The sequence below is a fragment of the Dendrobium catenatum genome, unplaced genomic scaffold, assembly GCF_001605985.2.
Source record: "Dendrobium catenatum unplaced genomic scaffold, ASM160598v2 fragScaff_scaffold_621, whole genome shotgun sequence".
Taxonomy (NCBI): domain Eukaryota; kingdom Viridiplantae; phylum Streptophyta; class Magnoliopsida; order Asparagales; family Orchidaceae; genus Dendrobium; species Dendrobium catenatum.
Window position 1 is genome coordinate 16,279,497 of NW_021319083.1, and position 72,089 is coordinate 16,351,585.

General features: G+C 35.4%; 4 protein-coding genes across 5 annotated transcripts in view; 1 reads left to right on the plus strand and 3 right to left on the minus strand.

Moving 5' to 3' along the window:
* Positions 1-21,052: 21,052 nt before the first annotated feature.
* LOC110094095 (transcription factor MYBC1) lies at positions 21,053-24,773 on the minus strand. 2 transcript variants are annotated; one of them, XR_002302823.2, is made up of 2 exons: positions 23,597-24,773; positions 21,053-21,595 (listed from the first exon to the last, which is right to left on the minus strand). XR_002302823.2 is itself a non-coding variant. In XM_020819248.2 (2 exons), the coding sequence occupies exons 1-2, from the start codon at positions 24,530-24,532 to the stop codon at positions 21,543-21,545; spliced, it is 879 nt and encodes a 292-aa protein (XP_020674907.1). In that variant the 5' UTR covers positions 24,533-24,773; the 3' UTR covers positions 21,053-21,542. The 2 variants fall into 2 exon arrangements, 1 of the variants encoding a protein (XP_020674907.1); XM_020819248.2 differs by having other exon boundaries at positions 23,707-24,773.
* A 5,328-nt stretch (positions 24,774-30,101) lies between these two features.
* On the plus strand, positions 30,102-40,369 carry LOC110094084 (pentatricopeptide repeat-containing protein At3g03580). Its single transcript, XM_020819231.2, has 4 exons — positions 30,102-32,700; positions 32,873-33,070; positions 38,828-38,973; positions 39,931-40,369. Exon 1 carries the CDS (start codon positions 30,153-30,155, stop codon positions 32,538-32,540), a length of 2,388 nt encoding a protein of 795 aa, XP_020674890.1. The 5' UTR covers positions 30,102-30,152; the 3' UTR covers positions 32,541-32,700; positions 32,873-33,070; positions 38,828-38,973; positions 39,931-40,369.
* Positions 40,370-41,203: 834 nt separating this feature from the next.
* On the minus strand, positions 41,204-45,000 carry LOC110094092. The gene is made up of 3 exons (XM_020819245.2): positions 43,992-45,000; positions 43,097-43,260; positions 41,204-42,964 (listed from the first exon to the last, which is right to left on the minus strand). The coding sequence occupies exons 1-3, from the start codon at positions 44,623-44,625 to the stop codon at positions 41,867-41,869; spliced, it is 1,896 nt and encodes a 631-aa protein (XP_020674904.1). The 5' UTR covers positions 44,626-45,000; the 3' UTR covers positions 41,204-41,866.
* A 3,720-nt stretch (positions 45,001-48,720) lies between these two features.
* The window catches only part of LOC110094091 (gamma carbonic anhydrase 1, mitochondrial), a 32,407-nt gene continuing 9,038 nt past the window's right edge, over positions 48,721-72,089 (minus strand). Inside the window, exons 2-5 of the mRNA XM_020819244.2 lie at positions 62,207-62,350; positions 50,911-51,036; positions 49,781-49,932; positions 48,721-49,359 (exon numbers count right to left, since the gene is read on the minus strand). Coding sequence (XP_020674903.1) covers positions 49,078-49,359; positions 49,781-49,932; positions 50,911-51,036; positions 62,207-62,350 — 704 coding nt within the window. The 3' untranslated portion in view covers positions 48,721-49,077. The remainder of the gene's footprint in view (positions 49,360-49,780; positions 49,933-50,910; positions 51,037-62,206; positions 62,351-72,089) is intronic.

The window sequence follows — 72,089 nt, forward strand, 5'->3', positions numbered from 1 at the left end:
GATGAAGATTTAGAAACATTATTTTGCTTATATTATATAGATCAATTCTTGAAAGGGTGGTACTTAGACAAGGATAACATCCAATCAACAAGGCAACAACATGAAAAGGGAAGGAGGTAGCAAGCCATTTTTTCTCACAAGTTGAACAATGTGGATTAAAGATTAGTACAAGCTAATGTGCTTAATGAGAGAGAAGCAACACAAGCTTGATGGTGTAGAAGTCACATTGGAAGTCATGAAAATTTTTAGCACAATAAGATACAAATAAATTAAGAAAATTGATAAATGATTTTATAATGTTGAGCTTAATATCAGTGTGTGGGCATGCGGAGGTTAGAAGCGAAGAACTACTTTTTCTTGGTATCTCTTGGAGCAATCTCATCGTACAAATGAGCTAGCGCTTGAAATATCTTACTGTCATAAGCATCATATGTAATGATTCAAAGTTCTTAAAATGGATTTACTTAAAAAAATATAAAATTTATGAACTAGAGCGTTGTGGCACTTTGCTTTCGGGCTGAACGACATTGGGACGTTAGAATTCAACGTGGCGGCGCTAAGTTCTCTATTCTACAGTTACTCTGGGAGCGGCATGCAGCGCCGCGGTGCTAGATTTTTAAAGAGATGAAATGTTGGGCACTAAAAAAAAATATTTATTATGTAAATCTCTTCTTCATCACCAACACCATTCCCTCCTCATCTCTTGTTTGGCTTGTCAAGGAAGGAAAGAAAGAAGGAGAGGAGAGAGAGAAGAGCTTCCGAGGTATTTTCGTTCGCTGCTCATGTTACAAAAATTGTTATGATCGTGTTAGATAAACCAAATCCTACTTTTATTTTCGGTGATTTTGTGTTTGGTAAATTTAATTTTCCCAAATTTATAAAAATATTTTTTCTTTATTTACCGAACTTTCATCGTAAAACTTTTTTTATATGATAGATATAATTCTTATGAGCATTTTGTCTGTAGTATTATTAAATTTCACAAAGTAAATTGATAGTTATAATTTTTTGAAGTAAATAAATAGTGTTTGAATTTTACTGTATTTTGTAAATTATTGCATCTCATATATGATATTGAATTTGCCTAAAAAATAATATGACTAATATAAGATAAATGTGGCATTGCAAGAAAGGCTGGCTAGTTATTAAATAATTCATGTTGGTTGGAGCAAGATACCACATACATGAGAGTAGGCAAACGAGCTTTTCTTTAAATTATGAGTTGTGGTCTAATCCAAATACAATATACAAAATATAAGATATGGAGTCAAAAGAGGACTAGATACACCGCTAGGCAGAAGTGACAAGTCTTATAAGATAGCCACCTGACACCTAACGCTTTATACTAATACAATATACAGAAAAATACCATGTAATTAATTGGATGTCATGTCTTATATATTATTCATAATCACATTCATGATTGTTTTACATGATAGGATAAAAATTGATTGATAGACAAAATTAACATAGAACTGATATAACTAATTAATAACATACACCTGATACCTGTTATCTACCTGTCTTACGAATCTTATGTACTTAGGATCTACACTAATATCTATATATAGATATCCTGTATCAGCTCTTAACACATATGAAATAATATTCATTTCTGTCTTTATGGTATCAGAGCCACGGCTCTGTTCTTCTTCCGCCTAGTCCTTGACTTCTTGCGTTCTTCCGTTTTCTTCTTCCCTTCCGCCCGCTCCGATCATGGATGCTTCCTCCGTTGAAGATATCTTCGCTTCAGCATCTGACGAGAGCGTTGCAATCCCGGCCGCCCTCAAGTTTGTGATCTCCAACATCAAGATCATCGTCCCCCTTCAACTATCGTCCGACAACTACCCAATATGGAGATCTCAGGTGTTAAAACTTCTCACCGCGAACAGCTTCTCATCCTTCCTCTTACCAACGGCGTCACCTCCAGCTAGTCACACCCTTCTTCCTGACGGCAGCAAAGAACCCAATCCTAAATATCAAGAATTGGTTCTTGTCGACCAGAACCTAGCGGCAGCTCTCTGCTCTACGCTAACTCCGGCAATCTTGCCATATGTAATACATCTGGTATCTTCCTCCGACATTTGGAGCACTCTTGAATGCCGACTGCAATCATCAAACAGATCTCGAGTTATCCAACTAAAAAACGAGTTGCATAACGTACAGATGAAATCCCAGAACATGATGCAATATCTTCAACAAATCAAATACATTGTCGACAATATTGCGTCGGCCGGATCAACTATCGATCAAGAAGACGTCCTGCTGTATACTCTGAACGGTTTACCACCGTCCTATAATGCGCTGAAAACCACCATTCGTGCAATGCCAATGTCTATGGACCTTGATCGGCTTTATTATCTGTTGCTGTCTGAAGAAATCAATCTTCAATCTAAAGCGCTTCGTCAAACTCACCTGAGCAATTCTTCCACAGCGCTGTTCTCCAACAGAGGTAGAGGAAAACGAGGTCGTGCCAAATCTTCGGCTCCGTCCTCTCGTTCCTCCTCGTCAAATATTCCCCAATGCCAAATCTGTAACAAAAAGGTCCATCTAGCCCACAACTGCTGGCACAGACTCAACATCTCTGTCAATCCTCCGGAGACAAACAACACAAATTCAACGTCCCGTGCAATGGTTGCTGCAACCGAATCAGACAATCATGACTGGTATTTGGACTCGGGAGCATCCGCCCATCTCACGAATTCTGTGGAAAACCTCTCCAACGCCACTCCTTACACTGGCAACGATAACATAACAATCGGTGATGGTAGATCTATATCTATTGCTCACTCGGGCAATGGGATTTTGCCAACACAGTATCGTAAGCTCAATCTTAACCCTCTTTTTCACGTTCCAAAACTTTCACACAATTTATTGTCCGTTTCTAATCTTACTCAAGATAATAATGTCTCTGTTAATTTCTATCCTCATGGCTTTGATATTAAGGATATGACGACAAACAAAATGCTTCTGTCGGGTCCAAATAGAAAGGGGCTTTACCCTCTCCGATCAGTCACCAAGAATTCGTCCTATATGGCGCTCACTACAACCTCTCAGGCGGCATCAATCTGGCACCAACGGTTGGGGCATCCTCACCCGAAAATTGTGCAAGCCATTTCCACCTCTCATAAGGAGTTGAAAATGCCAAATGTTTTTAATTTTTGTTCTGATTGTATGACCGCAAAAGGTCATAAACTACCTTTTAATAACAATACGCATTGAGCGTCTATGCCTTTAGCTATCATTCACTCTGATGTTTGGGGTCCTTCCCCGGTTCCCTCGCATCAAAGATTTATGTACTACGTTGTTTTCATCGACGATTTTTCTCGTTTCTCATGGGTTTTTCCGATGCAATACAAGTCTGATGTTTTTGATATTTTTCAAAATTTCAAGATTTTTATTGAAAACAAACCAACTTACATATTAAATGCCTGCGGTCTGATGGTCGTACTGAGTATTTAAATTCTAATTTCAAAAATTTTCTTATGCAAAACGGCATTTCGCATCAAACGTCTTGTCCGTATACACCTTAACAGAACGGGCTTGCCGAACGCAAGCACAGACATCTTCTTGAAACTACCAGGAGTTTAATTCACAGTGCCTCCATTCCTTACTCTTTCTGGCCGGATGTTTTTCTAACCGCTTCTTTCATCATAAATCAACTACCCACGGCTACTACGAATTTTAAAACTCCCCTCCATCTTCTTTTTAACAAACATCCCGGTTACAAATTCTTCAAAGTTTTCGGCTGTGCCTGTTTTCCTTGGGTTCCTTCTAATCAACGCAATAAATTTCAACCTCGTGCTCGCACCTGTGTGTTTCTTGGGTATTCTCACGTCTCAAAAGGCTACAAATGTTTAGATCCCATAACAAACAAAATCTTTATCTCTAGACATGTTGTCTTTGATGAGTATACGTTCCCATTCAAACACGTTATTCCAAGTTCCTCTCAAAGTCCGGTCAATCTAAATCCTTCTCTGCTTATTCCTGTCTCCCAAGCTGTGCAACCCTCTCTAAATTCCAAACAATATCATTCCAACACCGTTAGGACTAGTATCTCTGATCGGCACCAACATCACACCACCCTCGCACCTCCTGCCGCATCTACAAACTCTCACATGTCTCCGATTATCACTACACAGTCTACACCTAGCAGTAATACTTCTCGTGATCTTGCCAAACCCGGACATCCTATGATCACTCGTACCAAAACTGGTTCGCTGAAACCTACTCAATGTCTCAACCTTCTCCATATTCAAGATTCCTCTTCTCTTCTTTCTACTCAAGAACCGACCAGCTACAACGAAGCTAGTAAAAATTAGCATTGGAGACGCGCTATGGCTGATGATTCAACGCCTTGCAAAAACAAGGCACCTGGGATCTTGTTCCCCTACCACACAACACTCAGGTTCTTGGCAGTCGCTGGACATACAGGATCAAACACAAAACCGATGGCTCCATTGCTCGATTTAAAGATCGTCTTGTGGCTTGGGGCAATCACCAACAATATGGGTTAAACAATCTCGAAACCTTTAGTCCTGTAGCAAAATTTCAAACTATACGCATTTTATTAACCATTGCTATTACTAATGCATGGCCTTTTCATCAATTAGATGTAACAAATGCTTTTCTACATGGCCATATTGCCGAAGTCATTTACATGAAACAGCCCAAAGGTTTCAAAGACGATCAACACCCAGACTACGTTTGCAAACTCAAGAAAGCCATCTACGGATTAAAACAGGCTCCGCGTCAATGGTTTCAAACATTTTCAGATTTCCTGTTTACCATCGGCTTCCAATCGGGCAAAGCAGATTCGTCCCTATTTACTTTTCAAAAAGACACCTCCCGGCTCTATTTAATCATCTATGTAGATGATATACTTCTAACCGGAAACAACGCCTCGCTCATCGAGTCCGTCACAACACAGCTTCATCACAGATTTGACATGGAAAATCTCGGTTTGGCCAACAGCTTTTTGGGTATAAATATTACAACAACATCCAAATCTTATATGCTTTCTCAAACACAATACGCCAAAACACTTCTTCAGCTGGATGAAATAAATGACTGTAAGTCATTAGCAAACCCGTGTTGTCCCAAAGTTCCAGCACTAGATATTCAAAAGAACTTCACCAACGACCCCAAGCTCTACAGACAGTTGACGGGCTCGCTGCAGTACCTTACGATCACAAGACCAGATATATCCTTTTCTGTCAATCAATTGTGTCAACATATGCACAATCCTGATTCTTCTCATTTCAATCTCCTTTTTCGTTTACTTAGATATATTAAGGGTACTATCTCACTTGGCTTACCTATTTTTCAGGGACCAATGATTCTCCAATCATACTCAGATGCCGATTGGGCTGGCGACAAACACACCCGTCGATCCACCTCCGGCTACTGCACATTCCTCGGCAACACCCTTATATCATGGAGCGTAAAGAAGCAGCATACTGTGGCACGAACGTCGACTGAAGCAGAGTACAGATCACTAGGCACGGCCCTAGTGGATATTCTATGGCTCCGGCGTCTGCTCCAGGACTTTCACATTTCTCTACCTAATCCTACAACGCTATATTGTGACAGCACTTCGGCTATAGCCTTGGCCAATAATCCAGTTTTTCATGCGCGTACCAAGCACATTGAGATATATCATCACTTTATCAAGGATCACATTCAAGCTCAAGCTATTCAGATTGCTCCAATCTCTACTAAAGATCAGATTGCGGATATATTCACAAAATCATTATCTACTCCACGCTATCATTATCTTAGGAACTAGCTAACAGTTCAATCAGCCCCATTAGCTTGAGGGGGCCTAATAACATACACCTGTTACCTGTTATCTACTTGTCTTACGAATCTTACGTACTTAGGATCTACACTAATATCTATATATAGATATCCTGTATCAGCTCTTAACACATATGAAATAATATTCATTTCTGTCTTTACTAATATTGAGACTTATATAACATGACATGGCATATGACAGGGACATTGATAGATATTAATAGACATATTAATATGGCATATTAATAGACATATACATATGACAACCATTTGATATAAACATATGATATAATCATTAATTGGCATGAATACAACTTATAGATAATTTATGCTTATTTTAATGTATCACAATTAAGATTGATTTATAAACTTTTATCAATTTTTTTATAAGTCGATGGATTCCTATGCTTGGTGAGATGCTTTTAGTTTATTGGTCATATTGATTCTTATAATGAGTTTATTGATTGTTTACTATTTATATTGATGATTATTGATTTTATAATGATTGAGATGAGCATGTATATTAATTTTTGAGACCATGCATTGAAAGTATTGATTGGTTGCGTATTGGGCTTGATGATGTGATTTTGATTTCAGGTTTGGGAAAGAGTTAGGATCATGCAGAGTGAGGCTTATCAACTTTTTCAAGTTTTATTTTGTTTTGTATTTTTTTTATTATGTCGTAGTCAATAGCTCAAAGATAAATCAATGTATTGAATGATCACTTAGCTATTATAAAATGTATTTTGAAATAATGAATATAGAATTACTTTTTTATGTATAAGATTTGTAATGGTTTTCACTAGAATTATTAAATTAATGGATAATTAGTGTCTATGGTGGATAATTAAGAAGATAAAAATGAGTAATTCTTCCAATTTAGATTCTGGGGCATTACGTCAGAGGATCGAGGGGCATGATGAGCTAGTAATAAGATTGCACACAAAATTTTAATTAATTAATAATAACCCTGAGGTGATTTTCTTAATGATTATTAATGGGATTATTACACAAGAAATTTATTAATTTATTTGATCTACATAATATCCAAATGGGATGTTAAAGTATTTTACAAAAGAAGCTAAAGTTGTAAACTATTATTGAAATTGATAGGGAAATATATTATAATAGGACACTACATTAAAAATTAAGTATTATATAGGATAATATGCTGAGGAGTAGGTATAATGAATTGAAGCTTATTTAACTCCCAAATTGCAACAAAAATATATTGTAAAAAAAAAAAAAAAATCGTAGAGTTACAATAATAATTTATGCATGATTTTAACTTCAATATAACACAATCAATTGCTATCTCTTATGCATAAATTGAATGATAATGAAGAGATTGAGTTATTGTGGTATCATAAACAAATTATTAAGAAAAATGATCGATGAATCAAATATTTTTAATGATATTTATGTATCTATCAATGTCATCAGTGCTATCAATATATACATGCATCAATATATGATTTAACAAGATAGGACATCCAGCTCTAATATGATATTTTCAACATCTTTTATCCCAAATGATTTCCAGATAAATTCAATTAATTAGTTATTATTACAGATGGCTTCATTAAATTAATAAAGAGATGTCACTCTCTGGCCGTCAGCATAATCGATCATTTATTGCATGCTACAATTGGGATAACACCACAAATCAATTTTTAAAGGAAAGTTTGTCAGACCACCCTCATGTTATGGTATTATGTTTTTATAGCCAACCCATTTTATAATATTAATAGCCATCCTTTTTTGCTTATGCAAATTTCACAATAAAAATATAGTAGGAAATAATCAATTCTATTTATTACAAGAAAATCTATATAATAATTAAAATAATTGAAAATTAAAATGAGATTTGAGTTACTTACAACAAATAGAAGAAATCTTTAAATAAATTTGACAAATGAAAAAGCCCTGAATAACATTCTCTCTTCTTCGACAAGGCACACTGCTGAAATTCAAAATTTTTATTTATAAAAAGTCATTAAAATGGATTATTACAAAAGATTTGATAAAAATACAATAATAAAAAAATAATACATAAACTTTGATGGTACATAGAAATATAATAAACAACATATGCATATGAATATATAAGACATTCTTTTTTAGTGATTTATGAATAATTTTTTGCTATGTTGTTTTACCAATTTATTAAATTTTATACAAATTATTAATTTTTAGATTTATTGTTATGATTCCCTACTTTTATTATTGATTATTTTGAGTTTTATTAATAATATTTAGTCATTGACTATAATGACTCCTATTGATTATGTTAGAATGAACATATTTTATTGAATCTTTAGTCCTTGCATTAAAAGCTTTAATGAGTTTTAGATTACTGCTAGGCTTTTGAGCTCATTATGAGGATTTTTAAAGATTTTAGGTCGGGGAAGGGGTCAGGACCAGTTGGAGTTAGATGTCAAACATCCTTAAATTTTTTTTTTTTTTTTAACTTTTGCTTCTGTAATTTCTTTTATTCTTTATAAAGTGATTTCATGGCTAGTGTAAATAATATTTTTGGTGAATAAATAGTAACAATCTTGATGTATATGATTTTGATTGCTTTAATTGGTTATTATTTATATTGATGATTTGTAGGAGCTCTAGTATATTTAAAATGATAAATAAATAATTATTTCAAATTTGATTATAGGGCATTGCATTTTTAGAGAATTGAAATACTGTGAAAATTATATTATGATATAATGATTTAAAGATAAAATAAAATATAATGAAGGCAACGTCTAAAACATTTCTCCACATAATGCTTATGACAACCTTTAGATGATATCACATTACTCCTTGGTGTGTAGTGATAAAGGATATGTGAGGGTATATCCCTTTACTAATGTTGAAGCATAACTTCCCATTCTTTTTCTTTTATATATGTTATCATCAATCCTTGAGTAGAACAACACAAAATGCTATAGTTGATGTAGGATAGTTGTGGGAATCCAACATTATCCTACAACCAAAACTATCCTACATAATATGATGTCAATGGCATGTGGTAGGCGTGTCAATATTTGACACGACACAAAAACCCGACCCGAAAATTTTGGTTTTGACCCGACCGATTTCAAAATGGGTCGAGTTTGGGTTCACGGATTCGACCCGTTTGAAAAATGGGCCAAGTTCGGGTTGACCCGATGTGTTGCTGGGTCAACCCGCCAACCCGTTTAACATGTGTTGCCCGCATCTGCCCAGGCTGTCCGCGCTCCTGCCCTCGCCCTGCCCGCGTGACAATGCCAGTAGCGCGTCGCCCGCTCGCTGGCCGAGGCCGCCTGCGCGTGCTCGCGCCTGCCCGCGCGCTTGCCGAGACAGCCCACACGCACTATCACCTGCCCACTCAGGCGGGCACCCGCATCCCGTGCGCGCACCGCGTCCAGCCCGTGCTCACCCGAGTCCATCCCTCGTGCAGCAGCATCTGCTTCCCGTGTCGGGTTGGGTCAACCCAACAACCTGCTAGGTCTGGTCTGGGTTCGGATTTTCTACCCGTTTATCTACCCAGGTCGGGTTAGGGTTGACCCGTTTGAACCCGAGTCAACCCGAACCCGAATCGTGACCCGATTTTGACACCCGGCCCCTACCTGGTGATGGTCTTGAAGCAATTGACAGTGAAAATGGTGATTGCGTGAGGTTGAAACGCTCTGATCCACTCCAATATAAATCAAATGATGGCCACTATAGTTACAAAGTTGAACCTTTTTGCCTAGGATCTATATATATGGATGACTCATAATCTCCATATGTATTTGGTCTTGGATTTATAACTCCATATGATATTGTTCCCATAGGTAATAGGCCTACACCCTATCTCAACCTTTTTCTCTTTAAATATTGTGCCAACTTTGTTTTGGTCGATCAAATATACAAAACTGATGGTTTTGGCTTGACTCATCTCTTATGTTGGATGCGTCGAGTGCTATACTAAATTGAACAGAATGATATTTTATGTTGAATTTAGAGAGGAAATGGTTAAGAGATTAGAGGACATGCATATATGCTGCTGGGAGTGAATATATTATCATCTCTTCAAGCTTAAAACGTTTGACATTTGTGTAGTCTCTTCTTCATTATTGGAGCTGTATCAATGTTATACATTTATTTCTACATTGCGATCTTTTTTTTGGAAGGAGTGGATGACCTAAGAGTAGTAAATATCAAATCTAAGGATAAAGGAAAATCAATGCAGGATAAGATGGTGGCATAGCTGAGGCTTAGTTTCAAGGATGACAACTTGGTGGGCACTCCAAATAAAAAGTGAGTTTAAGAGCTGAGCTGCAAGGATGTGATTAATACTAATGATGGTTTGTTGCACTTGAATGGTATTTTGAGCATATATTGTGTCTTTTCATTATGTATATTTGTAATAACTCAAAATTTAAAATTTTATTTTAACTGGAGCATTTCAGTGTTGTTTTTGGTAGCACTGCAACGCTGGCTAGGCTTGAGAGCAAAACAGTGTTAGAAATCATCGTTATGGCTTTGAAGCCTCTATTCTACTAAAATTCTGAATTCAACATGCAACTTTGCAACGCTAGGTCGGAGCGCTGTGGCACTAGACCATTAATAATATTAATATATATATTAATGAAATCCTAAGAACTAAAAACCTTCAGCACAGTCATCTCTCCCCCATTTTGATTGGCTTGCCATAGAAGTAGAGAGGAAAAGGGAGAGGAAGAGGAGAGAAGGAAGAGAGATAAAGTTTATTTTGGTCATTTTCATATGTTGTTTCATTTAGGAAAAATCTTCTAGTCGTTATAAGTAATCCGGATCTTACTTCAGTTTTTAATGATTTTGAGTTTAACAAAATTAGACTATCCTAAATAGATAAAAATGCATTTTTATCTTGATTTATCGTGTTTTATCGTATAACTTTTTGTATACGATAGATACAGACTTTATGAATATTTTGACTGTAATATTATTTAATTTAATTAGTTAAAATGAAAATTATGATTTCTTGAAGCTGTGGATTATTCAGATTTTTCTGGATTTATAAATTTCATCATTTCATATTACATTTTATGAATGAAAGGGAGATTGATACTGCACATATGAAATAAATGTAGTATATACATATGAGCAAAGAATATTGGTTGTTAACAATATAATTAATTCGGATCGATAGTTAAAATATAATATCCTACGCAAGAGGGTTGGTTGGTGGGTTTTTTTTTAAATATAGTTTGTGGTGTTATCCTAGTTGTAGATTATAATTAATGTCTGATTATGCCAATGGGCAGAGGGTGACTAATCTTAATAATTTATTATTGAAATCCACCTATATTAATAATAATCATAAAGATAATTATAATAAAGATAATATAATGATGTAATAAATATAGTTGAAAGAATAAAAATATCATATTAAAGCTAGACATCTTGCCTTATTAAATCATATACTAATGCAATTCATACATTGATAGCATTGATAATATTGATGGCATTGATAGCATTCATGTTATTGATAGCATTGATAGATATATAGAGAAGTGTGTACATTATGTACTGAATTTATATAATGAATAATTAATAATATGCACAAGACTAATGACATTGACACATATATGTTCATCATATAATATTTATTTGTTGATCAATGGTTTATTGATTACACATTTTTACACCTATTATTGATTTATAGATTTAAGCGTGTTGATTCTCACTTTTCATTATTGATTATATTGAATTGTACATGATTGAGTATTGTTAATATTGAGCATTACAGATTCTATTGATTGAGATGAGTATGCATATTAATTTCTTAAATCCTATTGTTGCGGGCTTGAATATACGCGGCGATAAAATTTTAACTATACATCTTAGCTTTGCACGGATATCCATCTCACACACAAAAAATACAAGATTTTTCACTTGAAAAACACTTAAAAAAGGGGAAAACCACGAGGCCTGGCCTAATTGAAAATGATTCCACTAGAATTTGAGTCGGTTACAATGGGCCGACTCGCCTCCGAGGGCGATCAGATTACAAATAACAACTGTACGATAGAAGTTCAGGTGTCAGGTGATGGTCTGGCAGAACTTTAGTTCTCAAGTGGTGGTCTGACAGAATTCTGGTTCTTTGGTGATGATCCGGCGAAGGTGAGGATCTCAGGTGGAGATCTAGTGAAGGTGAAGGCCTCTAACGGTGGTCTGGTGAAGGTGAGGGCCTCTAGCGAAGGTGAAGCCCTATGACGGTGGTCTGGCGAAGGTGAGGGCCTCTAGTGAAGGTGAGGGCCTCTAGTGAAGGTGATGGCCTCTAACGAAGGTGAGGGCCTCAGGTGGTGGTCTGGCGAGGCTCCGGCGGTGGTCCGATGAGGCTCCGGTGGTGGTCCGGCGAGGCTCCGGTGGTGGTTCAGTGAGAGTCCGGCGAGGTTTCGGCGGTGGTCAGGCGAGGGTGAGGGCCTCATGTGGTGGTCTGGCGAGGCTTCGGCGGTAGTCCGGCGGTAGTCGAGGAGGAGCTTCTTCATTCTCTTCTCTTCTTGCTTGGGTCCCTTTTCAAGAGAAATGAGGAGTCTATTTATAGATTTTTGGAGTGGCATGGTCTGTAAATTGGTGAGAGATCAAGGGTAAATGGGGAGTGGTTGGATGGACGGTCGAGATTGAATCCCTTGATCATGGACCGTTCGTCAGGCATTTGGAGGCCTTAATGATTTTGGAATTTAGTGATCTTGGGCTCGTTGGATTTGTCTCGTCGAGCGGCTCGATTCGACTATAAGTTCGTCATATTTGGAAACCTTTTGGTAACTCAAACAGTGGTACGAAGCTTCCAACATCGCTTCGGGTCCTTGATTTGGGCTCATTTGGGCTCGTATTGAGTCGAATTTGGTCTCGTTAGGATCATATTTCCGAGACGCTCAGTTTGACTGTGAGTTTACTGAAATCGAAGTTCAGATGATCCCGATTTTAATTTTTGAAGTTTCCGGCTTGGTTTTGCGTCAAGATTCGTGCCCGATCAAGATAATTTTTTGATGTCATATCACCTGTATTGAAAGCTTTAGTGAGTTTTGGGTTTTTGTTTGGCTTTGTAAGCTAATTATGTGTTTTTTTTTTTTAATTTCAAGTTAAGGAAGGGGTCAGGGCCATGTGGACTGAGATTGATTGAGATCTTTAGGTTCTCCATTTGATTTTGTTTCATTTCTTTTATATTTTTGTAGTTATGAGCTTTTGATAGGTCAATGATTGTTAGTGATCTCCTAGTCATTAATATAATGAAATATTTCAATGTGTATGATTGAATTGCTTTGGTTGGATATTGAATTCTTTCAAATTTGATTCTAGTGCATTATAATATTTCCCTTTTTATGCTTATTTATGCAAATAATCCCATGAGTTATTGAATGGCTACGTGTATATATATGATATATCTATAGCTAAATCTAATTTTTTTCATTGAGCATCTCATTATAAAATCGAGAAATAAAATTTTTAAAGACTTACTCTACTATTGCCTCATTCACAACAGTGCCTATGAATTCTTTAGAGGCCTTTGCACATTATCAAATTGGGTAATAAACATTCTATTAAACTTGGCAAATGAGGTAACCATGCAAAGTGGAAATGAGAGAACTACTATAGAGGCAATTCTCTGATAGTAGTAAATAATTATCCAAATTTCAAAGCATCGTTGATTAGGGGTGTCAATTTCGGGTCAAGGGTCGGGTTCGGATTGAATTCGGAACTGACCCGACAGTACTACTCGGGTCAACCCGAACCCAACCCGTTTTTAAAAAAGGTCAGGTTTTCGGACCCAAACCTGACCCAATTCGAGTCCGGGTCAACCCGACCCGACACGAATGACCCGAGGTTGACCCAAAATTGCTAGTTTCAAGTAAAAAATTGGGTCAATCTTCAATTTTTGGGTAAAAAACGGGTCAATCTCAGGTTTTAGGATCAAAAACAAGTTTTCGTGTCAATTTCGGGTTGTTGGGTCAACCCGAATCCAACCCGATTTTAGAAACGGGTCGATTTATTGAACCCGAACCGGACCCGCTTCGGGTCCGGGTTGACCCTAACCCGAATTTTTCCGGATCGTATTTCGGGTCGTGTCAAAAATTGACACCCCTATCGTTGATATCATGTAACGAAATTGTGAATTCAAAATAAGTGACATGGCCTTCAGGATCCATATTCCACTTTACAAATCTAGGTGAGAAATTTTAAGCTCTGTTGGAGTCATCCCTTTGCAATCTTCCTTGAGATAGAATTTTTTTCAACTGCGATTTTTTCTTCTCCACCCTAGAAGTGACCATTGAAATTCACTCCAGTGCTCCCTCAATCATTCATATCAGATTCTCTTTAAATTCTGCAAGATGCGTTGTAGTGATGAATATTTGATTATTCTCCATGGTCACAAAGGTTTTGTTTGGGACGGTTTTTTTACTGCTTCTTAAAGCAGCTTTCTAGTAAAAAAGTATTTTCTTTACTAAAAAACTTCTTTAAGCAGTAAGAAAGCCGTCTCAAGCTTCATTTGGTATGACTTTTTTATTGCTTCTTAAAACTGCGTTTTAGTAAAAAAATTAAATTTTTTGTACTAAAATTCTATTTTAAGAAGCAAAAAAAAAAAATCGTCCCAAATGAAACCAAAATCTTTTTTTTGTTGTTGCTTTGCTTTTCTAAGTAATCATCTTTTGGCTTTTGATATTCTCTATATTCATTGTAACTTTTAGGATATTAGACCCATAATCATCCATGAATCACACCCAAACTTTACTAAGAACTTTGTGCAAAAAGAGAGCTATGAAATCGAAAGAGAAGGAGAGAATTATGTAGTGAGAATATGTGAGATTTCCATAAAATCAATCTGCATATAGAACTTTTCCAAACAACTATTGAAAATAGAATTATGAAAAGCTTAAAGAAAAAAAGTTTTTTATTTGAATGTTGATTTGAAGATTTGTGTCAAGATTTATACAAAATTTTCTAAGTTTACTGAAAATGATCTTTCAAGCTTTTTGATTCGGCAAAAAAATATCTAAATACTAAGAAAATAGACCAGCACATGTGGGCACGATTTTCTTTTATATAGATTTTTTTTTTGTTTTTTATTAAATGAAATGCATAATTGTAATTAAGTAATTCTATGAATGCGATTATCACTCACTATAAAATATTCAAATCTTGCAATAAGTAAATTGAGAGGCTTTGTTTTATAATGCATCATAAGCCCTTTTTTTTAAATTTCTTAATTTAAAATAAATATTCATCATATCAATTTAATTGATCATTAATAAGGCCTCTTCACTAGTGGTGTCAAAACATGACCCGACCCGAAACTTGACATGGATTGGACCCGATTTGAAAAATTTCGGGTTCGGGTCAATCCGTTTGTCATATGGGTCAGGTTCAGATTTGAGATTCTTACCCGTTTCTAAAATCGGGGCGGGTTCAGGTTGACCTGGCAACCCCAAATCAACCCGGTTTTAACCCGCGAGCCATATATCCGTGCTGGTGAGTTGGTCCGGAGTTCGGTTCTGATCCAGCTTCTGGCACAGCCACACCGTCCCGCGTCCGGTGTCCCTCTTGGGTCTGCGTCCCAATATTCTGGTGTCCCTCTCGAGTCTGCGTCCCAATATTCCAGTGTCTCGCTCGACTGCTTGGGTTCGCGTCCGATGTTTTGTGTCATGCCCAATAACAACAAAATTAGTCCAATCTAAGCCCAAATAGGCTCAAATCAATGGACCAAAGCATATTTGAAATCTTAAAAGCATTAATTGAATAGCCAAATGATATCCAAATATAGTATGCTTATAATCGAATCGAGCTGCTCAACAAGAGAAATCCAACTAGCCCAATTTCTCAATTTCGACATTATTAAGGTACTTAAATGTCAAATAAATTATATATGATTGGAGGAATCAATATGAGTCGTCGAATGGAGTGCTTTGGATTCGCTCTTGATCTTCCTCATATTTACGGGGCATGCTACTCATAAAAATATATAAATATGCTCTTGCTCCCTTCATGAAAGGGACATTTGGGTGGAGATTAGAGAGTACTTTGAGGCTTCAAAACTCTTGAGCTCTAACCAAACACCACTGCATGTGAACTTCTATCAGCCAATCGAACCACCGTACGGCTGCTTGACCATAGCCGAACCTCTGCCCAGTTGTCGACCTCCGCGTGGTCATCGACCGCCACCAAACCACCGCCCGGCTACTAACCACCGCCGACCCTTCGCTTGGTTGCCATCAGATCTCTACTTGTCCGCCATCACCAACTGCATCTTCTCCCAATCATTGTTATCGTACACCCAACTTTCGTCGTCTAACCATGATCATTAAAACCTCCCGCGTGTACCTACACAAAGTTTGATAAACTCTGCAAAGTGTTGTAATTTCACAGTCTCCAAGTTAATGGACCAGTCAAGTTTTGTAACTCACTCAAATATTATAGAATCTTCTCATCTCAGCAAGGCCCCATGGGTTTTCCCTATTTAAGTTTTCCAAGTAAAAATTTTTGATGATTCCGCACTCTCTCAACTATTTATTTGTGTGTTGGATATCTGCCCATCTCAAGGATTAAATATTCTATACTAGCTCGCAAACTTTAAAACAAATGGTGAAGCTATAAAGGCTTTTACACAATATGACCAATTGTAAAGAGCCAATCATGGTATATATCCTACATATCATCTTCATTTTGTAGAGAATACTATGAAGATTAAGGAGAGTATTTTAATATGAAGAGATAATGTGAACCTTATTTGAAACAACACAATCTTACATAAATTTAGATACTATAGTAGTCTTTTTTTTTTTTTCAAAATATAATTTATAATGTATATAAATTTTATCCAATATGAAAGTTAACCCCCATTTATATACTTTCAAAAGTTGAAATCTCCTATCATAACCCATTTACATAATGTTAGAGGTTGAAATATCCCATCATAAGATATCAAATTGTACCTCCAACTTCCACTTTTCATTAAGTGACTAGTGAAATAATATCATATATGACTCTGTATAATATATTATATAGGAAAATAAATAATCAATGACCTAATAATTCAAAAAGATTATTTCTCTAAAATCATGAGTTTCAATCACACATGATTTAAAACAATAATAATAAAAATAATAATATGTTATAATTCATATTATTTATATGCAACTTTTTAGGAATAGTTATGATTGATTAATGAATGTGTTTAATCATAATAAGGAGCTTACTAATTTTGAAATAATGCTTGACAACCATGATACATTGTTATTAAAGAGAAATCATGATATGAAGTTTTATACTTTCAAATATTAAATGTTCATTAATTTCTTAGAGAGAGAGAGAGAGAGAGAGAGAGGCAATAAAAAGGAACTTTTATTTTTTACTTTTGAATAAATTTTGGAACTAGAAAGCTGCTTTACATTAAGAAAATTGTCCCAAATGAAGTCAAAGTGACTAAAAAAACAATCAGGGTCATGTTCTTTCGGCGTATTTTTCAAAAAGATACATTCTTTCATTAATGTCTATGAGACAATTCCAACTTTGCAGATCCTTATGATATTTGTTATTTGTGTCCCACTTGTAATAACTAAACCGCAATTAATGCAAAATCTATTCATATTGGCAATAAATTGCAGCCAGAAAAATAGCATATGAAGATTGTACACAATACTACATGCACCTAATTGTCACATAGATCTTAAACAACATTTAGTCTATATCATATTTAAGTCCAAAAGTTATGAGATCAATGGGTTTCTTCAATCTTTCATCAAGCATTGCTTTCTCATTCATTATCACATGTAAACCATTATTCTCTCTCTCTCTCTCTCTCTCTACAAAAATCTACATAACTCCCAATGAATGCAATGACTTTGGTATGCATGATATAGGAAGGGAAAAAAATGAAGAAATCAAACAAGAGATTGAAATAACAAGGAAAAATGGTAAATTTTTCATTTGATTGATACTTCCAATTGTTTGAGAGAAAATATTGCTCGAATATCGAATTAATTTTCATTCGAATCGGAAGAACTCTGACCATGAGAAAATTTTAGCTCGGATCAGGATTTGAGCTAGATGCTATTTTCAAGCCAGCTGAAATTCTAGCTGGCTCGAAATAGATTTGATTCAAATCAAATGAGTTCGAAATCAACTCTAGTTGAGTTCAAAATTCTGCTGTTTAGGTCTCGTCGGGTTTAAGTAAGTCAGTGAAATATCCGTTGGAACTCTTCAGTGATTTTTTCGCCGATATTCTATACCGGCTTCAAATACTCCGTCGGTTTTTGTCGGAAATTCCACCGCTTATTTTCCGGCATAATGGTTGAATACCGCTTATATCGGCGGATAAATATCCCCCGATAAACAACCATTTTCCTATAGTGTGATTGTAATCCATATTTGACACCTATGGAGTACCAGATATTCAATGACATCTTTATTCATGATATTCATTGAAAAAAAAAAAGAGAATATGTTTTGTTGGCTACCATCTTCTAATAGATTATATTTATCTTAGAGAGAGAGAGAGAGAGAGAGAGAGAGAGAGAGAGAGAGAGAGAGGATCATATAAGAAATGTGTTAAAAATATTTGATGTTTGTGGTTGTGAGAAGCATTGCTCTTCATTTTCTCTCTCACAGCTAAGTTGGTGTTGGAATCTAATAACAACAGTTTTTGAGATACAGAAAACTGGGCAACTTAGTACTATTTTATTGACTTAAAATCTCAGTTAACTACTCAATTGACATTGGTGAGCACATTAGGTGAGCATGATATTTGAATACAGTTTATGGGCAAACTACTTCAGCAAATAATACTAATCTGGTAAGAGTTAGATAATCAAAGTGGGTGAAGAAGAACAATGAAATACATAATTCCTAATTCAAGTCATAAGAGTTCCTCAAAATCGATTTATAAACTAATCAGTAAAAGTTAGCAAGCATAGAAGAGCAGATTTATGTTATTGTGAACTTCAAAAGAGGATAGAAACTTTAGTTCAGAGTAAATTCAGATTTTCCTTAGACAGGAATGATTTCAAGCTGTGATCATTACCACTGGTTCGAAGTTTTTTGTGGATAGAAATGGAAGAAGTAGAAAACAAGTGAGGGAAGTTGGTGAGTCTTGAGAGTCGGTTGAAAATTATATTATCTCGTATAATATCACAATGACATCAAAAAGATTCAATATATGGTTCTTTATTTTCTTTTAAAGGGTTGATAGGACTACCGAAAAGACTACACTTAGAATAAAATATAAAAAGTAGCGTACAATATAACTACTACAGCTTGACACGGACATATAGATTAGCTAGATGATGTATATAGGGGTGCAAACGAGTCGAGTCGAGCTCGAGCTAGGGGTTGTTTGAGTCGAGTTCGACTCTCATATACCGAGCTCGAGCTCGAACTCGAGTCGAGCTCAAAATCCGAGCTCGAGCTCGACTCGTTTCGTTGTCGAGCGGCTCATCGAGCTCAATTCGAGCTCAGAATGTCGTCGCGTACTCGCCTTCGCTGCCGTGCAGACGTCCGTCGTCGGCGAGTACTCGCGGTTTGTCGTCGCGTTTTATGTCAAGGTCGCGTCCAACGACAACGTCGTCCGTCATCACGTCGTTCGCGCGTTCAATCGAGCTCCGAGCTTCGTCGTCGTGTCCAATGACGACGTCGTCCGTCGTCGTCGTCACGCGCTCAATCGAGCTCCGAGCTTCGTCATCGTCATTGTCCATTCCGAGCTTCGTCGTCATCGTCGCGTCCAATCTGTAGTCCTGAGCTTCGTCGTCGTGAGCTCTGAGCTCCGAGCTCAATCTCGTCACGTCCATTCCGAGCTTCGGCGTCGTCATCACGTTCGTTTCTAGCTTTGCCATCGTCGTCGCATCCATTGCGAGTTCCGTCGTCGAGATCTGATCCACCGTCGTCGTCCCGAGCTCTATCTCGTGAATCCCGCCCAGTCGAGCTGCTCGTCGAGCCGACGAGTCGAGTCGGATGCCTGTTCGAGCTCGAGCTCGTTAAGCATTCGAGCTCGAAACTGTGTTCGAGCTCGACTCGCGAGCTCGTTTAGCTCGGCTCGTCGAGCCCGAGTCGGCTCGCGAGCTGACTTGACTCGGTTGCACCCCTAGATGTATACATAGAACCCAATCTACGATGTGGCCTCCTCTTCAGATGAGTTCCATTCTTCAAGAGCGAGTGACTTGGATGAGCCTTCAAAATTTGGTTTATAGGACAAGTCTATGCTAGCAAATTCCTAGGAACAAACCTAGAGTTCCTAGGGAAAAATGTCGAATCCTTGTGAGTGAGGGGCAAGTCCCTTGGATGATGATAGCAATATGTTAAGTACAAGTCGAGCCAATGTAGTCGTAATCATGGGCTTTAGAGGTGTGCACTCCTATAGCTCAACCGGGGATGTTTGCTACGGGCTACAGGCAAGTGGCCTTGATCATGGACAATTGCTATCGTGAGCTAGTTCGATTGAGGTGAGTGATCCTCAGTGCGTGAATATGTTAGGGTGAGACCTTCAAGGGAGGTCACTGAGATGGACTACATTATTGTTTGGTTCTCTCATGACAAGTTCACATGGTGCAATCTCTGTAGAGGAGAGTGGTCGTTTGATCACAAGCAATCTCTGTAGAGTAATATTTTTGTAGGATTCAAAATTCTCTATTAAGCATGTTCTACACATGTTAGTAGATTATGATATCACTCACGTCTCAAGGATATATTTGAATCCTACAAAAATATTACTGAGAAAGAACAAAATGGACCTTACAGGACATCAAAAGCTAATTTACTTTAATCATCAAAAGTTGAACCTAACATAAGTTTTTTTTTTTCCGAACTTTTTTGAGACTCCGAGCGGATTAAATCATAAAAGCACACAAACTATAATATAAACCTCAAACCCAAGACCTCTTGGTTGGAGAAATTATTTTGTATGAACGTTGAACGCAGTTTATTATTTGAAGACCAATCAGAATGCGACACATCAGCAGTACTGAACCGGGTACCGAGCAGTACCGAGCCTTGTACTGAGCCGCGGTACCGAGCACTACCGAGCCTAGTACGGAGCAGGGGGTGACGTGGCTCATTCTGGTTGGTCTCTGAGCGGTGTTCGGCGTCCGCACAGAATAATTTCTCTCTTGGTTGATGGCTTAAGCTTCGAACCACTAAACTAAAATGTACTACATATCCCATATTTTTATACAAATAATATACAAAAATATATATTTCAGCTAAGAAATTGCAGCACATGATAACGACGAAAAGTCTGGCAACAAAAAAAGTAAAATAAAATTGTAGAGAGACAAAAGGGGGGAAGAATCTTCATCACCATGATAAGGGTATACAGATAAGCTAAACTAAACTTTAATTAGCACATACAAAATTTAATAAGCTTCATCTTATTCAGTCTCTATGGAGCATTATTGGACCATGATATACGTACCAGCAAAATTTTTATTCCTCCAGCCACTAGCCAATTTCATGCAATTTTTTAAGGGAGATTTACAAAAATAACACTCAAAACTATCAAATTGAAATATTTCACGTCTAAGTTTTACTATTTAAAAATATAGCACCCAAATTTAAAATAAACTCAAAAATAACATCTCCCGCATTAAAAAAATTAACCTCATCAGCGAGAGCTATCATTCCCGTAGCGTGTGCCATCATAGATGTTGATGCCCTAACTTGCGAGCTTCATGTTGCTCACATGTGATCACCACTGCTGCTTGCCTACCAGCTCGCCGCCACATGCTTGTGAGCTCCGTCGCACCCACCGGTCACATTCCCCGCATGCCTGCGTGCTCCTCTCTACCCCCATTGATGTCATCATCTACGAGATCAGCTAATGCCATTAATGGGTGCTAAATATCATAAATACTAAATTTTAGAGGTGAAATATATACAGTACATAGTGAATTTGCTATGTATGTAAATTCCCCTTTTTGTTAATGAATAAGCATTAATTCAAAATTTTTATCATAATTTTGAAAATTTTATCGACTAAATTAACTGATAACTATCAATTTCATGCACTTGAGAGTAAAATTGTAAACTTTACCTCAAGGACAAAAGTCTTAGGAAACTTTGATTTTCCTAGCTTAAATAGACTGCAGGAAGTTAGCTATAATTTTTATCAGTATGCAATATTTGCAGGAATATAAAGTTAAAAAGTTTGACAAAATACAGTAACAAATGCGAAGTCAAAGAGAAATTAAATTGACAAGATAAATTCTGTGGGGTACAGCCTCTTCCGCTAAATATAATTAGAAAACAACAACGAAATAAATAATGTTTGATAAGAAACTAAGGGGCTGTTTGGTAGCACCCAGGATTTGATTTAAGTAGGATTTCGTAAATTCTGAGGGGCCTAAATCCTGAAAATTGTTTGGCAACATTCATGATAAATCTTATTAAATCCTATGTGACTGTTTGGCTATAGAGTATATTTAACGAGCAGACTTTTCCTCTCGAGCCAATGAATTTCGTAAATCCGGCAAAAAACAGGATTTCGGAAATCCGGGGTTTGGCACGAAAAGGTGGAATTTTCCATCTGTGGCGGCTTTCATTTGCCGTGAGATTTGGTTTTGCATTTTAGCCCGTTTGGCTGGATTTCACTTAAATCCGCCTCAAATCCAGCCTAAATCCTGCTACCAGACAGCCCCTAAATCAAGTCCTACAGCTGTATCCAGTATTCTGAATTCTGGTTTCAGCAGAAATATACATAAAACAACCTATGAAGCTAAATCTAAAATCTTAGAGAATCTTGTGAACCTAATGAAAGACTGATTGCTACAAAATCAATATATATTTCTCAATTATGGTGCCTATTTAGAGCTCTTTTGGTTGCTTGAATTCAGAAAATACATTCTAAAAAATAATGAATTTTGGAGAGTTCACCATTTGATTGGATGTAGTTAGAAATCAATATGAATATCAAACTCTAGGATTTTCAAAATGAGTTCTAAAATATGAGCCCATAGCTCACCATTCTCATCAATATTCACTTGTAATGCACACTTTTGGAGGAAAATTGCAAGAACCAAAGTCAGAGAAGGCAAATAGAAACATATTCAAAATTGACATGATCTAAATTTCTCAAATAATCATGAACAAGTTAGACTAAGGTTTCGTTTGGAACGGTTTTCTTACTGCTTCTTAAAGCAGCTTTCTTAAAAATTTTGTACTAGAAAGCTGCTTTAGCAAGCAGTAAGAATGCCGTCTCAAAAGAAGCCTAAATTAGGATAACAGAACCTAAATTCCTAAACATAGAAGACTACTGTTCAACAGTGGTTAACTACATCAATTTAAAGGACAAAGCAAAACAAGTAAATTTTACTATGCTAGAGATGCTAGGAAGAAAACAACTTGATGAAATGTTTGTAAGAGACGTTAAGATTTGAAAGATTTCAGATGTTCCAGATCCATTTTCCCTTCCAGAGAGCACTGGTTTACATTCAAAACTTACAACATCCTGAGTTTTCTATTAAAACAGGTGCACTAATTATCACATTCATACCAACAAAAAATGAAAAAAAGAAAGTTTTTGATGATTCCAAATGCAAGTACCGAAAAACAAAAAAGTCAAGCTTTACTGGCTCTTTTGCAAAACAGAATCTTTGTCACCGAAGCAGAATCCAAAGACTTAAAGCCTCAGATTTGAAACCAAAAAGACTTCTTTGAAGAAAATATTTTTCCATGAACGGCCTTTGCACAAATTTAACAACAGAGAAAAGGAAAAAAAAAAACATGGCCAGCAAGGGTAGCAATGTTTCTGACCCAGTACCGGCAGCCGCAACAGGAAAACATATAGGGACACTTAGATAAGATCTACCTTGATTCTCAGAAATCCTTCTAACTTCAAGTAATCTTTAAACAGAATGGAATAAGAAAGCTCGGTTCATTCTTCACTTCCTGTTGGAAAAAGAGTCAAAACCCTCCTACCTCCTCTTCCAGACCCAGAATCCATGTCATCTCCATAAGAAGTTGGCAAGGAAGCCATAGTAGGAGGTTGCATCATGGCTATAGAAGAACCCCCTATCCTGTGCAAACCAAGGGGCTGTGCTGCTCCCCTTGCGAACAGCCCATAATCACTAGCTGATCCCAAATGCCTTATTTGTCTCTGATGATAATATTGCTGGTTCTGTACTGAGGCGGCAGCGGCAGCCATGTGTTGATGTTGATGCAGGAGAGGCGGAGCTAAGAACTGCATATAAGTCTCCTGTCCAGATCCGTCACGGCAGAGGAAAGGGTGAGGGATGGGATTACTTGAAAAAAGATGCTCCGTGGCCGCGTCGGCGGCCGACATCGGCGGGCCGGCGGCGGAGGAGCTTAGACCCTGCATGCGCTTGAGGTAAAGACGATATTTTTGGAGATGGCTGGCGACGTTCTCGCGAGTGAGACCGTCAACACTCATGAGCTGCATTATGGTCTTGGGGACGGCGTTCTTGATTCCGAGATGGGCGACTGCGTCGACGAATCGTTTGTGGAGCTGCGGCGTCCAAACCAGCCGCGGCCGTTTCAAGGTGCGAGCTGATTCTTCGCCGGCGTAGCCGGTGGAGACAGATTCAGGAGGGGCGGAGAGGTCCGGAGAATCAAAATCCGGCGGAGGAGGAGGCGGTGGCGCGGAGCTAGGGTTTGGCGTTAAGATATCGAAGGCGAGGGCGAGGTCGGGGGTGATGAGAGACTGGGAGAGGGGCATAAGCTCTTCGGGGCTTGGTAGCTCCTCCTCCCATCGGGGAAACCAGTTGGGTTCTACTTCTTCTCTCATCGTCTTCTGTTTCTTCTTCTATGCCTTTGCTCGTCCTGCTGCTCTTGCTTCTCCCTCTAGTCGATCAATATGGGCTTTGAGGTATGTTGGTATCGTGAGGAAGACGAAAAGGGAACAGAAAAAGGTATAAAGGAAGGAAATTTGGAGAGGGGAACGGAGCAAGAGGGGTGCAGAGAAGAAGGCGGTAAGTGAAGGAGAAGCAGAATGGTGAAGGAGGAGAGGTTCGAGGTGGATCTTCCTCGTTGTTTCATATTAAGAAAAAAAATTAAGCATGACTCTTCTTATCTTTCCAATAATTAAAAGAAATTTATACCCTTAAGTCTCATTATTTTCTTCTTTTTAATGCATATACTTAGGTCTCACATGGGTGGGATCACGTCAAAATGTTGAAGTTTGTGCTTATTTTGTAGATGATTATTCTAATAATTTAATGTTTATTATAAAATTAAAAAAAAAATTAAGCTCATTATTTATAGTAAACTTTTAAATTAATTTGTTTAATTTCTCAATGGGGTGACAATTGAACTATTTTCTTCAAAGAAATCCGAGTTGATTTGATAGTTCACTCGTGAAACTGATGGTTCTCACTGATTCCTATTAGTTTGCTGTAGCGAGATGTTCTTAAGATTGATCAGGTCGGTCATATGATCAGTCCATTCATTAAACCAGATAGTTCGACCCAGTTTTAAATCCATGCATTCAACAAACAAATTTAAAAATCAAAATCAAAGTTCCTATAAAGATTTCAGTTCTAAAATTCGAGAGTAACTTCCAGCATTAATTCTCAGGGGCCATTTCTTAGAAAGCTCATGAACAAAAAAAATCCAGATATTCATGTATACTTTATATCAAGACGGTTTTTTTTTTTATGCATATCCTTCCTACCACTATTTTTTTTTTCCAAAAGCTAAATGCCTTAGTCAACTAAATGAGAAGCCACTTCAACTCAAAGCTTAAATTAAATAGGAATTAATCATACTTTTCTTAATTGTCTTGCTTTCAATCAAGAAGCATCTAAAGATAGTTCCACAGCACTTGTCATCATCATGCAAGTAGAAAGTTGAAAATAGATATTGAAAAATAATACTAACTCTATAGTTATACTCTCTCTCTCTCTCTCTCTCTCTCTCTCTCTCTCTATGTGTAAATATATATAAATAATTTGTAATCCTTGGTGAACAATCTTTCAATGAGGCAATTTTGCTTTCTAGTGCAAGTGGAAGGTCCACTACAATATATTTTTAATGTAAAGTGTGAGTTAGTTCACATCCATGACCTCCTTCTTGTAGAGTATCACTTGCTTTAGAGTCTTATATCCTTGTAAGTTTGCATAGTAGAATCTTTCTTGAGTTTGTTGTTGTCCATCACCTAACCAACAACAACATAATGGGCACAATTATGTGATGAGACCATTTGATGATTTTTTTTTTTCTTTCTCTTTCTTAAGTCATACATGCATGCACTATGGTGGTGATAGGGTTTTAAAAATATCATGAAATCTTATATGGCATGCATTGATGCATAAAATGATAAAATATTTCAGTCATGTAGATGCATGCAATCTAAGAACATTGATATGTTTTATTTTATGTGCTGGTTTGTTTGACAGTGTAGATGCATCTATATTTATTTAGGCTAGATTAATCAAGTCATTAAGAGAGTTTTTGAATTGGGCTGAACACATTACTAATTTTGAACTTGTTTGAAATGCCCACAACTGAAAAGTTATCAAATTTGATGTGATAAATTGTTCGTTTTGAAATTTCTCAGTTTTGTGATGTAACTTTTGCTCTTATAATTGGGCTTTTAGCTTGATTATCTTGATTACACAATGTGTTATATTGATCGCTTTCAAAAAAAAAGAAAAAAAAGAAGAATAATTCTAACTATATTAGTATAAGATAAAAGAATAGAAGTTTTAATTGTATCAAGATAAAAGGCTTTTCAAAAGTTCAATTTAAAGAAAAATTTGTTGTTAATTGTGAGCTATTATGGAGATGCTATGAAGCATTCACATCAAATTTGTTAATGAAAGCTCTATTATTTTTGTTAATAATAAAGGGAACAATAGAAACTAATATATAATATTTTTTATGATAATTTAAAGAAAACATTTAGAAGACTAGTAGAATGAAAATAGCTAAGAGAAGAAGAAGAAGACATTGTGGTAGATAAAAAAACAAAAGTTATTCTTCAATTGAAGAAAATCTAGCTAGAGAGGAGAGGTCATAAGAAGAAATTAAGTTATAGAGAGATCTGAGATACTATGAAGAAAAAAAATATATATTTTTATTTTAAGTATTTTTTATGAATTAAATATGGGACGACTTTGATATATTAGAAAGATCAATACACATATATATCATCAAAGGTTTGAATATAATCCTTCTTGTTAATATTAGCAATCTATGAAAAAAAAAAGTAATATTTTTATCATCATTTGAATTTCATTTACTTTTAGCTATTTACTTTTAGCTTATGGGCAAGCTCGTTAAGAAGCTTAATTAAGGCTTGATGATATGCTCATTTTTTACTTGATTATAAATTTATTTTGTATGGGAGTTTTGCTCTTTTATATATTGGATTATTTTATTCATAAACATAAGTTACTTCTTTATGCTCATTAAAATACTTGTTTATCTAGAAGTTCTTCCCATTAAAATCTTGTTGGTAAGCTCAATATACATATATATTAATAATTAAGCTTGACAAGACTTGTTTATTTAACTTGATAGTATTGCTCGTTAATATGCATGACAAGGCTCGAGAGGGTAAAGAGATGGATGAGAAGTGATCCATACCATTAATAGAAGGCAATGCCATTAAAGTCATTGCAAAGAATCCCTAAACCTTTCAAAGGTTATCCAAAAAACAAAAAAAGAGCTCATTTAGAAAGAATCATTGAGATTTTGATGTTTACATTCAATGAGAACAAAATCACATGAATTTGAATCCAAATGAGAAATCAAGCATTCATAAGTATACTAAAAATTTTCTTGAGGCTATTTAATAGGTTCAACATCTTCAAAACTTTGAATGCTTATAATCTAAATGAGCATATTAACATGATGAAAATGTCAAGTTTAATATTGTAAAATTTTGAGTTCATAAAGGCATTGAGATGTCCAAGAGGTATTAAATGATGAAGGGCAACTTATACGGAGTGTTCAAATGGGAGTCTATGATTCTTGCAGAAATAATCATGATGACACCTCCAAAAATATATGAATTAGCCATGTTTATACACATTTGAGGAGGAAATTTGGTGAAGCGAATTTTCAACCTTAGAGTATAAAGGCTTTCGTCTGAGTATATCTAAAATAGAACACATGGAGTGTAATTTTAGTAGTGAGGGGATTACGACTTTGGATGATCAAGTCATTAATAAAAGTACATGTTTTAGATTTCTCGGATCTATTATTCAAAGTGAAGATGAAATAGATGGGGATATTATTAATAGAATTAAAGTTGGATGATTGAAGTGGATGAATGCATAAGACTTGTTGTGTGATACCAAAGTACCCTCAAACTAGAGAGAAAATTATATAAGATGGTGATGAGATTTATGATATTTTATGGCGTAAAATGTCGGCCACTAAAAGAGAAGCATAAAATTAAGATAAGTGTTACAGAGATGAGGATGCTTTAGTGGTTAATGTGAAATTAATATATATGTGAAAATATTAGAGTAGCTTTAGTGGTAGATAAGATTAGAGAGAGTCACCTTAGATAGTTTGATAGTTTGGTCACATAAAAATCCATCTTTCCGATGACCCAATTAGGATAGTAGGTGTGAAGAAAAAAGGTTCATATGGCTGACCTCATATAGTTAGATAAATACTTGTTGTTGTTATTGTAGTCAAGGTTATTAAAATCGGACCAGACCGACTGGTTCAACCGCGAATCGGCTAGTCGATTTGGTCAATCCGCATCAAAGCGCTCAATAATTGCTTAGACCAGTTGTCGAATCGCCTGCGGTTCTCTGAAACCGGTTGGTTTAAGCATGAGTTTTTTTTTCAGCCATTAGATAATGATCATACATTTCAGATAAAAAAAACCTAAACTCTTAATCTCATAAGCAACCCTGAGCAAACCCTCATTTCATTCATTCTAACTTTCAGAGTTCTTCGCTCGGCTTCGTTGTTCCTTCTCTACTCGGCTTCGTTCTCCCTTCTCCACTTGGCTTCGTTCCTCTTCGCATGGGCATTAGACATTTTTCCTTGAGTAAATCGTTCATTCGGTGAAGCTCCTCTAGTTACAAGTCTGCCTTTCGGTCTGTTTCTTTCTTTCCGCTTGGAGCACGACCCAATGTAGATGTTGAGCTCAACTCATCAATGTCAAACACACAATGGAGGCTCAATAAGTATGCATGCATCCCCCAATGCAATGTGATAATAATGAATTAGATGATTTCTGCATCCTATGCGAGAATTGGGAGCGGCGGGATCAGCCAACCACCTTATTGGGGAAACTGGAGCGACAAGGTGTGTCATTTGATGTTATATCCAATTTAAAGTCTTCAAAAATCTTACATACTATCGAATGTAAAATTTTAATATTGAAAGTCACAAAGATCACGTTGCAGTAGTCTAGAACCGTAGTTTACAAAACTTTGCTTAAATTGCATCTTTGTTTTTTTTTTTTTAATTGACTCAATTAAATGTCCAACTTGAAGCTAACATGATAATGTAACCAGAAGATCTAATAATAATTTGGAGTAGGAAAATTTAGGGAATATAGATCGCAAAAGAGAATTTAAAATTTGTAGGTTAAAGATCACTAAATACTCAAAAGCTTACTTCCTTTAGGCACAAATCAAAAGATATAAGAATGAGAACTCAAACAATAATATAATGATCAAATAAATTTGAAGAAATCAACAAGAAATTAGTATCATATAAAATTAACAAAAAAATTATGAGAATCATTGAATCAATCTTTAGTGAAGATTTATAAGTTTTAAATTTATGTCATGTTTTGCTATTTTATGTTTCTATCTATAGCTTCATATGAATTGACTTTGAATTAATATAAATGTTTATTTTGTGAATATAAATGAATAATGTTTATTTTGTGACAAATAATACAACAAATTACAAGAAAATTGATATGAGTTTTTTTTTTCCGTAAAATTATATGATTAAATGAATGAGAACAATTATTTTTTTTCTTCAATACTTTGTATTAAATTAAAATAAGTATTTTTTCATGTTTTATATTTTATGACTATTTATTCTGCTTAATTTTCAATCATATTTTTATATAATTGTATAATTATTATGTAAATTATGTTATATTTAAAAAAATTAATATTAATTACATCGAACTGTGAATCTCTCATTCTTCTGGTTTATTTTAAATCTAATTTTCAAAATCTTGGTTGCAGTAGTATTTTAAAATAAATTAAAAATATTAATTTTTTTTTTGTTTTTTTTATACTTGTAATTTCCTCTATTTTTTGTTCTTGTAATCCTTTTTGATTCAAAATATTAATATTCGTCATAATCTAATGCTTGCCAAATCCTAATTATTTTATATACAAACGGCTAATTACTTTGGAACCAACACTAACCACAAATTCTCCACTTTGTGCGGCCGCACACGGCCGCCGGAAATCTCTATGCTCCTCTATCAGACTGTCGCCGCCGTTGCCAAGCCCTCATCTCCGTCATCAATCTCCCTCCATCAGCTCCTCCTCCGCTCCCAATCCCTTTCCCAAACGAAACAATCACACGCCCATGCCTCCACCTCCGGTCTTCTCTATCACAATCCCTCCTCCTTAGCGGCTCTCATCATCTCCTACTCCTCCTTCAACGACCCCATCTCCTCTCTCCAGCTCTTCCATCTCAACCCCTTCAAGCCCCGAAGCGCATTCCTATGGAACTCACTTGTCCGCGCTCTTTCTCAATCCGGCCTCAATTTCCAATCTTTTTCCGTTTATAACTCCATGATTCAGAACTCCGTCTCGCCTGACAATCGCACCTTCCCCTTTGCCCTCTCCGCCTGCTCTGCCGCTGTTTCTTGTGATATTCGAGCTGAAGATAAGGGGAAGGAGCTGCATGGTGGTCTTATAAAGCTGGGGTTTTTCTCTGATGTCTTTGTTGGCAACACACTCGTAGCATTTTATGGCGCGTGCAGGGACGCTGGAAGTGCATGGAAGGTGTTTGATGAAATGCCTAACAGAGATATCATTTCGTGGAATTCAATGATTTCTGTATTTTTTAATAATGAGTTGTATAGAGTATCAATGAGGTTCTTCTCGGAGTTGGTGAGGTCTGGATTGGGAGTTAATTCTGTTAGTTTTGTTAGTGTTCTCCCTGCTGCTGGAGCTATGCAAGATGGAGTTTTTGGAGATGCAATACATGGATATGCGGTTAAGGTTGGATTGGATTTGAATGTAACGGTTGGAAATGCTTTGATTGGTGTTTATGGAAAGTGTGGAGATTTGGAAGGATCAATGCAGGTCTTTGAGAGTATTATGGTTAAGAATGATGTTTCATGGAATTCTATTATTGGGATTCTTGCTCATGCTGGGCTTTCTAGAGATGCTCTGGAGATGTTTAAGGAAATGTTGTCCAGTGAAATGGAGCCTAATGGTATAACAATGGCTAGCCTCCTGCCTTTAGTTGTGCCCAATCTTTTTCATTTGGGGAGAGAAGTTCATGGATATTGTGTTAAGAATGGAATGGATTCCGATGTATTTGTTGCAAATTCACTGTTGGATATGTATGCAAAGTGTGGGTTTTTGAAGAAGGGGGCTGTTGTTTTTGACAGGATAAAGAATAAGAACGTTGTCTCATGGAATGCTATGATAGCAAATTGCACACAAAATGGAGATGAAATGGAAGCAATCAAGTTACTTGGTGACATGCAGCTTATTGGGGAAACTCCTAATGGTGTCACCTTTACAAATGTGCTTCCAGCTTGTGCTAGAATAGCTTCTCTAACGAAGGGAAAGGAGATCCATGCCAAATCAATCCGTGACGGTTACAATATTGATTTGTTCGTATCCAATGCTTTAATCGACATGTATGTTAAATGCGGACAGTTGAATCTTGCCAGAAATCTCTTCGATGTATCCGAGAGGGATGAAGTTTCATATAATGTGTTGATTCTGGGTTATTCTCAGAGCTCTTGGTGCTTGGAAGCTTTGATTCTGTTTCAGGAAATGAGAGTTATGGGAATGTTGTATGATACTGTTTCCTTCATAGGAGTCTTAGCAGCATGTGCCAATCTGCCTGCGGTCAAGCATGGAAAGGAAGTTCACTGTTTCTTAATGAGGAATCAGATTGACTCCGATCTTTTTAGCTGTAACTCGATATTGGATATGTACAACCGGTGCGGGCGGGTAGATCTAGGTAGGAAATTTTTTGATAGATGCCTCAAGAGGGATGTGGCCTCATGGAACTCAATGATAATTGGTTATGGAATGCAAGGTGATCTGGAAACTGCGTTAGATTTATTTGATAGAATGGAAGATGATGATGTAGAGCATGACCATGTATCTTATGTGGCGGCCTTATCGATCTGCAGCCATGGCGGGCTAGTTGAGCGGGGAAAGAAGTACTTTGATCAGTTATTAGCTCAGAAAATTAATTTGACACAAATGCATTATGCTTGCATGGTGGACCTCCTCGGACGAGCTGGTCAAATGGATGAGGCTGCTAACTTCATCAAAAACATGGCATTTAAAGCAGATTTCAATGTTTGGGGAGCAATGCTTGGGGCTTGTCGTGTTCATGGCAATATTGAGCTGGGTAGGTGGGCAGCAGAGCATCTTTTTGAGCTGAAACCTGGGCATAGTGGGTATTATGTATTATTAGCAAACATGTATGCTGAAGCTGGAAGATGGGATGAGGCAAATAAGATAAGGTTACTAATGAAATCAAGAAGTGTTAAGAAGAATAAAGCTTATAGCTGGATAGAAAGTGGCAAGAAGCCAGGGACCTTATTAATGGGGGAAATGATTGAGGGACGCGAGGAAGATCTATCTTATGCAGCTCCTTGAGTGAATGTGCCCTGTTTCCAACTCTCTTTGATGTTTTATAAGCCAAGAGATAGAATCATATTTCTATTTGGCAACAAATTGGTTGGCCAAAATACCTCAGTTGAATTTGAAACAAGCATATCAAGAATGCAAATCAAAATGACTTTTCTTGGCATAAGAGGTAATCCAGGTTTAATTGTTTTGCAAGTTGAATTTGTATGTATCTTTGATATGATATAAGGAATTTTAATTTAAAGAAGCTGCAATTTGGAAAAAAAATGGTTTTTATTTTTTGAAGAATGTGTTTCATTCCAATATAGAAGCGAGCTTGAGCTTTTGCTTTTCATGTGCAGGTGAATTAGTCTACGTAGAAGTTGACTGGAAAGTGATTGAGTAACTTTGAGGCTAAGAGTTTAGTGTTGAGAAACATCTGTGAGAGAATGTAAATCTCTCATCAAACATGATCTGTGGTTTTCAAATATTCCACCAAACTAAGCCCAAACAATGATAACTCGTGAAAGATCACAAACACTCCGAAGCAGGGTATGAAGGTAATTTAACATCCAAATTTGGTACTTATAGGTGCTTCACAACTGAAATCTCATGTATCTAATCGGTTGCTAGGAAAAATAATTCTGTTAGGAGTAGAAGTAGAGAGAGAAAATTTGTTAGAATCCTTATTTATTTTTCTTTTTCTTTTCTCTGCATTTGAAATAAAGGGTGAAAAATCTTTTAAGTTTTAGTGGTAAAAGCGTTTTAATTGAAATTTCAAACATTGCTTTAAAGGTTCTGCTTTAATTTTATAATATTATGGTGCTTCTATTAAGGAGAAAGATATATGTATAAATTAGCCAAGCAAAGAAATATGAGAAATAAGGATTTAGTTTGAGGATGAAGATCAAAAAGCGCTTTTATTAGAAGAGGACATTCAACAAAGGCGGATGAAATATTTTGAAAAATTTTTCAATGAAGATTATGAGAATATGATTGACTTTAGTGACCTTAACACCCTAAATGAAAATATAGATTTTTTTTTTATCGGCGTATTAATAAAATTAAAGTTAGAAAGTATTTAAAAGAAAATAAAGTGTGAAAAAACTGTTGGACGTGATGATATTCTAATACAAGTATGAAAGTGCTGAGGAGATGAGCAATTTGTTGGCTTTCAAAACTTTTCAATACTATTTTGAAGATTAAAAGATGCAAGATGAGTGGGGAAGAAGTGTGTTGATTCCTATTTTTAAGAATAAAATTAATGCAGAAGAGTGTGCAAATTATAGAGAAATTAAGTTAATGTGTCATACCTTAAAACTATAGGAGAGTTATTGAGCATAAGTTACGATGTAATACTAATGTTTCTCAAAATCAAATTGGATTCTTGTCAGGTAGATGTCACACCCAAATATTGAAACTAGAGGTTTGGCCAAACCCCTTGGGCATGACATACCGAGTAAAGACAAAGAGGTCCTGCAGAACTATTCCTAAATGGGGTCACACGATATTGGAAGGTTCTGGAAGACTATGGAGGTTTCAAAATATTTTAGAGATTCTAGAACATTCTAGAACATTATAGAAGGCTCTATAAGACTCCAAAAGGTTCCATAAGATTTTGAAGGTTCTAGAAAGGCCTAGAGTTTCGTGGAAGGTTCTAGATTGCCCCAGAATGTTTCAGAATAGTGTAGATACTTAGAGAGTTTTCTAGGATGATCTAGAACTCTCTAGAATGTTATAAAATTATATAAGAGTGTAGGGAACAATGTGAAGTGTTCTAGAGAACTCCACACTCATGAATAATGCAGGGAACTCTAGCTAGGATGTTCTTAGGCAAGGGTGGAGGGCTATATATATAGAACCCCTCCCCCTCATTTGAAACAATCTCCTCACACCCCTCTAAAACTCCTCTTGTATAACTTCTTTTGTATAGTGAAGCTTTTCTCCATTTATTTTCTCTCTTTCTAGCCAAATTGTGTAGGTTTAAGGTTGTTTAGCACAATGAATGAGTGTTAAGGCTGCATGGGTGACTAAGGCAAAGTCTCCTCGTGACAAGTGATATTAGAGTAGGTTTGATCCCAAGGAGAAGCACAAGCCAAGTGAAGGCAAGGTTTGTAATGAAAGTTTGGAGTCATCATTAGGAAGCTAAGGAATGGATGAGTAGCGTGATCCAACATCTAAGCCATGGGGGAAGTTCGAAGAGAGGATATCTAGTTCTGGTTCGTGGTTACCTTGACAAATAGAGGCTGTGAATGGCATGAGGGCCCAGGTGAACGACATTGGTTAAGATGGGAGTAGCCTTGTGGAGCAGGGTTCCACCATCCAGGTTGTGAGAGGAGGCATGGAGTCTTAATTAGAGGAATCCTTGGTGGACGAGCAGAGGTGCATGGAGAGCTTAAGAGGGAGCTCATTGGATCACTAGCTCAAGTTGGGGACCTACATGGGGATTGCAGGATCAAATCAAGGCGTGGGGGCTAGAACTACCAGAGAGATAAGTGGGCCAAGGCAAGGAGAGGAGAATTATCTACTTTGTTTGTGAAGGACCTCAATGGATGGGGCATTGTCCTAAGATGGCCCCAAGACTCCTCGTAGAATGTCAAGGGGTGACAAATGAGGATGGTGATAGGGTCATATAGGTGGAGGCAATACAAGTAGTGCAAGAGCAAGGACCAGAGGAAGGCAACTTCAAGGGCAAGGAGTTGCAGGTTGCGGAAGACACTCAAAGGGATGAGGATGACAATCTAACTCATGGGAGTGAGTTAGGAGCTCACATTGAAGACTTTCCAATAGAGGTGATAGAAGTCTTCGATGTACCTATGGATGTCTTTCCAGTGGTGCAGCTTGAGTTCGAGCCAAAGCTCCGGGGGAGATCCCAAATCCTTGATGCACTAGCAGACGACAAGGAAGCCAACCTAGGAGAGAAGGTTAAGGGACAAGTGAGCCAGAGATACATGTTGGACCTGTGGCGATCTGAGGACCTTCATCATGGCTTCAAGCATGCTCGCGATGAGGGCATCGTGAGAATAAGTGGGGGAGAGTGTTACGCCCAAATATTGAAACTAGAGATTTGGTCAAGCCCCTTGGGCATGACATGTAGAGTAAGGGAAAAGAGGTCCTCCAGAACTCTTTCTAAATGGGGTCACAAGACATTGGAAGGTTCTAGAATATTCTAGAAAGTTTTGGAATATTCTAGAAGGTTCTAGAAGACTCTTGAAGATTCCAAAAGGTTCTAGGAAGGCCGAGAGTTTCATGGAAGATTCTAGACTACTTTAGAATGTTCTAGAATAGTGTGGATACTTAGATAGTATTATAGGATGGATCTAGAACTTTCTAGAATATTATAAAATTATGTAAGAGTGTAGGGCACTATGTGGAGTGTTTTAGAGAACTCCACACTCTTGAATAATGGAGAGAACTCTAGAATGTTCTTAGGTAAGTGTGAAGGGCTATAAATAAAACCCCTCCCCCTCATTTGAAATAATATCCTCACACCCCTCCAAAACTCCTCTTGTATAACTTCCTTTGTATAGTGAAGCTTTTACCTATTCACTTCCTCTCTTTTTAGCCAAATTGTGTGGGTTTAAGGCGTCTTAGCCTTAGCACAAGGAAGGCGTGCTAAGGCCGCACGGGTGACTACAACAAAAGTTTCCCCGTGTTAAGGTCTATTATGGAAGCTACACATTATTGAGAGGTTTGATGGAGAAGTATAGAGAGAATAATGATGATCTATATATGATATTTATTGATTTAGAGAACACTTATGATAAAGTTTTAAGAGAAGTGCTTTTAAGAGTTGTAGAAAAGAAAGAGGTTAATAATGCTTATATTCAAGCCATTAAGGATATATATGCAGGAGCTATTACTTGTGTTCAAATACAAGGTGGGTTGGCCAAGCATTCTCTTATTTTGGTTGGATTACATCAAGGATCTACTTTAAGCCCATATCTTTTTGCTTTAGTCATGGATGTTCTTACTGGACATTTGCAAGAAGATGTACACTGGTGTATGTTTTTCCTGATTATATTCTTCTCTTTGATAAGCCGAGAGAGAGAGAATTGAAGATAAACTTGAATTATGGAGGTCAACCTTAAGAGTCTAAATGTTTTCTTTTGAGTAAATGTAAATCGAATATATGGAGTGTAATTTTAGTAGTAATAGATCTAATGGAGGGATTATGACTTTGGGCGATCAAGTCATTAATAAGAATACCCGTTTTAGATATCTCAGGTTTATTGTTCAAAGTAATGGTGAGATAGATAAGATTATTATTAGTAGAATTCAAGTTAGATGGTTGAAGTGGAGGAATGCATCGGGCCGATTGTGTGATAAGAAAGTACCCCTCAAACTTAAGGGACAATTCTATAAGTTGGTGGTGAGACCTTCAATGCTTTATTACATATAATGTTGGCCATTAAAACAGAAACATAAAATTAAATTAAGCATTGTAGAGATGAGAATGCTCAGGTGGATGAGTGGCTTCACTCTTATAGACAGAATGTGAAATGAGTATATACGTGAAAAGGTTGGAATAGCTCATGTGGCTGATAAAATTAGAGAGAGTCGCCTTTTAGATGGTTTGGTCACATAAAATGTCGGCCATCTAATGACCCGGTTAGGATAGTAGATATATTAGACTTAGCCTACATTAAAAAGGTAGAGGTAGATGTAAAAAAAGGTAGAGGAAGATGTAGATGGGTTTTCTATATCAATAATGATTTTTGTTGTTGTATGGTGCTTCTATTGTAAGAATAAAACGATTGATCCTTGTTGTAATGCTTGTGGAATAGTATCACCAGAAAATAGACAACATGCTTTGTAGTGTGATTTTGAGGATGTATGTGGACAAAGGTGATGCTTTGAAGATTTTGTTGGACTGGATGAAATGATTTGAGTACGACGATAAGTTTGGAGGAGAGTTTGAAGGAGTTTGGACCTTTAGCATTCAAGAGGGCAATTGATTGATGAGAAATGTTGTAGCTATTATCAATGTTTTGGAATGTGTGAGGTAAGCATGATTGATCAAACTACTTCCATCCTTTAATTTTTTTTTTTTTAATCAATTCTATTTTGTTGTGGAGTTTGACATATGCTCTGATGGAAAAACACATGTAGGACTCAATCGTAGAATGTCAGTTCTCACGCCAATTATCAGTGCGGTGTATGTCCATTTTAGCTTGGAACTGAGTTTGAACCATCTCAATTAAATTTTGACATATGGTGCTAACTTCTATTTTTTTATTTTTAAGAAAGAACCACAAGATTCTAAGAGTGATAATTGATGAATGTAAAGAATCCACTAGAGCCAGTGATATTGTTGAGCGTTGACCCTAGATGCCCACCAAAGATCATTATTGATCTAGAAAAAATGATTGGTTGATTTGTTCGGGTTTCTAAAGAAAGAGTTGTGAGAGTGTTTAGATAATTGACAAATTTTACATTGATGAGATCTAAAATTTTATTTGAATAAGATTGGAAATAATTTTTTAAGAAGTAAATTTTAAACGGCCTCATCTTAAGATCATAACATTATGACATTCTCTTTATTCATGCTAGAAGATGAAATTATATATCTTTTTTAATGATTGCACTTAAATTCTTTTCTTAGGAGGCTGAGATTAATTGCCATATTTGTATTGCCAATCTTCTCCATTTTCAAGGCCTAAAATTAACACATTTGGGAGGAAGTTAGTAACTCAATTAAGATCCTTTATTTTATTGAATGAAAAAAAGGTTAACAATTCAATTTAAGAATGCGAGCATTTTTAAGGATAATACAACAACAACAAAAAAAACAACATCAAGGCTTTGTCCCAGTACATGGGGTTGGCTACATGAATCCTTTTTCTCTGTTGTGTCCCATTAAAAGTCAAATTCTCGTTTAAATCTAATAAAGAAAGATCACTTCTAATCTTTTCTAATCAAGTCTTTTTAGGTCTACCTCTGCCTTTCTTTAAGATAATGTCTTTTAAAAATGAGCGAAGTCACAATCCAATGTTAGCAACAGTAGAATGGGATCCATCTACAATTCAAATAGTGAGGTTTATAGAGCAGGATTTATAATCATGGAAAATCATAGCAGCATCAACAATGTGATTAGAAGCACTTAAAGCCAGCAATTCAGAAACTTGCTATTACAGATATAACCACAAGAACATTGTTAATTGTTTTGCAAGTTACAATATGTATATATCTTCGCTATGATATATGAAATTTTAATTTAAAGAAGCATGCAATTTGGCATAAATGACATTTGATTATGAAAAATATGTTCTATTCCAAAATAGATACAAGCTTGAGCTTTTGCTTTTCATGTGCAGGTGAACTAGTTTCTGCAGCAATTGATTGACAAGTGATGGAGCAACTTTGAGACTAAGAATTTAGAGTTGAGAAACGAACAAGAGAGAATTCAAAGCTCTTATCATCCTTGATTCGTGGTTTTCAAATATTCCACTAGACTATGAAGGTAATTCCCAAATTTAATAATTGTAGATAGGGGTGTAAGTGAGCCAATACGGTTCGTGAGCTGGCTTGAGCTTGAATACTTTATGAGCTCGCGAGTCGAGCTTATCGAGCTCACAAGTCGAGCTCGATGTGGCTCTGCTCGTTCCATTATAAATGTTGAACGACTGATCCTTATTTGTAATGCATGTGGAATAATATGTTAGACCGAACCAGTCCCGTATTGAGCCGCACGGGCTGAAGAGGAGTCAATTTGGAAGGTAACTTATTATTTAAACGTAATAAGAGGCGGAAGAGTGCTGTATGAGCCGCACGAGCCGCAAGATCCACAGGAGTTAATTTGGAAGGATTTTTTAGGGATTTAGGAGGGAAATTTGAATATAGGGACTATTTAGATATTTCATTTTGATTGTATGCATTAAATAGTTTGTTTTCCTAGGGTTAGGGTATCTTGAATTTGGCTGAAATTTGAGCTCTCTTAGGTTTAAGTTTCCTTAGGGCTCTAGCAGCAGCTAGAGAATTTGGGAGAGATCGATCCTCCTCTCGAATTGAGTATCAACTATCTTGCTATTTTCCGTTTCTATTTCATCAAGTAATACAAATTATCTATTACATTCATGATTTTGTGTGAATTTTTGCGGAGAATTTTTACTGTTTTTCGAAGAGTGATAAAAAATACTTGAGAGCTACAACTGTTTCCTATCATAATATCATCAGAAAATAGACAAACATGCTTTGTAATGCTATGTTCAGAGTGTTATGTGGACGAAAATAGTGCATACAAAGATTTTGATTGGAATGGATGAGATGATTTGGGTATGAGGATTAAGTTGGTGAATAGTTTGTCAAAGAGTGTGAGCCCTTTGTATTCAAGAGGTCATTTGATTGATTAGGCAAATCGATAATTATAAATAGTAAGCTTCTTTGTATAATATTACCTTAAATTATTCTTGATCAACAGGAATTATGCATTTGCATCACTTCTTTGTGGGAGTCTGGAACTTGCAGCAGAACTTATTGAATTCTGGACGATAAGTAGAGAAGTGGACTTAAAGAGTTTCATCAAATGGTTGCAGTAAGCTTCTTGTCGCCCAGTTCAGTCTATGATTCGAATGCCAAATATCGTTCGGAGATCAAGATCAACCAGAATGTGCCTCATCACCCCTTTGCTCGGTACCGTGGCTTAGTACTGCTCGTTGCCATGGCTCGGTACCGCTGACGTGGCGCATTTTGATTAGTCTCCGGACAACATTCTACGTTCCGTTTCCGCATAGAATAATCTCCTATGATTCAGCTGAATAATGTCTTTGGATGGTTACATCGGTTTAAAACTCTTCAGAGAGCAAATTGTTCTTCAAAATTGTCAGATACCAATGTGCTGAAAGCCTGAAATTGGTACTTAATGCAATGCCTCATGCATTCTATTGTGATCATTGTCAAGGTAAAAAAAAAAAAAGAGGGAATAAAGGAAAATTTGCAAAAACATCCTACACTTTTCCCAAAAGTAATTATTATTTTTCTTTCAAATTTGTTTTTTGGGCAATTATTTGTGTAAAATGCAACTTATTATTTAAAAAACTAAACACTGATTTATTTTTTAATGACATTACCCTAAATTATTGAAAATGGAAGAGAATAATGCATTAAGGATAAAATTTTATAGTTTATTTTTTTGTTTTAAAATTAATATTTATTTTACAATTAAAAATTGTGTCACATGAATTTACTTTTTATTCAATTTAACAATTTTGTCAATTATTTGACAAGATATCAAAGAATTTTGAGCTTCTATAATTTTTTGTACAAAAGCTTAAATGAAAGATTATATGAAATTATTATATAAATGTTTATGTGGCTTATGCAAATCATTAAAAAATATATTTTTAAACTAATTTATTTGAGAAGTATAATTATAATAGAACAATTATCAAAACTTTGATCATGACTAAAAAGACAGCAAATACTAAAAAGCATAATTCTCAACTATATTAAATGATCATTTTGTTAACTTTTTATAAAATATAAAAATAATTCTCAACTATATTAAATGATCATTTTGATCCATCAACTCCTTAAAGATGAACTATTTTGATTTATTTTTAAAGACCTGAGAAGTCCAAATTGTCCTTTAATATAATTAGAGATTATTTTAATCCATTATAACAATTTAAGGGATCATTTTAATTGTTTTCTCAAGAAAAAAACATATTAGACCCAAAAAAAAAATTCTTAGCTACACTCAAACCAAAAATTTACCTATATACAATAAGGTTAGGAGTACTCCACTCCATGGTAAATCACTACAAGTAAAATTTATAATGGCACTCCACAGAATGATCTGCACCATTATTTGCTATTATGGAAACCAATCAGGAACATAATACTCACATCAAGTTGAGTTTGAGACTTCAACCATGGTAACTCTAAGCCCCAACTCACAGGCCAAATAAGAACTATAAGCCTTGTTGCAGAAGTTGCCAACTTGTCCTTGAAAAAAACTTGCTAACCCACTGAGTGCTCAGTTGTTATTACATGTCTTAACGTATTCCTCTGTATAAACCTTTTCCTTTAGGAGAAATTATTCTGTGTGGACACCGGATGGATAGAACCGTCCGATTTGTCTCCGTGAACAGTAAAATCACAGTGAACTGCATATTTTTCACATACAAAATCAAACAATTCTTCATGTCTGATATCGGCGCAGAATAATCTCTCTTTCCTTTAGTTACTCGCCCATAAAAGTAGAGTGTTCATAGTAAAGGGTAGAAATTCTCAATCATGTTGATCCTGAACAATGAAGACTGGTGAAATATGTCAGAGAGATGAAGCTTTAGAACCATGAGAAGGAATTTATTTTTGATAAAGAAGGCCTAAGAACAATTATTCTCAGTCTGATTTTATTGTTGGTGGCACATAACAGAAACACAAGATTGGTCTTCATCTATCAGCCACATTTTCATGTAGTCCAGCCTTCTCTGAGTAGAATTCAGATCCAGATTCTCAGACCAGAATACCATCTTGGAGCCATTTAGATATGTTTTATTCAACATATCAGTACCTACTTTGACACCAATCCTCAACTCATCAAATGAACACACATTGAGAATTCCAGAATCTTCCAAGGCCTTTCTAGCAAAATATGCAAAATGCTTGTAGTCCACAGAGACCAAATTGCTGACTTTTACAGATGCTGCAGATGATACAAGTTTCCAGATAAAATCATCAACCCAAATCTTCAAAGATAGTTGAGATTTCCTCACAAAGAACATTTCCAAACTTTTTGCAAAGAAAAAACTACAGGTAGGATCAGGAGGAAGCTCAGAGAAAAAGTCACTCAGAGGAAGAAAGTTCCCATCAATCACCCAAGATTCATGGCCTAATTCTAGAGATCTTTTAACAACAATGGATTTTGCTAGGATCTCTTTCATTATATTATCGGTTTTCGATGGTTCCGAACCAACCAATTTGTAACTTCCAATGCTGTTAATTAACTTTTCTGAATCAATGACTGCATATCCCCTTTGGGAGAGAGATCTGATAAGTTCCAACTTCCCACCAATGAAGATTACATTCCTTGTATTAATCTTCTCAAGATGACAAAGCAAATTTTTGGCCATCATATTTGTGGTTCTGTACAAGCTCACAATTACAACAGGTTTTCGTATCTGCATGGAGCCAAGAACAGATCCAAGTTCACCATAGCTCCTCACAAATCTCCAAAGGAGAACTTCTCTAAAGCAAAAATCATACCATTTCAACTTTTTTAAAGGTTGCATTTCCCAAATGTTAACATCAAGGGGCTGTTCATCCAGCAAATTTGAATCAGGACCAGCTGTTTTGCCATAGTTTACTCCTGCATCTCTGTGAGAGATACTGAGGGCCCTTTCTTGCAGAAAGTTAGTGTAGATATTGTAGTAACCCTTAGCATGGATAAACTTAATAAACCAAGGAGTCCATATCCTCTCACCCATTTTGTCGTACCAGCCTGTTGTCACCTGCAAATAGTATCAGAATAAGCTCTGTATGTTGCTTAGCCTTTTTTACTGCTGGATGAAGGTGATAAATAGAATGGGGAAGAAAAAAAAGAAGAAGTTTTCAAAGGATTTGACAACAGAAGAAGAAATTACCATGCCTTGCAAAGTAGGTTTTAAGCCCTTTCCTTTATGTGCATCATACCAGAACCGAAACTCTTTCCATGGTCTTGGAAAAAGAAGCTGGCCCCAAGTACCCACAATCTGGTAGAGGAAAAGGCGTGTTTCCCTATCCAACTGTAACTTGTTTCCATGTTTACCTATTCAGTAACAAAAACAAAATGGATACATTGTTTGTCATCATGATGACTCCTATTCTTTACAACATGAGCAGTGCAAAAACCAAGATCATACTACAAACAACAGTTAATATGATTAAATAATGTGTTATGATCCCCGAAAAGGCAATCAAATTTTATTCTATCACCAACAAAAACAACAAAATTGAAAGAAACTTGTTTGTTTGTTTGCAGAAGTTTTGAAAAGGAAATAAACTTAAAGCTCAGCTGGCGTAAACTAAGTACAATTATTTTTGTAGTAAACAAAAAGTATGGTGTCCTTTATTCACTTCACCCCTAGCATGCAACAAACCAAACCGAAGTATATTTGAACTACCCTGAAGAAAAAAAAAAGCATTTCCAAATAACATGACAAGAATAATTCTACTGTGTCTAAAACCTTTGCCAAAGCAAACCAAGCAAATCATACGAATTCAACAAATTACAAAAATATATCATACAAGGAAAAATAAAGATATACTTCTATAATTTACTAGGATCCATATCATTAGCTCAATTTTCACAGACAAAGTTTTCAGCTATGTTCAAGCATAGGTCTACAAGAAATTATTCTCTAATGAGTTAGATTTGCATTTTTGCTTCTACAATTCGTGGGTAAGCTTTTTTACCTCAGAAATTGATCCAACAGCATACAAACTAAATCACAGACTGCAAAAAAGACTATTTATCGTCAATATATTAAGAAATCATACCAGCAACAAACCTCGGTCGCTGCAAGGAGACCCCATAGATCAACGGGCTGTAGTTAGACAAGTCATAGTAATACTTCAGAATGATAGCCTTGAGATACTTGTAGTAGAGCGCTGACAACTCTAGATCGTCCTCCACAACAAAGGCAAAATCATCGTCGGAGACTGGCCACCACGCCTCCAACCACTGTGCCTGTAATCCAACATTCCCCGTCCTGTAATGAACGAGCTTCTCCCCATGGACCCATTGGATCCCGTCAACAAGATCCAGAATCCTGCGCGATTCCTCCAGCTTCCCATCCACCAGCGCATCGGAGCCGTTGATGGCGCGAAAATGGTCGACGAAGACGTGAAGATTAACACGATCGCCGGCGTAGTCTGCTGTAGCGAGGGAACGGAGGCAACGGCGGAGGGATTCAATGCGGTTAAAGGTGAGAACTTTGACTGTGAAAGAGAAGTTGTGATGTAGAAGACTAGGGTTCTGGTGATTGAAGTAGAAGTGATTAGTGGTTTTAGATTGGGGTACTTGGATGGAAGAGTTGTAGTGGTAGAAGTAGAGAAGGATTGCAGCGAAGAAGAAGAGGAAGAGGAAAGGGAAAGAAGCTTTCCTTGTATGCATTTTGAAGATTGGGTTCATTTCGGGCAGTTTGGATGCAGGATTTAACCTAAATCGTGCCCAACGGCAAAAATGACATCTTTCGAAGCCGGATTTCAGGCGAATTTGAGCGAAATCCGACCAAACGGCCTAAAATGCAAAACCAAATCTCACGGTAGATGAAATCTGCCGTAGATGGAAAATTACCCCTTTTCGTGGTATCCCGGATTTCCGAAATGCTCTGATTCGGCGGATTTACGGGATTTGGCCGAAGAAGCGCGCGAAAGGGAGAAAGTTACCTTCACAGCGAGCGAGCTCCTGTCATTGCTTCCGATCAAAATGTCGTAACTTCCGATCCAACAGGAAAAGGGAACGCCTTCGTGGAGAAGTCGAATAGCGACGAAGTAGCCGAAGAAGAACACGAAAAAATAATTAATTAGACATTAATTCGTGTAAATTAATATTATTTATAACTTATTTTTAATGAAAATTATTATATTTAATTAATTAATAATGATATTAGATTATGCTAATTATAATTTTATTTCAATTCGATAAAAAAAAATAATTAGCTATAACGGTTGCGGGCTAGAATAAGCGCAATGATAGAGTTAGAAAGTTTTCATCTCATCATTGTATAGATATCCATCACACAAACAGAAGAAAAACGTGATACCAGAATTTTTACATGAAAACCCCTAGGAAGGGAAAAATCACGGAGGCACATCCAATTGAAAGGATTCCACTAATGATTGCTTAAGTTATAAGTGGCTAACTCGTCTATGAAATTGAGGACGATTAGTTTACAACTCTTGGGTTGAAATTCAGTTACAAACAGAGATCAGAAATCCTGCGACTTTTTGGTGGTCGGGAAGAAATTTGGCTTCAATTGATGGTCAGGTAGAATTCCTAGGTTAGTCGGGTGTCGGGCAGAATTTCGGTGCTAGTTGACAGTTGAGCAGAATTCTGACGTCAGTTGTCAATCAAGTGGAAGTTTGACTGTGGTCGAGAACTCTCTTCCTTCTCTACTTCTTTCTATTCTCTTCTTGCTTCCTTGCTTAATTCTGACATCGATCGGCTGCCGGGTGAAAGTACGACAGTGGTCGAGGAGGGAGGAGTCTCTTCCTTCTCTTATCTTCTTCCTTTCTATTATCTTATTTTCCTTCTCTTCTTGCTTGGGATTCCCCTCAAGAGAAATGAGGGGTCTATTTATAATTTTCTGATAGTGGCATGATCAATAAATAGGAGAAAGATCATGAGTAAATTTGAAGTGGTTTGAATCGATGACCGATGTTGAATCCCTTGATTGTGGACCGTTTATCAAGCATTTGAAGGCTCTAATGATGTCAGAATTTGACGATCTTGGGCTCGTTGGATTCGTCTCTTCGAAATGCTAGATTTGACTATAAGAAGGTCATATTTGGAAACTATTTAGTAATCCAAATTATGGATTGAACCTTCAAAATGTGCTTCGTGTCTTTGATTTGGACTCATTTGGGCTCGGATTGAGTTGAATTTGGTGTCGTTGGGTTCATATTTCTGAGACGTTCAGTTCGACTATAAGTTTGCTGAAATTAGAGTTCAGATGTTCCGAGATTTATAATTTTGAAGTTTTCCAACTTGATTATTGCCTTGAGATTCGTGCCCAATCAAGATAATTTTTTTATGATATATCAATAACTGATATTATTTTTATTTAATTTATCTAAATAGAAATTAATACTTAATTAACTTAATTAATTATTAAGTCATAAATAATTTATTTGTTGATTAGATTCTATATGATTTTTTTTTTTTCAAAAACAAAAAAGAAGCAAATTCTGCATGATTTAAATAATCTATTTTGTGGACTTGAGGTTTACAATTATATCACAATTATTTTCTTTCAAATTTAGATAATTCTAAAAGTTATTAATATTAATTTAATTGATGATTATTTAAAATGAGTAAACTAATCTTAAATTTATGTTATTGCTGTATTTTTATAAAAATTTTATTGTATTTTATTTGAACTTCTATTGTTGTATTTTAATTATCCAAGAAATGCATGTCAAATCTCTTAAAAGCTTTAAATCCTCAATTGAATAGCCAAACAATTACACAGAATTTAACAAGATTTATCATAAATATTACCAAAATGTCAGGATTTAACCCCCTAGGATATCATAAATCCGGATTTAGAGGATTTACAAATTCTACTTAAATGAAATCTTGAATTCTACCAAACAGCCCTTTTAAATCCTACAAAAACTTAAATAAATCTCGTTCTCTCTGCCTATTGCGATTTTGCCTTAAATCCCAGATTTAGCAAATCAAGTTGTTCGGCAAAAAAAAAAAAAAAACAAGATTTAGTATATTATGGCTAAACTTTTATTTGGTCCGGTCACTGGACGTAGCTCTACGTTTGGCCGCCAGTAGAATCACGCCACGCGTTCTCACTATTTACTGTGCGCCCCGGCAACCCGACCCGGAAGACCCAGGATGGCTCGGTATTTCTCGATTTTGCTACGTATTGCTCGGTATTGCTAGGTATTTATCGATTTTGCTCGGCAATAACCAATACCGAGCAAATATCGAGCAATACCAAGCAAATATCGAGCAATACCAAGCAAATATCGAGTATTAACGAGCAATACCGAGTTGTACCGAGTTTTGGTCTTCACATAGTGGTACTTCTCGTTATTGCCAAGCAATACATAGCAATATCAAGCAAATACCGAGTAATACCTCGCAATACTCGAACATAGCATTCCCGGGTTCCGATCCGGGTCAAGTCGTCGGGCCGCGCGGTAAAGAGTAAGAGCACGTGGCGACATTTTATTAGCGGCCGAACGTAGCTCTACGTCCGGTCAGAGGACGTAATAATTGTTCTTGACACCCACAGTATCAATTATTTGTTAATAATTAACCTAATATAAAACTTTTGCTTCATTTGGTCCATTTATGATACCCTATCATTAATGTCAAAAATTTTTAAAAGCTACTTTGAAATCAGAACAGTTTTCTTACTTATTTTTTAAAATATTTTTTTAGCATAAAATTTTTTAAAATAAAATTTTTTGTACTAAAAAATTATTTTAAAAAAGCAATAAAAAAATCATCCCAAACAAAGCCATTCTATTATGCTTTTTTTAAACTAATTTTTAAATAGAAATTTTTTGAAAAATAAAGAAAAAAAATTGTATAATTTTTTCATCCAAAATCTGATGATTCTCCTATAATCGTCATGAATACGAACAATTATTACGTCCTCCGACCCGACGTAAAGGAACGTCCGGTCGGAGGCAAAATCGCGCCAAAAAAAGAGAAATACCGAGCAAATACCGAGCAATACCAAACAATAACGAGAAATATCATCATGTGAAGACCCAATACCGAGCTATATCGAGCAATACCGAGTTTTTCCTAGAAAAAACTCGGTACAACTCGATATTGCTCGGTATAACTTGGTATTGATCTTCACAGAGCGGTATTCCTCGTTATTATCAAATAATACCTAAAAATACTGAGTTTTTTTACGGGATTTTACCTCCGACCAGACGTTCCTCTACGTACGTTCACCGGACCTAATAATTGTTCCATGAATACACCCTAAGCCTAGGGTTACTGCTTTGTAACTTCAATCAGAGGAAATAAGCCCTAGAAGATCAACAAGCTATGAGGGCAAGCATTTAGAGAGTAGTTATATAGATCTCTTCAAGCATACTGAATATTTTCCAAAGCCAAGTTGATTGCCAAAGAGATTATTGTCATTCCAACCTCTTTAGGTTCGTTTTAAACGACTTTCTAATTACTTCTTAAAGCAGCTTTTTAATAAGCAGTAAAAAAACTCATCCCAAACGAAACCTTAGAATAGCTATCACCATAAAAGAGTCATATATTTCTCATTCGAGCACATCTTAAGGCCATCCTTTCCAAATTACAGAATAGAAGAAGCATTCTACAGATCTGAGAGAACAAAATTCCAACCAGACATCAAATAGCAAGCAGGGATTTGTAAATTTAGGTTTAGCAGCAAAAATTTTGAACTAAAAAGCTGCTTTAAGAAGCAGTAAGAAAGTCGTTCCAAACGAAGCCTTAGCTTCACCCAGAAAGCCAGTAAGCAACCGCATAAAAGTTACAGGAATTCTCACGACCAAAGCAAACTACGCAATAATATAATCTGGCTCCATTGAAACATTGATTGAAATAGCAAAATCTGCAGTCCAAATATAGACGGTCGATCCTACAATAAACCTCGACCCATAAATTATTGGGAGGCTAAAAAAGAACATAATGGCCAGCCTCACTAACACATTACTATCCTCAAACAACATTCCACATAAATCAGTTGTGGTGGTGGCTATAGCTTCGTTTGAGACGACTTTCTTTCTGCTTCTTAAAACAATTTTTTGGTACAAAAATTAAAATCTTTGTACGAGAAAGCTGCTTTAAGAAGCAATAAAAAAAGCTGTTCCAAATGAAGCCTATAAGACGGATATACCACGTTGGAGCTCAATGAAAAGACTTGCGAGATTTGTCGGGTAAGACGTTGTCGGGGAGAATGAGCTCGGGGGGAACTTCGCGGACGACTCCGAGCATTGAGTCGTACTCCTCGTCGCCTCGGGAAAACTTTTTGCGCATGAGCTTTTCGAACTCTATCTCGTCGAATGGTTTGGCATTCTCAGTAGCATGCACTTTAGCTAAGTTTTTGTAGTTCAGTGCTGATTGGGAAATAAAGGCTATTTCTTCTTCTGTTAGCTTCCTAAGGAACTTGGCTGGGTTACCAGCCCATACCTGTCATGTGATTATTAAAATTCTCATTAAAAGCATGTAGCCTTAAAAATAACATTTATAAAGCATAACTCCAAATATCAAACAGAATGATAAATTCTATTGCCCAGGAAATCGCTCATATAACAATGAGGAGACCATTAGAGTTTTAACAATCAAAAGTTAATTATGCTTTTTAAAAGTTAATTAAGCTTGAATTTCATAATCTTGTAAGACGGAAATAGAGAAAAATTACTATCTGAAATATAGAGTATTTAAATGAGTGATATTAGACTAAGGATTTGTTTAGGACGGCTTACGGCTTTCTTTCTGCTTCTAAAATAGCTTTCTAGTAAAAAATAAAAAATTTTGAACTAAAAAGCCGCTTTAAGAAACAGAAAGAAAGCCGTCCCAAACGAAGCGTAAGAGGAAGCAGGAAAATTACCTCCCCGGAAGGAATTTTTGTGTTTTGCCTCACTAGAGCTCCTGCGGCAACCATTCCATTCTTTTCTAGAACCACGCCATCAAGCAGGGTTGCCCCCATACCAACAAAAGCCTCATCTTCAACAGTACATCCATGTAACACAGCACTATGCCCTGTAGTAGTACCAACGTTTAGAAACAAGGAACTTCCCAAATATGTGTATTAACTGATACAATTTAGACCGTTATTGAAGTAAACTGGAGAATTAAAAAAAAAGCAAACAACAACAACAACAAGCCTTTATTCCACTATGTGGGGACAGCTACATGAATCGTTCTCCATTGTGTCATGTAAAAAATCAAATTCTCATTTAAATCTAATAAAAAAATATTATTTCTAATATTTTCTAACCAAGTCTTTTTAGGTCTATCTCTACCTTGCTTAATATTAAGTCAAATCTAATACATCTACTTTCTTAACCGGGTCATCGGAAGGCCGCCATTTTATGCGACCAAACCATCTAATGCGACTCTCTCTAATCTTATCTTCCACAGGAGCTACTCGAACCTTTTCACGTATATGCTCATTTCATATCCTGTCTTTAAGAATAAAGCAACTCATTCACTTGAGCATCCTCATCTCTGCAACAATTAACTTAAGAAGCAAAGAAAAAAAAATTGAGTAAGGATATCTGACCCAATTTTCATCAAGGTTTTCTTACAAAATTGGCGTGTCAATTTTTCCATCGTATTTGTTCTATTGATAGGATATAGATATCTTAATACTTTGTTGTGTTGTTATACAATTTGGATTATGTTAATTATTCTTGAATTTATCTGCAAATCAAAATCACATAATTTCATGTTTAAATATAATTGAATTTGAAATACCCATTACGATCAAAATTGAGTATATCCTGATCCTTTTGTTTAATGGATTAAGGAGAGTAGTCAATCCCAATAGCATACTTCCTCATAACAATAATAAAATGATGGTTAAAAAAGAGTGTTTTAGGACTTAAGAAGATTGTTGTCCATCAAATATTGCCAAGGAAACTTTTGGCATAACTGCAACATAATTGGAAATAATAGAATAAGCACCGTATGAAAAGATATTTAATAATCTCACGGAAGTTGAATCACATTACTTACCTACAGTAACATTATCTCCAATAATAGTTGGCAAGACTTTCCCACTTATATTAGATTTTGCCACATGAACGAGAGAGTTATCCTGAATGTTAGTTCCAGATCCAATCCTGATGCTGTTAACATCACCTGAAAAGAGACCAGAAGAAAATAAGTAGTGGCATGGCGCTCGATAAAAGATTGAATCATCCCATGTATTTATAGCAAACTTCATTTCCTCCATTATACAACTAAAAATAAGAAGGAATGAACAATAGGTTTGGCATGAAATACAATAAATAGACATCTTTATTTAACCACACTTTTAACACCGTTGGAAGAACACTCAATAACATGAAAGTGATTTACTCAGGAAAAAAAAGGCCTCAAAGTTCTCGAGAGAATTCTAGATTTTTTTTTGGTCAAGAAAAAAAATATTCTGAATAAGAGTTATCCTAATGAGCTTTGAGATTTCCTGTGGGTGCAAGCCCATAAAATAAATCTCTCTCAATAAGGGAAATAAGCTCAATCAAGGAGGTTGCTTGGCTCAAAAATTGAGAAGTTTACGAGCCATGTATGACTTTAGGAACATGTTTAGGATAGGATTGGTTAACTATGTCAAGATCCTTGATTTAAATATCCATGGTTTACTATGCTATCCGTCCTTGGTTATCAAACAGCCTTGGTTGTGAATAAATTCCTTATCAGCAACCCATAATCTAATAAGCTCCAAAAGAAGTGAAAGTAAAAGGTGCCTGACTACGATTTGCAATGCTCTCTTTGGCTAGCTATGAAAATTTTGATAGAATAGGGCCTTGTCTCCAAGTTCACAATCAAAATCTTGATCTTGTCATTCAATGTTTGAGGCCCTTGCAAGATTAAGGGTGAGGTTTAGAGCCTCAGCTCGTCAAAGGTTTCATGCATGGATAGAAATTTCAGAGAAGACCTTAACTCACTCTGGTAATTTTAGCACATAGAGCCTTGGCTGGCAAATCAAGATCTTAATATGATTATAGTTTGCTTAGGCTTTATATTGTATGTAAGAAAGCTTTGCAACATACATATATATATATATATATATATATATATATAGTACTTTAAATAATAAAAATGGAAAATATAACAAAATTAAATATTTTTGTAATTTGGTACCTCCTCTCTTAATTCAATGGAGAAAAAAGATTCATGTAAGAGACTCCACAAAGTGGATTAAAGGCTTGTTATTTTTGTTGTTGTTGTGATCCTTCTTGATAAATATTTAGGATTCTCCTAAATTTTGGGATTTTAAAAATTTAAGGCCATTTAGAATTCTTCATAACTATTAAGGAATTTTAATTCATTTTAAGTTAGGTTATTGGATTTTAAATACTAAGGATTTTCTGTAATTTAAAATTATTCATCCTTAAATAAGCAAACTCAGTAGGGTAGGATTGATGCTCTAACATGCCTACCACTATATATGAATGCAACAAGATGTTGGCATGCTTTCAAAGTGATTTAATTCCGAGGTGCATTGGTATACTGTTGAAGGAGAGTGTATCAAACCAACTATATTGTCTAGGGTTCCAAGATGTATTTTATAATTTTTGGGAACTTGCCTTATTTAGTTATTTCTAGAAATTTTTTGCATATTTTTTTCATTTTTAAATAATTATTTGGTAATTTTGCATTTTAAAAATGGTCATAAAATCATTAAAAGATTGTTATAAAGTGATCCTTCCAAGATGTATTTTATAATTTTTGGGAGCTTGCCTTATTTCTAGAAATTTTTGCATATTTTTTTCCTTTTTAAATAATTATTTGGTAATTTTGTATTTTTAAAATGGTCATAAAAGCATTAAAAGATTGTTATGAAGTGATCCTTCCAAGTAAATATTTATAAAATATCTAAATTTTTTTTGGGATTTTTAAATTTTGAGATGTTTTTATATTTTTGCTTACTTTGAAAAGCATTTAGCTAACTTTTAACTGATATCTTGAACTTAAAATAATAGGGATATTTTTATAAAATAATTTAATTTATGTAATTACAAAATCAAGGGTTTATTGCAATTTTTAAACAGTTTAAAATGTCATGGATGAACAATTGTGTTACGTGGAAAACCAGAAGTGTTAACACATGGTGAATGTTGATGTAACAAACAAGAGCTAACATATGGCTGCCACATAGTTACCATGCAGCGTTTATGGGGCCGTAAAGCCTCCTCGTTGGCATAACCCAAAAGGCAAATGTACATACTAGACCAGAGGCCAACCAATCAATAAGCACAATGAGTCATGCAGAATGCGTTAAAAATAAAATGACTTTTATGTAGGACCAACGTGTCACTTTGCTTGAGCTTACTTAGTCAACAATTAAGAGTCTCATGGAGCTGATGTGGGATTGTTCGCACTTATCACTTGATTTACCCACCAAAGGGAGATCCTTGGTAAGGCTAATGTGTTGGTAGGTTTAGATCATGTCAAACAAGTTATTAGACCTGTCAACCAAATTCCCGCAAGACAACATATGCTGCAAGACTGGTATATTAAGAGACACATTTGCTTGGTTAATCGCTAAAATATTGACCGGTAAAGGTACAAGTGTAAACAAGTCAAGTTTAGCCATTAACTAATTAATTGAGCTCAAGCCACTTAATTTATTCTGAAAGAGAGAAGATAATATCAATTATAAAATTTTTAATAATAAAATGATCAGAAGAATCAGAATTTGGATGAAAAATAATAAAAAAATCAATTAACAAAAGAAAGAAAAATAGAATTTATGTTATTTTCTTAATATTTCTCCATTTAAATCATTGAATTCTCATGTATTTTAAGTTTATTATATTACTATTTTTTATAATAGTTCAAGTTGGGGCTAATTCAAACATGACTCATTAGCTCAACAAGCTCAACTAATAGGTTATTTATCGAGTTGATGCAATCAAAAATTTGGGAAGGGCCCCAAATTTTTTATTACAAAAAGAAACTCTTCCTAGGATAATAGAAACTACACCAAAGAACACAAAAAGTGACAATTGAACTAAAAACAACTTCACTTTAATATAAAAGACTTACAAACCTTTGACGCTTACAAATGACTCAAACAAACTTGGACACAAACAACCTAAAGTAGCAATTCCATTAGTTGAGAAGAAGGATACATGTGGGGTGGATTCTTGCGTAGAGAAGAAAGGGATTAGAAGCCAGGACGAAGGAGGAGGACAAGCTCGCAAGCTTTCCCAAGGAGGAGAGGAAGAGAAGTTGGACAAAGCTCGCAAGCTTTTCCAAACAACAAACCCGCAGGTTATGGCTTCCAAAAATCACATCATAAGCTCCTTATAACATCCCAAACATCTCCTATTTATAGGACCAAAGAGGGCAGCCAAACAGCCATTTTATCTTCATTAAATCCCATAAAAGTATTTCCAAAAATCTGTCTAGAAATCAGCCCAGATTTAATCCCAAAATAGCACATGAAAAGCCACCAAAAAGGGGCAGCATTCTCTCCTAAAACAGCCACCGAACAACCACAAAAACAGCACAACATCCCACAAAAACTGCACAAAAACAGGGAAAAACTCATGGAAATCCCCACCCAACAGCCACCAAACGGCAGCCCCCATACGGTACAGCAAAACAGAGGAGAGGCCTCGGGAACCAAGCAGAAAAGCCATGGGAACCAAGCAGACAGCCGCAAGAACCAAGCAGACAGCCGCAGAACCAAGCAGACAGCCATGGGAACCAAGCAACCAACCACGAGAATCAAAGGGGCCAAGCCACGGGACAATCAACCAGCACAGGAAAACGAGAAGACAAAGGGAAGGAGAAGAGATAAAGTGGGGGAAATCAAAGAGACACGCGAAGAAACCAAAAAGACAAAAGAAAAAGGGGAATGAAGCTAATAATTCTTAAATAAATGAACAAAAAAACAGCTGATAATGAGCTAGATTTTAGCTCAAAATAGTAATGAGCTAGCAAGCCCAAGAGAAGTCAAAACCAAAATTTAGGATTTGATTTGACCACCCCCCCCCTGCCTACATCACGAGTTGAGCCTGAGAAACACAGGAGTCATATTGACATACACCCCAATGCGGAGGCAAGTTCGGAGCCATGAGGCTCGTCCTTGTCCTTTAACCGTGATAAGGAGAAGGCTTTAATTGACTGAGCAACCTGATAACCTTACAAGGTAGTCTAGGGCCGTCCTTAGTAACACAAAAATAGATAAAAACTCTAGAAAATTTTTATCACTTGAGATGCTATATGAGATCTTATGACATCTAACGAGATCGCCTTATGACACCTAACTAGCATTAGAGAAAGCTAAAAAGATAGGGATGAAGAGTGGAGGAAGAGCGACACAAAGAGATCATTCACATGATACAAGCTAGAGGTATTCTAAGGCAAGTGGGGTTTCTTGAGACCCTAAGAGTATTTGGATCACTTGTGGATGTCATGGAACAGCAATGAGAGGGTCAATAGTCTCAAGCAAAGGGAAGAGGCTATTAAGAGATACCTAGCCAGGTAAATCAACCTATTAATCATCAATTTTCAACTAATTAATTAATTAGTTTGATTAAAACTCTAAGCTCAACAATAAGCAAAATAAAAATTATATAAGGCATAATATAGACTCTACCAATAGTAAACCACTGGAAACACGTACAAGAAATCCAAGTATAGCTTCATTATAGGGACTAAATATCCAAAATAAAAAATAAGGTGAGGGGCATTGAACATGTTTCTAGGCTTACAAATAACCATGCAACCTAAAAGGAGTCTCCTAATAGGTTGATACAAAGAATAAATACTAGGAATGATATACCAACAAGAATAATAGGACCGAAGGTGTCAAAAAGAATGGCATAACAATTTGGAAGCAAGGTTCCATTTATATTTCTTGGATAAAAAAAAACTTTGATGTCATAACTGAGATTGGAACTCAAAAAATGGTTTGTCTCCATTGTGACATAAAAGTCACATATTAAAAAATGGGAAACAACTTCTCACGATATTGAGATAAGATATAGCATGTGTCACACTTATATGCTCAACTTTGGCATGAGTGAGACTAGTAATGCTCTTCCGAGTTATATTTCATAGCGAAATTATTAGAATGCAATCAAATTCTAATTTTTGAGAGAAGAAAATGAAGAATATTGATGCTCCAAATAACATTTCATTAAGATTTTTTGGAAAACATATGAAAAAATTAATTAACAAAATATAATTAATAGTTTAAGAAAGGCTTGAATAATAAATGTTAAAGGCTAAACAACTGAAGAATTATAAAGGATTACTAAGATGGCCAAAACAAATGCTAATGATTGACCATCAATTAATGTCCCAACAGTTTGACCAATCGATTTTGGTTTATGCTTAGAATGACCAAAGGGAACACAACAAGAAGTGCAAATGTTGAAGAAAAATAGATCAGATATATGGTAAAAACCTTAGTGGAGAATATATGATTTCATTAAAAAAAATTATTCCTTTGGACCTCACGTAACAATTTCAATGAAGGTAACCATTCATCTCTAGTACTTGATTAAAAAACAATTTGAATAAAATTGAACTACATAAATGAGTTCATGTATGGGTAACTAAACCAATCACAACATCCCTGTGCCACTAAGGGAGCTTTCGGTGCAATGGCCAAGGTTTCTCATGCCATCATGTCATGTTGTGTAATGGCCTACACCTAACAAATGCACATTAGATTAGTGTGTTTTTGAATACATGAGGGCCAGAATTTCACCCTTAACATGCGAAAAGTTTGAGGAACATATAGGTCGCAGCACCAAACAAATCCGAGGAAGTTTGAAACCTAAAGGGTGAAGGATTGGATAGTGTCTATAATTATATCATCAACCATGTACACCAGTTTTCCTCTCTTAAATAAAAAATCTAAGATATTATAACACTAAAAAGATTCTTAGAAATTATTTATTGATAAATAAAGTGACATTAAAATGATCAAGCAATAAAAGGGTGACATTGAATGAAGAATTCAGAAGAATAGAATGTAATATAGGCAATGTTAAAAAGTATACACTTGAATGAGCACCTTGAGGAGGCATACCTCAAGGCGAGGTGCATCTAAAGCACCTAGAGGCTTACATCCCACACGGGAACAAAGAAGTGAACACTTAAATTTTTTTTTAAGGCATGCAATGAGACACCTTGAGAGTTGAGATGGATGTGTTGAGGCATACGCCTCCATTTCACATTATAGGTGTTAGGCCCTTTTTATTTAACAAACCAAATCCCAAGTGGCATTATAAAATAAGCATAGATCATTAAAAAAAGTATGCGAGCTACAAAGCCAAATGCACAAACCTATAAAAAAGTCAAAGCTGGAGGCTCCAGAGGGAGCTACCAAGGAGAAACTAGTTAATATTGTTGTGCCACCGATATCCTAATCTCCTAGGTCGTCAATGCTGTTGTGCTGATATGGTTGAACCAGTAACCCTTCTCCTTCCTCATTTCTTCTATTCTCTTCTTTCCCTATAAATTTTTTGCCATTCTTCTTTTCTTTCTCATTTTATTTGATGATTTTTTCTTCTTTATCTTCCTTCTCTATTCTCTATTGTGGATGAATTTTTCAGTTTAAGGTTAATTAAAATGGTGAGAAATTATAAGAATAGTTCAATGGGAAATGCACAATAGAAAAGATCCGACATAAGCATGAGAGTGGGAGGACATTGCTACAAGTAAGAATTAGGGAGACAAGAAAGCAATTCACTACAATGATGAATCTAATGAAGATTCATTAAATAATGGGAGAGGGAGAGACTTTTGAATCCATAGTCCTAAGTCATAAAAAGTTTATTTCAAGATATATTTATGTGATGATTTTGGATGTATTGTTTATCTTGAACTTATTTATTATCGAGTGCTTGCATTACTTTTATAATGTTACATTGCAATTTAAAAATGTCAATCCCAAATGTTTTATTTTTCATATTTTTGAATTAATTTAATAGTTTAATTTTGAGGCTTATGTCTCAAAATGCATTGAAGCTTACGAAAAATGTCTCAATACCCAAGTGCACAATTTCAAACCTTGAATATAAAAAGCATGAATGGTTTGAAATTGGAAGGGCCAGCACAATCACCACCTAATGTTATTTTATGATAAAACAAGTAATGTGTCCAATAGATTCTTCAAGTTCATGATGGAATTATCAACCATGAGGATGTCTTGAAAGAAGTTAGATTAAAGAAGTAAATCATTGTTGTCGACCAAGCCTAAAAGAACCCACAAAATGGAATCTTCATCAATCATTGTTCCAAGAAGCTCCAAACCGTACAACCACAAAAATGGATCACATTCATCATCATCATCATCATCATCAGCCATCATTAACCTTTATCCCAACGATGATTGTCTTAATAAATTCTCATTTTCCATCAACCAAACCAACGATGATGGCATGAGATATTAAAACTATTCTATGACAACTTTTTTAGGCATCTTCTAATCATGTTAAACTTGTGTTTGTTTGGTTAAGACTTGAGTTAAATTTAAGCAAGTTTAATCCTTAAGAAAAGCCAAAAACAATTTCAAGAGTTCCTAAAACTAGAAAATCATAAGCTTGGCTTTTCCCTAAAGTGATTAAAAAGAAGACTACTCTAAGTGACCCAAAAATGTCGCTTAAGTTTACTTTAAGTAGATCACATGGTTTCCTTTATTCGTTACTGCAACCCCATACTTGCTCTCAATGTTAGTTATTGTACCATGTCACCACCACTATCATGTGTTGTCCCATGCCATTTGTCATCTGTCATCTAATTACTATCTCCATCATTTGTCTGAAACTACATCATCTTTCAATGCAAACCATGTCAAAATCACCAACATCATCCCCATGTATGTCATCATTGTCTTCCTTCATCTTTAACAAAACAATCATTTTCTTCGTCCCCGATTGCATTAGCTTTCTCCATCCCAATTTCATAACTAAAGCCATTCATTCTTGCACACTTAGACTGATTTTAAAAGTTAGCAATATGCCATGCACATTGTTGTTACATCTCCACTGATTGCTAATGGTTGACAAAATTGTGGTCCCCCAACATAGTTATAATCTCCGGTTGTATGTGATGCCCTTTATAAACCTCGTTGATTCCACGGCTGCATCATTCATGATGTTGCACTCATCTTTGATGGCATCAAGTTCCAATTCCACAAATATGGATTAACTTTCAACTACTAAGTATAATTGATTATGCATGATACTAGTGATGTTGTGTGTTAATTAACTATTAAAAAATGTAATTGAACTAACAGCTAAATAGTGATGATTAATGTTAATTATTATTAATTTATATTTAATTTTATGGTTAGTATCTATTTAAATTAATTAGCTCATCAAATTAAGATTAAGTATAATAATTAGCTAAAGCAATGATGATCTTCACCAAAAAAAAAATTTATCTTATATAGCTTACTTGTTGGCTAACTAAATGACTTGACTCCACATAATATTTAAAATCTTAAAAGCATCTTGTCTTATGACGCAACGACACTTCTTAAAGAAGGTTTGCAATGACCAATTCTTGAAGGACAAGGGCACAGCTATGGCTCCGACACATGTCAGACACTATGAAGACATGCTTAATTAAAATAATATCAAAAAATTGGACAAGCATGTCTCTGACATGGATAACCTAAAATTTTATGAAAATTTATTTTTAAATATAATTCTTATATTTCAATTTTTTATTCATTAAAAATAAAAAATCAAATTTCTTATTTCTTCTCTACATCCCCAAATCAATTGTCCACACTCAATATTCTATCTCCCAAACATTCATGTTTTCATTTCTCTTTGGCAAATCATAAGTAGGGTTGCACATCAATGCCCAAAGCCATCTTGATATCAACGTCTAACATCATCTCAACACTAACATCTGATACCATCTTAAAATCAACTGTCGACGTCATCTTGAAATTGATTCCCAACGCCAACAATTTCTAACTCCATAGTCACACCTTCGTGCCAACTCGGCATCTCGTTTTTATTTAATGTCGTCTTGACATCAACCACCAATGTGCAACAAATAAATCTCAACAACGACATCATCTCATCTCTAGATACCCTAATTTCGATATCCTAATCTTAATAATTTTAAAGATAAATCCTAGTTAAATGATTTTTCATTTCTTTATTATTCATAATATTATACTTATCTAATTTCTATGCACTAGTTTTAATATATAAAAATTAATAATATAATGTATAACATGTATCCGCATTTTATAATTTCAATAATTGATGTGTCCTATGTCCAAGTCGTCGTATTTGCATCTGTGCATCCGAGCTTCTTGTACAACTTGGCTGATCTAAATAACCAACCAAAAAAACTCAACATTTTTCTTTCAAAATCCTTTTATAATAATACTATATATTTTAATGATGCATTTCCTACCCATAAATGCAAACAAATTAATCTTAAAGTTAAAACTACTTAAAGAGAGGCTTCACAAAAGAGCCCATCATGGTCTAGCATCATAATTTAACAACATTTCTTTGAAAAAAAAAAAACTTCCTTTATTAAATATCTCTACTGGTGACACACGATAATGATTTTTCTGATTAAAAAAAACAAAGGATATTGTTGGAGAATAAACAATTGTCTAGTTTATATTCAGTATGTGGAGTGTTGACCAGTTGATTTTCTCAAAGGTTGAGATGCTAGTATACCTTATAATATGGTTGAATAATTCAAAATCAATCTGACGCCAATATACAATCATGTTATGATATCCTTGATTCAGCAAAATGTGAAATGTAGTGGAGCTAGTAGAATTTTCTAGGTTTGTTCATGAGGCATGAAAGATCAGGTTTTCTATAAGACCTAATGCAATATCCTTCCCAAATTGATGATAAGATAATCAAAGAAAAGAGACCACCGCATAATTGACCATCAAATCCTTAATTATATTTTTTGCATTCAATCCTTTTGTTCTGTTGGCTTTCCCTCTATATGGGCTTATTGTTTTTTTCTCCAAGCTTTAGATTTAAACAGTAAGCAATTTCACTATTATTAGCAAAACAATTATCAAAACACCAATTGATTTAATTCATATATTTTTCCCAAATTGTTGTAGTTTCCAATTATAAATTCAGATTTGTTGAAATATGCTCTTGTCATCACATCAGGTACTGAAAATCATGGTAGAATGCAGTCAACGGTAGCTTAAGCTGCCCTTGGAAACAAGTACCGTCAAGTATGGTAAGAGAGAGAGAGAGAGAGATGATAGAGTAGAACGAATAATGCCAAGTGAATTGAATTGTATTCAATTGAATTCAAAGTCAAGTTACAAGCTATATTTATAGTCATCTAATTCCATATTTGAAAAATCAAAAATATAATAAAATGCAAATCCATATTAAAAATAGAAAAATATATGATAAATCTTATCTATCTAGATAAGTTATTTCATCAAAGAAATCATTATCTAAATGCCTATCACAATAATTTAATAATTAAAAAAAAATATCTAGATAGAATATGAGAATTTTCTTCAAATCCCCCTTATAAGTGGTCAATCATGGAACAAGAGAGGGAAAAGAATTTGTGGAGTCTAAATTGGCACATATCTTTATTTTGTGGAGTTGGAAAGAAATATTTTTCTCTCTTCCTCTTACTATGGTTGAATCATGTATGACTTAATTTGTGCAGTTGTCTTTGACTTTGTCCAAAATATCACTGAATAGTGGTTGAAACTCCTTTGGTGGCTTGAATTATGGAGTTAGTTTCGACTTCTTAAAAAATAGAATAAATCCAATTTTTAACCTTCTTGTTTGGAATTAAGGTCCCACCTTAATACCATATGACCCCTTGCTTTCTGTATACTTGTATGGAGCCAATTGGCCTTGAAAACATGAAAAAACACTAATTTTATTTTCTTATCATAATTCAATAAAATTGGGTTGAACCAAGATGAGAGTCTCTCCCTTCCTCGATACAAGGTAAATTTAAGGGCATACTCGATACATGGAGGCCCCACCAAGCAAGGTGTGATGAGAAGGGCTGATATATCAGCATACTCCTGCATTTGCATAAAGGTTGTTTTTGTAAACAAAAATTGGGACCTTAACATTAAACTACACTTATCTATGCCCCAACCTCACCATCTGAAAAATCACTCAGCTGCTTATCTACCACGTTCAGTCCATTTTCACAAATATGGAAAACTTATACATGGAAAACCACAAGACTATGAAGTAAAGATGGGCCCCTCTATTCGCACATCAAACATTATCTAATAATATAACAAAAATGAGATGCAACAATAACTAATTAAATTATTCAATTAGAAACATACCTCGCAGAACACATCCATACCAGATGGATGATCCTTCTCCCACTTCAATATCTCCAATAACAGATGCACTTGGAGCCACGAATGCATCTTTGTGAACACTTGGTGCTTTGTCAAATATGTTCATAAGCGTCCGATGCCTTGACACTGAAATAATATGAATATCACAAAATCCTTTCAAGAAGTCACTTGCCTTGAATTTCTAAAAAGTTACATTTTGTAAGGCTCAGCATAGAAAACTAATAAGCAAAACCGTACTAATATGAAGAATTTACATGGATAAAACTAAATAGATTATAAGCAAGCCTCGTATGTGGATAATCAGGCTATAGTTGGCTCAAATTGAACCAAATTCAAAAATGGATAATATGTTGATAGGAACAGACCAAACCCGCTAGAAAGGAATTAGTACGTGTAATATAAATAGATCTTTATGCACTTTAAATGATGTCTGAATTTTTTTTAAAAGCACACTATCAAATGAAAATATTTAAAAACAAGTAGCTTTACTATATGAAATCAACAATTTCTTTGCTGTGTTATGAAAAACACAGGTATCTGGGCTACAGTCAATCAATGCTTCATTTTGAAAATATCGTTTAGTTTGAGTCAAGTAGAATTGCCTAGCCAAACAGAAATCAGATAGTGAAATCTGAATCAAACAGTATAGCATACAACTAAAACCAAAGGAAATGATTAAAATTCTCTAATTTTGGTTTGCCCAACAGCGGCATCAGTTAAAACTGGAACAATATGCAACGATTAAAGTATTATTATATTATTCATATGATTAGTGTATCATCTTCAATAAGATAACATTTCATTTTACCTTTGTAGAAAAGAGGTATACAATTTCAAGTAATTTCTTATGTTCCCTTCATAACAGTTCCATATTGGAATTTCTTATTATCAACTAGTCAAAAAATAAAGAGATTATATTTTTTATAGTAGTAAAAGAGTGGCGTTATTAAAAGCATATTTGAGGTAAAGCGCTACAACGCACAAAGACACACTTTAATCAATTGCAAAGCACACAGGTGCCACAAACTTGATAGGGTGCACACATTGCATCACTTCATCACAAAAAGTGCATTTTCAGCTCGAATGAACCTTGATCCCCACTATTTTTAGTTTACAAACATAAGTTTTAAGATCAATTGTTGGTTGCATGCACGTAGGAGATGCATCTTTTGACCTCACAATGATTCTTCTCCTCTGTCATTAAACAATTCTTCTATTCTTGAATTCATCTCCTCATGTGATCGACCACACAAATGCAAACCTTAACATCAAATGCACGTCTCAACCACATAAGCGCGACTCTTGAGCACATACCATCCTATGATTCTGATAACTTGACTTCCTGGCATTCTTCGAGTAAAATCTTTCATATTTGCATGGTATAACTTCAAATTTGCCTCCCACTTTTGAATCATTGGTTTCCTTTGACTTTTTTCTCAACTCTCTATCGACTTAAATTTGTGTTCATGGTATGCAACTTTACTCTTTTTTGTTGTTTAGGCATTTCTTTGTTATACTTAGTGTCCATTGCCTTTTGCAATCTTACCTTTTACCCATTTACATGACAAACCCATGAGATGCTTTCAAAATTGCCTGAAAATTATTAAGTGCAGTTTTATATTTCATGGTTAAATTAGAGAACCTTTAAGTCGTATTTTGTTTGAGGTAACTTCCTTGTTGTTGATTTAATCTTTTAATCTGATTTAGCATGTTCAATTAGGAAAAAAAATTGATGTGTATTTATTGGAAATGTTCAGGCATACAAGAAGAAAACTCCTACAAGTGAGTAAATATAGCTTTTTATTCAAATTTTTAATTAGACATAAGTATATTCCTTGAAGAAAAATTATAAATGGTAGTTTTTTTCCAATTAGAAAGAAAGTTGAACTGTTATGATGGTCCCCAATGAAGAGAAACAATAATTGCTAGCTTATCAGGCAAAAGCAAATGCAATAAAGTGACATCTTCTTATAGATGAAGATATAATCAATGATAATAAGGATGATGAATGTTTGACTGAAGCTCAAGGGTATTCTAATAAGAGCATGAGACCGATCATGTCGATAGCAAGTAGTGCAAATTCCAAGGCACCAAAAAAAAGAGTTGTACGGCTATTCTATCAACAATGCAAGAATATAAATTTGACACAGAATAGCAATATGAGACAGTATCAAAGAGAGCCTAGAGAATGAAAATAAAGAGAGAGAACCATCAAATCTACAGCAAGATGGTTCTATCATGCTGATGTTTCTTCTAATGTTGTTAAGCAAGAGAGCTTCAAAGAAAAGATTGAAAATATAGGTCATTATAAGCCGAGGGGTCATTATAAGCCGAGGTTAATTTCACATTCTTATCATCAGTTGAGAGTTCCTTTTTTCAAAAGAAGTTGATATCCCAAAGGAAGAAATAAAAAATTATATAAGAAATTTTGGGAAAAAAAGATGTAATCTTATGATGGACAAATGGAATGATACGAGAAATTAGACTATAGTCAATTTCTTGATAAATTCACCACCAAATCTACGTTTTAAAAATCAATTAATACATTGAAGCACAAGAAGCATACAATATTGCTATATAAGATGCTTAAGACTAGAAGTTTGAGAAGATTGAAAAGAAAATTTGGTAAAAGTAATCTCAAACAATCATATTCAAGATATAAAGAGCAGGCAAACAAGTTCTAAATTTGTTGTTAATCAACTTTTATTTTGTTCAATTGTCAAATAGCTTCTTATATAGTTGCGATGTTAACTAGTATATAGTAACTACTCTTTTCAATTCTTTTATACGTAAATTACATTTCAAAAAAGGCTATAACTTTTTGTATGTCATGTGCATCTCATCCATGTTTAAAATTATGAAACAAGAGATGAGCATCAGTGTTTTTTGAGAAAATCCGCCACAAGGTGTACGCCTCATGAAGGCCTTAATGAGGCGTGCGTCCGCATCAACAAGGTTGAGGCACACATCTATGATATAAACAAAAGACATACGTCTCAAATTTTAGGGTTAAGGGTGATTTTAAAAACTAAATTTATGAATAGAATACATTCCCAAAGCCTTCTTTTATAATTTCACTCCATATAAAACTCCATCTAAACCTAAACCCCTCGTTTCCTCTCTCCCAACAATTCGCAATCCTGGATGCCATCACAATGAAGTTACATCATCACAATTGCAAGATGAAGATCTCAATGTTAACTTCTTTGATGGAGAAAACAGTAAAATCAATAGAACCAATACAAGTCAACAAAAAAGATTATTATAATAACTCTTGTAATTAAAATTGTAATAATCAACATAATCATTATTTTAAATTTTAATTAATGCTTTTATTAAGTTTTATTGATTAAGGAAGAGAGATGATTGAGATTGAAGATAAGATGGAAAATTTGGATGATGCTGGCACAACAATGAATGATAAAGGATAGAAAGCAATCACTATAATGATAATTTTAATGAATGCCCACTAGTTATAAGTGTGGGGGAGACTGTTGAATGTACAAATTATAACCTTAGTAACTTAGAGACTTATTAGACTATTTGTTAATGTTGATTTGGAAGTGGGAGTGACTTATAATTAGGATCTTACTTTGATTTATTATGACCTTATTAGAATATCTTACTTTGATAGTAGTCTAGAACTTCTTACATTATATTTTTTATTAACTTGATTTTTTTTATTATGAGGCTTATACCTTGCTTCATAGATAGAAAATATTTTAATACCCAATTGCGCAATTTCAAACATTGCATCTTATTTCATATATTTGATTAGGGGTGTCAATTTCGAGTCACGGGTCAGGTTTGGGTCGAACCCAGAATTGACCCGGGTTCACCCGGGTCGACCCTAACCCGACCTGGGTAGGAAAACGGGTTGGAAATCCGAACACGGACCCGACCCGGCGGGTTGCCGGGTTGACCCGACCCAACATGGGAAGGCAGGCTCGGACTCGGACGCACGCAAACTAGTTGGCCAGGCCTCGCAGGCTGGTGCTGGCACGGACGCACATGGGCAGCCGCAGCGGGCGCGCAGGCAGGCACGCAGTAGCGTGCTGGCAGGCGAGGGCAGCTTGGCCGGGCGCACCTGCGGCCTGTCAGCGAGCTGGTCAAGTCCCGCCCCCGCCAGGCGCCAGGCCACCTCAGCCTGAGTCCTCCGTTCACGTGAATCCGCCTCACTTCGACCTCACCTCACTCCGCCTCACTCCAAGTCTCCGGCCTCTCCTCGCCCAGGCCCTATGAGGATTTGCCTCACTCTGAGTTTCCGAACTCGCCTCGCCTCACTCTGCCTCACTCTGACCTCGCCATCCGTGGATTCGCCCATGACGCGTCGACGCACAACTGCCCAAGCAATTGCGCTCGCGGGTTTGTGGGTCGGGTCAGGTCAACCCGGCAACCTGTGCGGGTTGGGTCCGATTTAGAAATCCTGACCCAGTTAACTAAACGGATCGGTTTTGAGTCAACCCGTTTATGCCCGGGTCAAGTCGGGTTTGACCCGAACTGACCCATTGACCCGAATTGACACACCTACTTCTACATCAAATCAGATTGAATCGTCCAAACAGGGGGCTTGCAGGGGGCGAGCGGGTACCCGGGCAGCCGAGCAGACGTTTTAAACGGGTTTTCTGGTTGACCCGGCAACCCGTCAGATCAACCTGAACCCGACCCGTTTTTCAAACGGGTCGAATCCGAGAACCCGAACTCAACCCGTCTTGGAAACGGGTCAAGTTTGGGTCGGGTTTTCGTGTTGTGTCAAATATTGACCCCCTAGATTTGATGTAAGAGAGAAAGATACTAACAACAAGTAAAATTACGAAGGCCATTGAAATCTTCGGGTTTATTTCTAAATGAACTTATATTGACCATTACGAGGAAGTTTGCAAGAGGGAACAAGTTTTTAAGGTCAAGCATAATTAGACTTTCACTTATGTTTTGAGACTTTCAAGCATCCGTAGGCAAAAAGGAGAATCTACATAAAATATTTGTTTAGGAAGATTGAAGAAAGGCAAAATTTGCTAATGATTACAAATGGAAGAGGGTTTATGAAACTATCTATGTATTATCTTTTTAGAATGGAATTACTTAATTATACATTTAAGGAAAAAAGACCTTTGGTGAAAGTGCTTCACTTTGTGGATTATATATATATATATATATGAGGCCATTGATGAGGTCAAAGATATGCTTGTATATTTCAACAAGAATGAGATTAATAAAAAAGAATATTTGGTTTCATTTTTCCAAAAAAAAATGGAATGATTCAATGAAGCAAGCATAAAACTGGATATTATATTAATCAATAGATATATAAAAACAAATCCAAGATCATAATAAATGAAGTATCATGGATAATCTCATCAAGCGATAAGCAAATTAATATGAAGTGTCAAAAAGCATGAGATTACTAATACAGAGCTACTAAAATATAATGATATCATATTTCTCTTTTTGTCTTCCGAAAAGAGAATGTGATCAAAATTAGAAGACAAAAAAATCCAAATAATATGTCTCAAATAAGTACATATAAGAAGTCTCTTCCTTTGCAAAATTCCTCTTCATGTGCAATGCAAACCTATATTTATCACCACCACGACAACATCAAGCTTTTATCCCACTATATGGGGTCGGCTACATGAATCATTTTTCTCCATTGTGTCCGGTTAAGAGTCAAATTCTCATGTGCAATCCAAACCTATATTTATCAATGACCCTAACAATTTATCTGACCTTTAGAATTTCTTCGATGGTTAAATATTTCCAATATCTTCCAACATCAAGTCTAAACAATGAGTTACACATTTTATTCAATATAAATATTGTCTCTTCCCACAAGAAACTTACCCATAAAAATTTTGAAAGGAGTAGTTTAAAATATAATAATTGATTATGCAAGTAATAAGGAATTGATTAATAATACATTTCAACTTGACTACAAGCTGCTTTTTTAAGCTTGCGTGATTGCTTTTGATCCACTTGTACCACATTTTCCTCCCAAACATCTCAACTCAAGCATAAAGCATCTCATACAAAAACATGGAATCCTTTGTATGCTCCAATGCATCAACTGATTCTTGAAAAAAAAAATTACCTGTGAAATTATCATGATAATGGTTATAGCATAATTTGTTTTACTAGTTTATCTAACTGGCATAAGACAACATTTTTCTTTCAAAACATCTTTATAATTTTTCTACTTTTTCTTTCATGGCATCAACCTATTTCTAGAGAACAATGACCCTCAACTTATAATAAGAGAGTGGATTTCATCTCAATGAATAATGTCTTATATTTTCAATTATCTCCTTCATGCCAACTAAATAGCAATGAAAGAACCTATGTTATAAATAGAATAATCCTCTCTCTACCATCCTTGTCAAGGCTCTATTTAATGCCTAATACAATTTAGTTTGCAGGCTAAAAGAAAAATTAATTATCTCAAAAAAATTTCTGACACTCTTTCCTTTATTAGAATATCTCAAAACTTCAATTATCATTTCATCTTCCTAATTATCAATAATTCAATCTTCATATATGTGTAAAGCATGCTCTGTTGCACTAATTTTATTTGACAACTAAGTAATTCTTGTTACATGAACTTTCTTACATACCTCTGCATTCTTTCTTTGGACTCTCCTAGCCCAATCAAGTGCCCCTTAGCTCGAGAAACACAACCATTTATAATTTTTACAAAAAAAACACTTATATACCTAATCACCTTCTTTGAATCAACAAGTTATATATGCTTTCATATAAGATTTTTTCTTATATGTTCAAACAGTTTCAATAAATGCAAATCTAATTTTTTTATTAAGCATCTGAAGTTTACATTAAAACATTAAATCAACTATAGCAAAAATTATATCATTATGAAATTACCTAATATAAAATACAATTTAAATATTCAATAATCAAAACAAGAAATAAGAATTTCACTTGAAAATTTTTTAAACCAGTTTGAATAACACCTCACTAATGCCACATAAATGAGAAAATTACAGAAAGCGAAGGGCCAAGAAGCATCATTGAGGGACGCCAAAAAATAAAAAGAGTAAAGTTATGTGCCATAAACCAAAAACCAAGTCAACAAAGAGTTGGGAAACAGAAATTGAAATAGAATCAAAGAATCAAACAAGTTTCAAGAAGAATTGAAAAAAAAGTAATAAAGATGAGAAAAGTGTTAACTAAAGATTAATTGAAAATCAACCTGCGAGTGATGTTAGTTGATGGTAGGAGGATTGGACATGATTGGCTGTTGTGTACTTAACATGGAATTGGCAAGCATGGGATCTAGAGTTATGGATGAGATGAGCTGACTAAACATGGGGGTCAACTAGGGTTTTTTAGGTGTGGATTATAGGAGAGGACAAGAGGGGTTGGAATTGGGTTTTGGATGGGGAAAAGTTGTGGAGAGCTATAGGTTAGCGTATTGGTTTTAAAGAAAGGGACGTGTAAAACATGAACCTTTCTTTGTTCTCTACAATCATTAGTTACCTTGACACAAAAATCACCTCCACAAACCATAATGGTCATGGAATATGCAATATTGACATGATTTTCAAAGCTATATTCCATCACACCACTCATAACTTACTGTACGAATACTGTTGATGCCCCAGTAACTTCTGCAATTTGATAATTTCTTTCGTTCTTATACAAAAAAAGGTATTCGGCAAAAGAAGCTCACACCAATGCAAGCATTGTGGAAGGTTTCAGGTCCGCGGCCTTACCCAATATTATGGAGAAGCTATTTCCATAACTCAAACTTATGGCATCTAAGCCACAATTGAGCTAATCTAACCCCAACTCTATTGTATGCCCTATGCCTTTGTGCAAAATATTCAAAGTACAATACTTATCCTCCAAATATTAGGTATCATCCATGTCTTTAAGATTCCACTAAACAAATTTGTGATTAAAAAAACTACTCCAACATCTCCTACAATAAAATCTCAAGAGATGCATTACATGAACTAAACTTCTATTGTACTGCATCTTCATTAGAGCCAGCTCAATTTTATTGTATTGGATCAATTAATATACTTTATGATTATGTTTGCTATAATCCACTAAGAAAAATTATTTCTTAAAACTATCATTTAGTAAGTTATCATACTAACCTTTTCATCTTTCCTTAATGCCTTCATTTACAATTAAGTGCCTATTATTTTTGCTTCCAATACATATAATTTGATCAAAGTCTTTAAAACTCGCATCTCTTGCTTTAGCTACTTTATATATCACTTTTTTTGCTTTCTTAATGCATGGTACAATACACAAATCATCAAATGTTACAGCTTTTTCTTTACTAACTATACTCTATGAAGTCTCTAAAATTCACATTGCTTACTTAAGGTACATTATGTATCTCTTTTTTACTTCCTTGGTACATAAATATTATACAAATCATTGAATTTAATCACATTTTCTAATATCCTCTTCGAAATATTAAAAGCTTCCTTACAATCATGGCAAGCCTCAATATTTTTTTTGCCACATTTTAAGAGAAAATTTCTTTAAAAACACTTTGTATCTTACCACACTACTGATAAGAGATAAGTACTCATTGATAACCTATCACAAAGTGCTCATATCCATAACTTTGTTGGCAGTGCACCTATTCAGAAATTCTGCTGAATCAACATCCATGTGTTCTCTAGATCAATCACAGCCTTTGAAGAACTACTAACTTGTTTCTCTCTTTATACAAAATATATTCAATGCTTGTATTATTTTCTTGATATATACAGAAATGTAATGAGCTTTGCATTGTCTCTGTTCTTGTTTTTCATCATGTAGTTTTTGTTTCTGTTTGATGTAAATGCAGCATAGTTCATCATGGTATCAGAGCTGTAGGTCTTCACTGCATTCTCAGTTTTCTGATTTCAATTTTCTGTATTTTTTTTTACCTTACAGACTTTTCAATTAAAAATGACTCGTTCTGCTGAGTCTACAACCTCTTTACCTTCCTCTACTTCACCTCAACTGAGTATTCTAGCTCAACTGAAGTTTTTTATGTCTAATCTTAAATTGATCATTGTTTAAAATTGCGCAATATGAGGCTCGCCTTGAGGTCCACCTCAATGCAATTCTACTGAAAACGCCTCGACGCTTACGCCTCTAGCTTTTTTATGAGGCTTGCGCCTCAGCTTGCCTGAGGCCCATGTTGAGGCACGCCTCGCCTCTCTAGCATGAGGCTTACGCCTCACCCTTTTTGTATATATTTTTTTGTTAAAACTAACATAAATCACACCTTCATACACATTTGAACGCAACAAATTCCTCTCGATTGCCTCTACCTCCAGCCCGCGGCCTTCACCACAGCCAACACCGTCTTAGTCGTCACTGACAATCACCTGAAAACAGCACAACACTACCACCCTAAAATTTTTTGAGCATTAATCTCATATTTATGTTGATGAAAATATTTCTAAAAGATGAACATGATTGAAATAAATTTAAAAAAAAAAAAAACATATTGGGAGGCATTCGACTCTACCGAATGACGTAGGGGAAAGACCAATTTGTTATAGCGACAACTCAAATAAAGACCACATCAATGATGACAGTGCAGATGATTCCTAAGTTGTTGCCAACTATTTCAGCTTTCATTAGGAAGTAAAAATTTGAGAAAGAAGATATTTGGATTTGAATTTGATGTTATATGATATTTTTATGCAATTTCTATATTAAAAGTTGTTTTCTCTTATAATATTTGGATTTTAATTATATTTCATGCAATTTATCACTTGTCACTTTATATCTTGTTCAATTTTTTGTTTCATATGTATGTCAATTTGTTAATTCATAATTCGATAGAAAGTTAATATATCATCAATTAACACATTATTTAGGTATTATATAAAAA

What these genes read in the sequence shown, in the direction of transcription:
- LOC110094095 (XM_020819248.2), bottom strand. Translation starts at nt 24,532, where the DNA reads ATGAGAGAAGAAGTAGAACCCAACTGGTTTCCCCGATGGGAGGAGGAG. An exon ending in TTCTGGGTCTGGAAGAGGAG is followed by an intron (nt 21,596 to 23,706) that starts GTAGGAGGGTTT and finishes CTGATCTCGTAG; the next exon opens with ATGATGACATCAATGGGGGT.
- LOC110094084 (XM_020819231.2), top strand. Translation starts at nt 30,153, where the DNA reads ATGCTCCTCTATCAGACTGTCGCCGCCGTTGCCAAGCCCTCATCTCCG.
- LOC110094092 (XM_020819245.2), bottom strand. Translation starts at nt 44,625, where the DNA reads ATGAACCCAATCTTCAAAATGCATACAAGGAAAGCTTCTTTCCCTTTC. An exon ending in GCGACCGAGGTTTGTTGCTG is followed by an intron (nt 43,261 to 43,991) that starts GTATGATTTCTT and finishes GTTACTGAATAG; the next exon opens with GTAAACATGGAAACAAGTTA. An exon ending in AACCTACTTTGCAAGGCATG is followed by an intron (nt 42,965 to 43,096) that starts GTAATTTCTTCT and finishes TACTATTTGCAG; the next exon opens with GTGACAACAGGCTGGTACGA.